The sequence below is a fragment of the Trichechus manatus genome, unplaced genomic scaffold (assembly GCF_000243295.1).
Source record: "Trichechus manatus latirostris isolate Lorelei unplaced genomic scaffold, TriManLat1.0 scaffold00232, whole genome shotgun sequence".
Taxonomy (NCBI): domain Eukaryota; kingdom Metazoa; phylum Chordata; class Mammalia; order Sirenia; family Trichechidae; genus Trichechus; species Trichechus manatus.
The window spans coordinates 1164380-1223350 of record NW_004444168.1 but is presented as its reverse complement, the minus strand read 5'-3'; the positions used below and the strand labels follow the sequence as shown (position 1 = coordinate 1223350).

General features: G+C 39.3%; 4 protein-coding genes and 1 pseudogene across 4 annotated transcripts; all 5 read right to left on the bottom strand.

Annotated features, from left to right (window-relative positions):
• Positions 1-6664: 6664 nt before the first annotated feature.
• On the bottom strand, positions 6665-7782 carry LOC101344000 (olfactory receptor 2D3-like). The gene has a single exon (XM_012559304.2). The coding sequence runs from the start codon at positions 7676-7678 to the stop codon at positions 6755-6757; it is 924 nt and encodes a 307-aa protein (XP_012414758.1). The 5' UTR covers positions 7679-7782; the 3' UTR covers positions 6665-6754.
• A 6519-nt stretch (positions 7783-14301) lies between these two features.
• On the bottom strand, positions 14302-15288 carry LOC101344434 (olfactory receptor 2D3-like; annotated as a pseudogene).
• Positions 15289-24320: 9032 nt separating this feature from the next.
• LOC101343739 (olfactory receptor 2AG1-like) lies at positions 24321-26123 on the bottom strand. Its single transcript, XM_004389098.2, has 2 exons — positions 25489-26123; positions 24321-24687 (listed from the first exon to the last, which is right to left on the bottom strand). Exons 1-2 carry the CDS (start codon positions 26121-26123, stop codon positions 24321-24323), a joined length of 1002 nt encoding a protein of 333 aa, XP_004389155.2.
• A 15600-nt stretch (positions 26124-41723) lies between these two features.
• On the bottom strand, positions 41724-42680 carry LOC101343474 (olfactory receptor 6). The gene has a single exon (XM_004389097.1). The coding sequence runs from the start codon at positions 42678-42680 to the stop codon at positions 41724-41726; it is 957 nt and encodes a 318-aa protein (XP_004389154.1).
• A 12432-nt stretch (positions 42681-55112) lies between these two features.
• On the bottom strand, positions 55113-56054 carry LOC101343219 (olfactory receptor 6-like). Its single transcript, XM_012559266.1, is given in 1 exon segment — positions 55113-56054. A coding segment is annotated over 1 exon segment (942 nt).
• Positions 56055-58971: the final 2917 nt, after the last annotated feature.

Genomic DNA, 58971 nt, shown 5'->3' with positions numbered 1-58971 from the left:
ATGTGTACTACTGTTTCATGAGAAACTATTTGTTCTGTAAGCCTTCACCTGAAGTACAATAAAATATAAAAAAAAAAAAAAGAATGTGGGTCTGTGTAATACACACAGACAGACACATACATCTAACCTTAAACATTTATAAATAAGGTAAATATTTATTGATCTCATGTGGCAGAAGAAGACATATTTGCACTTGACAACAAAGGTATAAAATATAAAAGAAAACATTGATGTATTTGACTGCAGAAATATATTACATCTCTATATATTCATATCTCCTTAAATATAATGAAAAGGTAAAATACAACATGGAAAAATAAGTGCAACATATGTAGTAGATTAAGCCTTAATAACCTTAATATAGAAAGTGTAATGATAAATCAATAAGAAAATAAATGACAAATATTACAAAGAAATAGTTCCCAAAACCAAAAAACCAAACCGGTTGCTGTCAAGTCGATTCTGATTCGTAGCAACCCTACAGGACAGAGCAGAACTTCCCCGTAGAGTTTCCAAGGAGGAGCTGGTGGATTCGAACTGTTGACTTTTTGGTTAGCAACCAAGCTTTTAACCACTGTGCCACCAATAGTTTAGGCAACACAAATTGACAGTTCATAATAAATTTCAATCTCAGCACAATCAAAGGCAAATTAAAATTAGATGACTTTTTGCTCATTAGATTGGCATGATTTTTTAAATTTTCTAATACTCACTGGTAATGAGGTTGTATGCAGTTAGATGCTCTTTTAATATACTATTGGAAATATAAATTACTAAAGTTTCAGTAAGGGGTATTTTGTCAATATGTAGAAAATGCCTTGAAATGAGCTATATACTTTGATAAAACAAATTAAATCTTATTATTTTTGTCACAATAAAATCATTATAATTGAAGTGAATCTGTGAGGATGTTTGTTACAGCATTATGATTATAAAGGTTGGAAAAAAGCCAAGTATCCTTAGATAAACGTATGTAGAATATCCAAATGATGAAATATTATACAGCCACTGAAAAAATATAATGTATTATACAACATCAAAAACCATCTGCAAAGTATTTAACCTAAAAAAGTGGATAATAAAAATAATTTACACTGTAATTCACAGTTTATAATTTTTTCTCCCAGGTCTGTGTATGTATTTTTTTCTGAGTCATGTGACTTATTTCTTTTCTTCTTTGTGTTTTTATAGCCTCCAAATGCTCTACAACAAACATAAATTACTTTTGTAATCAGAAAAGAAACAGTAATCTTTTTACCCATATAATATGATTTTACCTTCTTTGCTCTTCTATTTCTATAGTGCCTAGCACACAGAATACTTCTGATAAAAATTAACTATTAGTGCATTTTCTTCCTTCTTTCTTTCCTTCCTCCCATCCTTCCAACAATGAGAAAATCCGAAGGTATAGCCAAATCTGAGGCTAGAGGGTGCAAGTGTTATCTTGGAACAATCTGGTTCTCCTGACCTTAACCACCTGTTAATTACCTAGAATTAGTTTTAATGCAGTCTATTTCTTAAAGTTCTTATCTGAGTCTATAGGACTCATTATCTTCACAATGTCCAGAAAAATATCTGTATATACTTTTTATGTAATTATCACAGTGTCCTTTATTTATTGACGTGTTTGTCTCCCTAGGCCCGGCTGTGCTTTTCTTTAAGGTAGTGAGACACATATCACTTATCTCTATCATCTGTAATCCCATATCATCTGACACATAGTAGGAGTTTAGTAAAAGTTAGTTGAGTGAGTGAGTGAATAAATAAACTCATACTGACACTCCCACACCTGAATTAGCACACAAAACACATTCACTCTCTCAAATGAGAAATGTGAGGAAGAAGAACAGCATGTTGGCCGTTAAGAATTTAGCAAGTCCCAGATTGATCACCAGGTTAAAATGCCTGTATGAAACCACTGCTAGCCACATCTCAATGGAGAAGTGTGAGTCCAGTGTGAGAGGGAACTAAAACCAGGGAATGAGGCCCACATGCATGCACACGAAGATAAGCATCCTCACACAGCCTTGGGCAGGTGTCCAACCACAAGAAGATCCTTCTGTTCTGGTCCTACTGCTCCCAGTGCCCAAAACCAAGCGGCCGAGAGGAATAAGGAGGAAAGCTCTGAAAGGAGACCACTGAGACAGCCAGGGGCAGAAGACACTCTGGCAGATTAGACTTTGGTGCAAAATGAGAGGCAGTTGGTATCCACAGTCCTTGTGGTCACTCTGGGATCCTCCAGTGTTGGCTTAATCCTCCCCAGAGGAGATGTGGATAGGATTTCTAAGGCTATGGTTCAGGAGAAGCAGTACAAAAGGAAGAGCATGTATTCTGTCTAGAAGTCAGATGGAAGACAGATGGGGCAGGAGAGCGAAAGATGAAGTCCACCCCAATGAACAGAATCAAGATTTCAGATTCCTTAAAGTGATTAATTCCCCCTCAGCACCTTACCTGCTTACCTGGAGGACTGGTATGAGAAAAGCACTGGCAGTGAGGGCAGTGATGAAGAGATATGTGAAAAAATATGTGGTTTCTGTAACCTGTTAATCCATATCCTAATAAGCAACCTCCACTGCAGTTCAGCAAATATTTCTGAAGATTGAGACATCACCTAGACTATGAGTCCTACTCCAGCTCAACCCCTTGTGCACCGTTTCATTAAAGGATATGATCCCAAATTCACCAAGGAATGAGCCTTGAGGATTTTCCTGGAAGGAAGTCTTTGAACCTGAGGTTCTAATAACTACTGTAAATAGGGCATTCCCTGGAGCAATCAGTGCTGTTTTAAACTTTCTCCACCCAGAGACCCCTGGGGCATTTTTTATTGTAATCACAGATTGAAATACCTAAATCTCATCTAATGTCAAGTACTACAATGAATGTTATTCAAACCAAAGTCTATGGACCTCCGAGATCTCCAAGTTCTTTATCAGAATTTTTAAAATAAAGGTTCAATAATGATGATAATGCAAAAGACAGCTGACATGAATATATTCTACATTATCTGGAAAATTCCCCCCAATATTAAGAACTACCAGAGAATTTTAGATTCTTGACTGCATTCGTACTCAAAATGCTTTCATTTTCACTGGGGTCTTTAAAGCCTGTAAGTGGCCATCTAAGATACAACTACTGGTCCCATCCTGGCTGGAGCAAAGGGAAACGAAGGAGATCAAAGACACAAGGGAAAGATTAGTCCAAAGGACTAATGGACCACAACTACCATAACCTCTACCAGACTGAGCCCTGAACAACTAGATGGTGCGTGGTTTCCACCACCGACTGCTCTGGCAGGGATCACAATAGAGGGTCCCAGACAAAGCAGGAGAAAAATGTAGAACAAAATTCAAACTCACCAAAAAAAAAAAGAAAAAGAAAAGACCAGGATTCCTGGTCTGACAGAGACTGGAGAAACCCCGAGAGTATGGCCCCTGGACACAATTTTAATTCAGAACTGAAGTAACTCCTGAGGTTCACCCTTCAACCAAAGATTAGACAGGTCTATGGGGCCAACAATAACACACATGAGGGATGTGCTTCATAGTTCAATCATGTATACTAGACTAATGGGAACACCAGCCCAAAAGCAAAGGCGAGAAGTCAGGAAGGGACAGGAAAAGTGTACGAATGGAAACATCGTAGAGTTGGCAACCAATGTCACAAAACAATTTGTGTATTAACTGTTTAATAAGAAATTAATTTGCTATGTAAACTTTCACCTAAACACAATAAAAAGAGAAAAAAATGCTTTCATTTTCTTCTGCCAATGAGAAAAAAACGAGAGGTAAATGACATAGTCCAAAATGTCATGAAGGCCTTATTGTACCTATTACAAATACTAAAGAGTGGTATGAGAACTATGTCAGCATGTAACACATGTTCATATAAACAAGTCCAAAAGAAAATTTTTTACTTTCCCACCAAACTCCCCTTTTCTGAGTCCTCTCAAATTCAGTGAATGAAACCATCATTCACAGAGTTGTCCAAGTCAAAGACTTAGCATGGATATTTCATTCTCTCTTTTTTCACTTTCCACAGTCTATCCACTCACACATCTTACCATATCCTCTGGCTCTCCATTGTTATAACTCTAAATTCAAACCATCATTTCTCACCTGGATTACTGCAATAGAGCTCACCTACTGCTCTTCTGGCTTCCATGCTTGCCCTCTTACAATGCATTCTCCATATAACACTCAATGTGATCATTTAAAAACATATTATCAGGGTGGCTTTCTATTGAACAGAAATCTATGCACCTTGCCAGGACTTCCAAGACCCTATGAGATCTAGCCCTGCCTATTTCTACGATCTCATTCCTTACACTCTCCCTCTCACTCATCTGTCTCTAATCATGCTGACCATTTTTTTCTGTCCTGATCTCAAAAAACATATTCCCATCCAAGCCATTAGTACTTCTCTTTGCCCAGACTCTTATCCAGGAAATCTCTCTTTGGCTAGTTCTTTTTTCTCAACCACTGGTCTCAGCACAAATGTTAATTTCTCCAAGACTTAAGATGTCCTTTAATTTAAATGTCACCTTCTCAGTGAAGCTTTTCCTGGATACCTGCTTAAAATTGCAGCCCGCTCCTGTTCCCTCTGTCCCTTCCTTGCTTTTATTTTCTCATAGCACTTACTACCATCAGACACGTGTTTTGCAGATTTGTTTTTTTTTTTTAACTTTTATCATCCCCTTTTAAAGTGCAAGTTCTATGAGGATAGGAATTTTGAACTTCATTCACTGCTGTGTATTGATCACCTAGAGGAGTGCTCAATAAATATTTGGTTAATAAATGAACTAAATATTCATTGACTAAATGGACTCAAATAAGCTGTGCTATTGAAATTAATATCATATGGATTTATTTAATGCAAAGAAGCAGTCATAGATGAAATTGTTTCCTTGAAAAATTATAAAATTATAATTATAAATGTTATGAATTTTTAGGTTTTTTATTTTCCTTTATAGTTTGCTTTAGAAAACATAGGTAGGTAACAGAATGTGGAATGTTGCGGCTGGAGTAGCCTAAAGTCAATGTGTCAAGTTGCACTTTCATCAGTGCCTCCTTATTTTCTCCGGCTCATGCCATCCCTCACTCATAATCACTTTTCTTCTGGATTCATTAACAGACAGTTATGAAGGTCACAGCAGAACTTCATTTTTAAACTACTTCCAATAAAAGATGGAGTACTTCTATATTTTTCCCACTTCATCAAAAGAGGGTTTTTCTATAGTTGCGAGCACTATTCTAGACAAGAATTCCTAAAATGTGCTTGATGGTATATGGGTTGGGTCAAGTCAGGGGATATATGTAAGGCTGACAAACTGACTACAAAGCTATGTGGAATATGTGCCATGGGTCTTCTGCTAGCAGAAATGAAGAACCATAAGGGAAAACAGGCAGAGCTATAATTGTACTCTGCTGTGCTTCCATGGGGTCCTGGTGGCACAGTGGTTAAGACCTTGGCTGCTAACAAAACAGTGGGCAGTTTGAATCCACCAGTCACTCCTTGGAAATCCTAACTGCTTGGAAACCCTATGGGGCAGTTCTACTCTGTCTTATAGGGTTGCTATGAGTGGGAACCGGAATTGACTCAACAGCAACAGGTTTGGTTTTGTTTTTGGTACGTTTCCATGGCTCACAGGCCCCTGAACCAGGGATGGGAACTGGTTGTACCCCTACAGACCAATAAAGTGATGGGTCAATCTCACTTAATATCTAGAGTTAGACCTTTAGTTGAGGGTGGGCCAGAAGTGGACTTTTTTCTAAGCAAGGGGCAGTGTGCAATGTGAACATCAGCAAGAGGCTACAGGAATGTGTCTCGTGGTATGGTTACTTCTGCCCTAATGGTGGACAGAGCAGTAGTAAGAAAAGACTAAGTGGGCCAATTTATCCCAAAGGGAAATTTCCACCTCAGGGGATAGCTTCTCAAATGCCAGCCATTTACTGCACTTCCCAAAGAAGAGAACTTAATGGATACTGGCAAAAGCAAACCTGTGGGAGAAAAGAGAGCAAGACTGAGGGGGAAGCAATTGTGGTGTACTGGTATCACAGGGGTTTCTGGCCTGAGAGTTCCAATGTAGGAAGATTGCTTATAAATTCTAGTTTCTTCAAAACAGCACTTGTTTCTGAAGGGAGGCAGTGTGTGAGATATCAAAGACAGATGTTTGCTGAACTGTGAGTTTACATTCCATGTATGGGCAAACAACTCCCCTATCTGTGGTTGAACTGGCTATAGTTGTAGTTCAGGACTCAATAGAGAAAAAAAAAATCCCTAGTACTAGCACTTTGTGGGAAAAACACATTGACTTTTTCTCACAAGAAATAGGAGAATCTAGGATATTGATAAAAGCTAGGATTCCAAGAGCTGTGGATACCTGTGCATGATGCTGGTATGCGAAGAGGATGGCAAAGAGCTGTGGAGTTTAGAACCAAAAGAAAACATCCCTAGGTGAAAATGGATTGATTAGCAATAAGATACTATACATGAAGACTCTGTTTAATATTAAAAGTTTGACAGGTAGCCAAAAAGCTGTTTCAAGACAAGCAAACTGCAACCACAGAGAGTAAGTTTGAGCAAGACTATAGTACAAAACATGAAAACATTCATAGAGGTACAAGGGTCTCTGTGTGATCTGTACTGATGCCTCACCATCGGGTGTGAAAGGAACCTGTTAAAGCTATTGAACCAGTATGGAAGGTCTTCTTTCCCCTGATTATAAGTAAAATAAATATCACTGCATCTGAGAGGCTCATCTTCCAAATGCTTTCCTAAATGCCTCTTTCACATCCTTATTCCTCAGGCTGTAAATGAATGGGTTCATCATAGATGTTATGACTGAGTAGAACATGGAGATTACCTTATCACCTTCATTCATTTTCCTGGAGTTTGGCCTCATGTAAGCAAAGATTGCTGAGCCATAGAAGAGAACAACAACAATAAGATGGGAGCCACATGTCGAGAAAACCTTGAGCCTTCCTTCTCCTGACTGCATCTGGATCACAGTGGAAATAATATTCCAGTAGGAGACAAGGATGAGAGAGACAGGAGCTAGGAGAATCACCACACCCATTGCAAAGATGGCCATTTCTGTGCTGTAGGGGTCTGCTGAAGCCAGCTTCACGAGGGCAGGAGGTTCACAAAAAAAGTGGTTAATGATATTGTTTCCCCTGTAGGGCAGATGCAATGTGAATGTGGAGTCCACCAGAGACACAATTGCCCCACTGGCCCAGGACCCTATGGCCAGCTGGACACAGACCCAATGAGTCATGATGGTGGAGTAGTGCAGGGGCTTGCAGACAGCCACACAGCGGTCATAGGACATCACCGCGAGCAGAGCACACTCTGTACACCCAACCAGAAGTAAAACAACTATCTGCATTGCACATCCAGCAAAGGAAATGGTTTTCCTCTTTACCAGGAAGTGGACTAGAACCTGGGGGACTGTGGTAGTAGAAAAGCAGAGGTCAGCAAAGGACAAGTTTCTAAGGAAAAAGTACATGGGTGTGTGGAGTCTGGAGTCTATGTGAATAAGTACAATGATGAGCAGGTTTCCTAGCACAGTCAGCAGGTAGATGATCAGAAACAGGAAGAAGAGCAGGCCTTGTGTCTGCGGATCCTGTGAAAGGCCCAGGAAGACAAACTCAGTCACATAGGTTTGGTTGTTTTCTCCCATGAATGTTTATTCCTGCTTACAGGTCAGCACCAAGAAAAGAAGCAAATATCGGTCAATTACAAAAACTATGAGTAACTGGTAATTTATCACCCAGAATCCAAAATTGCACTATTGGTTTCCACCTCCTAACAGCTTCCATATATCAAAAGACTGAGTTTTCTTTTTGTTCAGTAGTTCTGATGATTGAAAACCACTTCTGATTTTCCCTCTCCCTGAATATTTTAGTAGCAGCTGCTTGGGATGAATTTTTCTGAATATTCCCATGACCAAACCTGGGCTGGACTATTAAGGACTAACAGTCCTGAGAATACTGTTACATTGGTTTGAGAAGTAGAAGAATTGATGTTGCTGTAAAACCAGTTGGATTTTTATTCTGCAAATTGTCCAATAACGTTTATGAAGGCTGATTTCCTTCATTATATTTACCAAATAATTCTAAAGATGCACCCTAAGCAAAGTATGGGAAATTAAGATAAAGCAAGACATGGGATTCTGTGATCTTGGCCTTTGCCCAAACTTTTATGTTATTTGTTTTCAATGTGAAGAAGGTGCTAAGCAGCATCAGTTAAAGTAGCTGCCTCATTGGTAGTTGAACCCAGTAGCAGACTTTAAATATCCCGATTCATCTTCTTTACTCCTTTTCTCTCTCTTTGCACAGGATCTTTTGGCTCTAATAATGGTAATTATCATCTCTTGGGCACCCTCATGATGCCAGTCATTATTAATAGTTTCTTTACATTCATTGTTTTAAAATCCCTTTAAGTTCATATGAAGTGTGATGATTAATATGATTAAGCAAAGGCCCAGAGAAATTCTCAAACTGATTTCTCTAAGCCCCCCTCACTCTTTCTGTATTCTGGAATTCTTTTTGTAGTGTTTTCTAAAACTGGTTTCAGAGATGGCTAAACTGTCTTCAAATTCTCTCTGCCTATACCCCACATCCGTTCCTTGAAGGCAAGTCCACAGACATTTTCAATTTTAAGGATTTTAGGGCTAACCTGCTCTGGCAGAGATATCAGTAGATACAAAAAATAACAGTCAGGCATATTTCAACCTTTATTTTTAAACGTTTTATTGGGTCTTTCCCAAAGGACAATAGAAGGAATTAAAGGAAAAAAATTAACAAAAATGACATTATTTGCAGATAATTTGACAGCATATCTAAAAAATAAGCGAATCTATTCAAGCCCATGATAATTTGTAAGAAATGTGCTCTGATACAAGATGAGTAATTGAACATTCTTGTGTTATTATATACCGAAAATAACCAAATAGAAATTTTAATTAAAAAAAAATTATTCACAAAGGAACAATGGCTAAACTTAACAATGTGTCTACTTAAGAAATATTCAAGACCTATTTCAAGAAAACTATGAAACATGATGTCTGAGTAAATGGACATACTAATTTTATGAATAAAAAATCTCAGTCTTATAAAGATGTTAATTTCTTTCAAAGTAATCCATAAATTCACTGCAATTCCAGCCAAGTTCACAAAAGATATTTGTAAGGGAATTTAACAGGCTTATTCTAAATTTTACCTATATGAGAAATTGTAGGATATCAAATGGGTTGTGGAAAAGTAAAATGAGGGAGTAGAGGAAACCCTACTAGATATAAAATACATTATATATTAACCTTATTAATATAGTTATATTTATGAATATATTAATAAGGGAAATATATATTTTATAGTGGTGCAGTGGTTAAGAGCTCCGCCACTAACCAAAAGGTCAGCAGTTCAAATCCACCAGCCGCTCCTTGGAAACGCTAGGGGGTAGTTCTACTCTGTCCTATAGGGTTGCTATGAGTCAGAATTGACTGGATGGCAACTGGTTTTGTTTTTGTTTTATTTTTTGGTTATCTATCTATTTATCTTTGGATGGTAGAGGTTTCTCCTAAACAAGACCCCTAAAAATGAGAAATCATAAAGGAAGGCACTAAAAAGTATCAGACATCTATGTAGTGAATACTTGTATAAACAAAATAAAAATATATGCAAAGTAAATCTGGGAAAATATTCACAAAATATTTAACAGAACTTTGTTATTATTCCTAATACATAAAGATGTCCTAAAATCAACAAGAAAAGATATACAATGTACTAGAAAAATTGGGAAAGCATTTAAATATCACAGTCACAAAAAAAGTAAAACTGAACAATAAACTTGAAACAAAACATGCACGTTAAAACAATAAATGAGGCATCACATTTTGCCTTTTAGATAAAATTTCAAAGGATATAACATTCGAGTTTGAAGATATAGCAAGATGAATACGATAGGTTAAGGGAAAAGCAAGCCATTATATTTTATATATAACATTTTAATCCTATATGTGGACTGTGAATGGTGTGTGTTTATATTTATCTGTATTTGTGTATTTGTGATATGTATGCTATAGGGTCATTATGAGTCGGAACTGACTCGACGGCAATGCATTTTTTGTTGTTGTTTTTGTTGTTTTTATGTATGTCTACAGGCATTTCTCCTTCAGTGAGAATCTACTGATCATGGACTGCTATTAGTTGTTAAAAGGAAGCAGCATAGCTCACTGATTAGCAGTGGGGACTTTGAAGTTAATCTGCCACGTTTGTTCTGAATCCTTGTTCTGCTAGTTGCTCTGAGACTAAGAGAAAATTACTTAGCTTTTCTGTGACTAGGTTTCCTCATGTATAAAATGGGAATATTTGTTGTACATGTCTTACAGAGTTTATGTAAAGATTAAATAAAATATAAAACATTTAAAGAATTTAGGACAATGAACAAGGCTAGCTAACAATATTATATTACAATGTGATCTTGACCTAGAAGTAACTGCATGATTAGGAAAATAGTTGTTATAGACAAACTATAGTCATACATGACTGCTATGTTTGAATGAAGGAGATGATTATTCTCATTAATTATTTTAACTCTTTGTATTTTTTTGTTCCTTGTTCAACCTTTGGTAGTGGAACTGTGTTGCGAGCAAAATTGCAAATCAAGGCCAAATGTGATGGGGTAAATGAGAAACTTTTAAGTATATGGAATGATTTTGAAATTCTCTTTTTATTATAGAAACTTTCAAGCATACACAAAAGTAGAGAGAATTTTACAATAAAACCTCAAGTACCTATCAATGAGGTTTAAAATGTGTTAATCAAGTTTGATCGATTAGTTTATTAGAATTTGCTTGTAATAACAAAATGTACTTCAAAATATTTCTTAAACTCCTTTATTACTGAAAGTCTGAAAAAGAAATTAACATTATCATATAAGTCTGAAATTTGAACATAACCTTCTCCACAGTTAAAAATTGAAAAATAAAAATAATCGTAAGCATTCTTAGAAAATCTACTATTGTCCCATAGCCGAAAAGACTGTCTACATGGTTTGTAGATCCATAGAAAAGAATCTGTTAATAGTGATTACTCCTGGGAGGTGGGATTCTAGTGGGAACAGGGGAAGTGTTCAGGGAAGATGTTCTACAGTCCTCTTAAAACCTCACAATCCCTCTTGAACAATTTGGTCCCTCTGACTTAACTACTCATTAAATGTAGAGAATTAGCTTTAATGCAATCACTTCTTGACATTTTTTTCTGAATCTATAAGGCAGAGTTAACCATTGTCTTCACAATGTCCAGAAAAAGATGTGTACATACTTCTTTTCATTAAATTATCCCATTGTCCTTTAATTATTTATTGACATGTTTGTCTCCCTAGGCTCGGCTGTGCTTTTCTTTAAGGTAGTGAGACACATATCACTTATCTCTATCATCTGTAATCCCATATCATCTGACACATAGTAGGAGTTTAGTAAAAGTTAGTTGAGTGAGTGAGTGAATAAATAAACTCATACTGACACTCCCACACCTGAATTAGCACACAAAACACATTCACTCTCTCAAATGAGAAATGTGAGGAAGAAGAACAGCATGTTGGCCGTTAAGAATTTAGCAAGTCCCAGATTGATCACCAGGTTAAAATGCCTGTATGAAACCACTGCTAGCCACATCTCAATGGAGAAGTGTGAGTCCAGTGTGAGAGGGAACTAAAACCAGGGAATGAGGCCCACATGCATGCACACGAAGATAAGCATCCTCACACAGCCTTGGGCAGATGTCCAACAAGAAGAAGATCCTTCTGTCCTGGTCCTACTGCTCCCAGTGCCCAAAACCAAGTGGCCGAGAGGAATAAGGAGGAAAGCTGTGAAAGGAGACCACTGAGACAGCCAGGGGCAGAAGAGACACTGGCAGATTAGATTTTGGTACAAAATGAGAGGCAGTTGGTATCCGCAGTCCTTGTGGTCACCCTGGGATCCTCCAGTGATGGCTTAATCCTCTCCAGAGGAGATGTGGATAGGATTTCTGAGCCTATGACTCAGGAGAAGCAGCACAGAAGAAAGAGCACAGATTCTACAAGTCAGATGGAAAGGAGATGGGGACAGGAGAATGAAAGGCAAAGTCCATCCTAATAAACAGAATCAAGATTTCACTCTTTAAACTGATTAATTCCCCCTCAGCATCCCGCCTGCTCACCTGGAGAACTGGCATGAACAACCATTGGTAGTACGTTCAGCGACGAAGCGGTACGTAACAAATAAAGATGTGGTTTCTGTAGCCTGCTAAGCCATATGCTAATAAGCAACCTCCACTGCAGCTTAGCAAATACTCCTCAAGTTTGGGACATCACCTGGGCTATGAGTCTTACTCCATCTCAACCCCTTGAGCACCATTCCATTAAAGGACATGACGCCAAATTCACCAAGGAACCACCAGCCTTGAGGATTTTCCTGGAATGAAGACTTTAAGCCTGAGGTCCCAATAGCTGTTGTGAACAGGGCATTCCCTGGAGTAATCAGTGCTGTCAACTTTTTTAAGCTTTCTGGACCCAGAGATACCCTGGGGGCATTTTCTATTCTAATCAAAGACTGAATGCCTGAATCTCATTCAATGTCAGGTACTACACTAATGTTTCTCAAATCAAAGTCTACGGACGTCTGGGGTCTACAAATTCCTTATCAGATTTTTAAAAATATAGGTTCAATAATGATGATAATGTAACAGGGCATTGACAAAAGTATATTTTATATCATCTGGAAAATGTCCCCCAAAACTAAGAACCGCCAGGGGATTTCAGATTCTTGTCTGCATTTGTATTCAAAATGCTTTAACTATCTCTGCTAGTGGGAAAAAATAAATAAATAAATAAACTACAGGTGCATGATGAAGTCCAAGATGTCATGGCTGTTTAAATGAAGGCTTTATTGCACCTATTTCAAATACTGAACAGTGGTGTGAGAACTATGTCAGCATGTAACACACAGCCATACAAGTCCAAAAGAAAATTCTTGATTTCCCCACTAAATATTCACTGAATAAATGGACTCAAATAAGCTGTGCTATTGAAATTAATATCATATGGGCTGATTTAATGCAAAGTAACAGTCATACAAGCTGTGGCATAAATGAAAGAAAATGTGTTTCCTTTAAAAAGTGTAAAACCACGTGCTTTAGAAAACAAATAGTAGTTTCTAGAATGTGTAGTATTGAAGTTGAAGCAGCCAGAGGTCAATGTGGCAAGTTTTACTTTAATCTTTTTCTCTGGCTCATGCTATCCCTCACTTATAATTACTTTTCTTCTGGATATATTGAGACAGTTATGAAGTTAGAGCAGAACTTCAAGTTTAAGCTACTTCCACTAAAAGATAAAGTGCTTCTATATTTTTCCCATCTCATCAAAGAAATGTTTTTCTATGGTTAGGAGCACTATTATTTATATGACAAGAATCCCTACAAATGGCTTAATGTCTACAAGGTGGGTCAAGTAAGGGGTTATATGTAAGGGTGGCAAACTAAGTACAAAGCAATGTGGAATATGTTTGTGTCGTGGGACTCCTGCCAGGAGAAATGAGAACATGTGGGGAAACAGGAAGGACTATAATGGTATACTGCTGTTTCAGTGGCTCACAGGTCCCTGAAGCCAGGTATCAGAATCGGTAGTGTTGCTACAGACCAATAAAGTGTGGGGTCGATCCCACTTAATACCTAGAGTTAGACCTTGAGTTGAAGGTGGGCCAACAGTGGATTTATTTTTTTCCCTGAGGAAGGGGTCGTGCGCAATGTGAACATCAGTAAGAAGCTACAGGTATTTCTCTGGTGGTGCTCTTGCTCTAACAGTGGGTTATGCATTTCTCAAAGGGGAGAACTCAATACACACTGGCAAAAACAAACTTGCAGAAGAAAGGAGAGCATGTCTGAGGGGGGAACAGCTATGGTATATTTGTGTTGCAGTTTTTGGCCTGAAGAGTTCCAATGTGGGGAGTTTGCTTCTAAATATTACTTTTTTTCAAGCCAGCAGTTTACCTGGAGGGAGGCAGCGTGTGATGTATCAAGACTTTTGCTGGAATGTGAGGTCACATGCCTTGTCTGGGCAAACAACTTCCCCACCTGTGGTTGAATTGGCTACTATATATACATACATACATATTTGTAAAGGTCACTGCATCTGAGAGGCTCTGTCTTCCAAATGCTTTCCTAAATGCCTCCTTTTAAAGGTGTTGAACCAGTTAGGAAGGTCTTCTTCCCCCTGATTATATATATATATATTTATACATATAAAAATCACTGCATCTGAGAGGCTTTATTTTCCAAATACTTTCCTAAATGCCTCCTTTACATCCTTGTTCCTCAGGCTGTAAATGAACGGGTTCATCATGGATGCTATGACTGAGTAGAACACAGAGATCACTTTATCACCTTCATTCATGTTTTTGGAGCGTGGCCTCATGTACGTGAATATCGTTGATCCATAGAAGAAGACAATGACAGTGAGATGGGATCCACAAGTAGAGAAGACCTTAAACCTCCTTCCCCTGACTGCATCTGCATCACAGTAGACAGAATATTGCAGTAGGAGACAAGGATGAGGGAGACAGGAGCTAGGAGGATAACTACACCCATCGAAAAGACAGCCATCTCAGCCTGGTAGTGTCTGCAGAAGCCAGCTTCAGGAGTGCAGGAGGTTCACAAAAGTAATGATTAATTACATTCTGTCCCTGGTATGGGACACACAAAATAAATGTGGTATCTACCAGAGACACAAATGTCCCACTGGCCCAGGACACTATAGCCAGCTGGATACAAACCCTCTGGGTCCCGGTGATGGAGTAGTGCAGGGGCTTGCAGACAGCTACATAGCTGCATAGCAGTCATAGGCCATCACCGCTAGAAGTGAACTCTCTGTAGCCCCAGCTACTAAGAAGAAAAACATCTGAATTGAGCATCTAGCAAAAGAAATGGTCTTTTTCATTACCGAGAAGTGGAGTAGCATCTGAGGAACAATGCTTGTAGAGAAACAGAGGTCAGCAAAAGACAGGTTTTTAAGGAAAAAGTACATGGGAGTGTGAAGTCGGGAGGACTATGATGAGCAGATTCCCAATCGCAGTTAGTAGGTAGATGATGAGAAATACCACAAACAGCAGAATATGGGTCTGATCATCTGAAGAAAGGCCCAGCAAGATGAATTCAGTCAAATACACTTGGTTTTCTTTGCCCATTAATGCTTATTTCTGCCTACATATCAGTATTAGCAGAGTAATCAAATGTTGACTATGATCTAGCACCAAATCCTACAAGTGAAGGTTTCAATGGAAGAGTTTTTGATTAAAAAAAAAAAAAATCTTGCAAACACTTAAGACATTTGCTTTTCTAAAACTTCTTTATGTTCCTATTGAAGCCATCTGATTGGTAGGCACAGCAACACCAGAAATGTGCCCTCCTAGTGATGCTTGCTGTCAGGGTGCTATCAACCACAGATCTACCATTCATCGATCATGCGGATAAAGTCGAGAAATGTCTTCATAGAAAATTGCATGTTGTCTATATGAACTGAAACAAGATGGTAACATTACATGGACTAGAAAAATATAAGCAGTTCTCCTTTTACTAGAAAGCCCAGGTTTTTTGTTTTGTTTTGTTTTTTTCTACTTTATTTTCAGACAGTAAACTTTAGCTCTCATATCATTAAAAAGCAGAGGATTTTCCATTATGTTTCAAAAGTGATTCTTTATCATCCTTCCAAGCAAGGAAGGGAAATTTTTTTTTTTTTATGGTACTTCTATTTCTAGCTTTCTTTTTTTTCTTTTTTCTTTTTTTTTATATTTTATTGTACTTCAGGTGAAGGCTTACAGAACAAATAGTTTCTCATGAAACAGTAGTACACATGTTGTTTTATGACATTGGTTAACAACCCCACAACATATTAACCCTCTAACTTCTCAACCTTTTTTTTTTTGGTGAAAATACACATAGCCAAAGATACACTGTTTCAAAAATTTCTCCATGCACAGTTCAGTGACATTGACTATGCTCTTCCAGTTGTGCTGTTATTCTCACTTAAGATGAAGGTTTACAGAACAAAATAGTTTCTCATTTAACAGTTACTACAAATGTTGCCCTATGACAATGGTTAACAATCTCACAACACATCAACAATATCCTTACTCAACCTTGGGTTCCCTATCACCAACTTCCTTGTCCCCTTCTGCCTTCTGGCCCTTGTCAGTGGACTCCTGTACCTCATTAGTCTTATTTGGTTTTACGGGGCTGTCCACTCCCAGGCTGAACAGTGAACCTTGGAGGTAGCTTCACCACTGAGCTAAAAGGGTGTCTGGGGGCCATACTCTCGAGGTTTCTCCAGTCTCCTTTAGGCCAGTAAATCTGGTCTTTTTTTTTTTGTGAGTTAGAATTATGCTCTACATCCTTCTCCAGCTCTGTCCAGAACCCTAAGGAAGGGAATTTTAATAGAACATTTCAGACCATGTTATAATTCACAATACTGGTCTTTTCCCAAATTCTTCACTGGATTAGAGAGTCAAGGCTTCATGGGAGTGTTCAAGAGTGAGGCGTAATAGGACCTCATCATCATGGAGAAAAGTGGGTGTGGATGAGGCCAGATTCAGGCAGCACTGCACACTATGGTTGGAGGGACCCTTTGTGGAGACCTAAAGTGGCCATAGCAGCTCTCTGGATAGTTGCAATGTCTTATCTGGAATAACAGTGTTCAACCTCATTTATGCTACAGTTTGTACCACAATATGCAATCAATTGGATGGGTACATCTGTGGGAAATTCAGGCACTCTTCCAATTCTCCGAAGTCAGGCAGGAAACATTATTCAAAGCATACACATTGCTGTACATCAGCAAAATACAAATAATGAGATGACTGGATCAAAGCTAATGGGTAAGTAGATTAGAAAGAGTTAGGGAGTATAGCAGGGCCACAGGCAAATGTTGTGGCTCAAGGCCAGAGTCTAATCTCCCTGGGAAGAATTGAAGTACTAACTCTAGAACTGCCAGTTAGAACAACGGAGGGGAACCAGGGCAGAAACTCAGCTCTCTTGGCAGGGCCATCTTGGGACAGGGCAAGTCAAAGACTGCAAATACGTAAGGGTTTCTTCTCTCATATAAGACCCTATATACAGCTGGCAGTGTAGGAAAAAAGTAAACCGAGCAATTGTGTCTGGACCACAGACTCATGAACCGCCAAGTATGACCTGATTTCAAAACTGCTTTGTGAGAGTGAGGTTCTATTCATATATTTCCATTCATACTGGATCTGGAACTGGGTCCAGTCTGAACCTACAGGAATGTCCATTGTCTTTGAGAGATCAGGAAGGCAGAGTCAGGGAATCCTCTGAGAGGCTAGCAGACTCAAAGGGGAAACATCTTTCCTTTAGCTTCAGTGTGCAGAGAATACACAAGAGGATCAATGAAAATGTCTGTGATATCAATAGCCAGAATGATCTCTTCTTATAAGTCAGTGTTTTTAAAACTGAGTTATATAACACATTAATGGGTGATGAAGTAGATTTAGTGGGTTGCCACCAGTATTTTTAAAAACTGAAATAGAAAAGAAAATATAATCTCTTGTAATAATAAATAATTTGACAAGAAAACATTTGTTTCAATTTATGTAAGTGTGTGTGTGAGTGTACGTGTTTGCTGGGTTACAATGTAAACTGTGTTTCTTATTAGGGTCATTGTCAAAAACTTGAAAAAGAATACTTCTATAAGTCAAAAGTTCTTAATGCCCAAGGCTATCAATAAAATAATCCACTACTGACCCTATTTTCCAATAATTATTAAGTGCATTTTTTCACTGCTTTATTATGGTAAATTTTCGTTCAGTGAACTATGCATATTCTATGCATACAATGTGATGAGTTTTGGCATTTGTATATAATAATATACTTTTAAAAAGTACTTATTAAATTATACATGATTATTTGTTTACAAGCCTGTCTCTCTGACAAGGCTATGAGTTCCTTCAGGGAATAACCCTATTTTATCCTATACATCTGTGTTGTTTCTGTTGTTAGTTGCCATAGAGTCAATTTCGACTCATGGCGACCCTGCCCTCCCTTGGGCATATAATAACTTTTCAAGATATGTTCACTGGTTGACTGAATGAATGCATCCAGGAATGAATGAACTCCTACACACGCGCACACACACAGGCACTATCATTACACATGCACACAAACTCTGCTAAGCACTAACCATCCGCTCTGAAGCACAATATGAAAATTGGAAGGTACAGCTGATACTGGGCCATGTCGGTGATTTCCTTGGAATGGGCAGATTCCATGATCAAGCAGAAGGAAAAACACAAAATGGGTGTGATCACCTGGGCTACTGGTGTAGGCAAGAGGGCATCAGTAGTACTCCCTTTAGTGGGAAAAGGTCTTCAATTTGCAACCCCTTTCTCTTCCTCATTCTGAGCCCCAGAGAGGGTGTTTCCAATGTGGTAACACAGAATACTAGGGCACTGGGGCAAGCAGTACCCACATACCCAGCATTATCACTCATCCAGCTCTGGCTCCTTCCCACTGAGACCAGCTAGGGACAGGAAAGGCCTTATGCAACAAGTTATGTCAGTTAAAAATTTTTCTATAATAAGAATGATTTCAACCACAAAACATTGTTTACCTTACTCGCAGTTAATGTTTACGCTGCTTCCTCCTAATCCTTCCGCTTCCAGATCAACCAATTAAAACTAGAATCCTGGGCATGCTCAGTAAGAGATCAGGGCGACCGCCAGATGGCCGCATCCTATAATAAGTATTGCCTAGGAACCAAAAGACCCATGCCAAGGAACCAAAATCACCGGACATACATCATTGAGCAGTGACCGAGCCCATTTCAGAAGCGAGAACTCCGTTAGTCATTTCCGGGCCAAATCCTAGCCCGACCCCTTTTTAAATATGTATGAATTAATGAATATGTATGACTTCCCCTTTCCCGGATAGTACAAAACTTCTTCCAGCCGTTTGTTCAGCCAGACAGGGTTTGGGGAGCGATCACCTGTCTCCTTACTCGCTGCAAGTAATAAACTATGCCTTGCTTTAAATCCACTTGACTCTTAGTTATTAACAGAGTACAAGTGGCGAACCCATTGCGTTTGGTAGCACTACCTCCCAAGAAATGGATGACAAACTGCAAATAGCTCTATCTTGCATCTCAGACAGTCCCCTGTAGCCCAGTGGGTATCATCAAGAGGAGAGTGTGGGAAAAGTGAAAGAGGAAGAGAACACCAAAGGTGAAAGGGCTGGAAGGTCAGAGAACAGGGAAGATTCTGGTAGCGGAAAACGGTAGCTAGTTTGAGTGATTGTGGTCCGTTTGGTTCCTCTGGGATTCTCGGCACATTACTGTTCCTTTCTCCCTACCCCCTGGAACAGCCCAAGATTTCTAAGGTTGAGGATTATGAAGGAGAAGGGAAAGAGGAAGATGTCTTCTCCCGAATTTACTGCGGGATGTAAAAATAAGGACATGGTCCTTCTTCCAGGATAGACTCAGGCTGTGGGGAAACTTGATCCTTGCAGCAATTCACTCCTTCTTACCTGGAGGTCTGGGATAAGTTTGTCCTAGAGATGGGGCACTTCAGGTTAGGAGATCTCATACTGAGTGCAATGGAGTGAGATCCAGAGATAACACGCTACAGATCCAGATTATGGGACTGGGGCCCACTGATCCTCAACCCTCTCTCCTGACAGCTAGGCATGAACTAGGCTTCTCAGTGGATTCCATCCCTAACTCTTGAGGTCTTCTTGACTGAAGTAAACACTTACTTTGTAAGCACCAATCTTGAACTGGAGCTTTTCCAGAGACGAAATATTAAAAGATGAGGCCCTGAGAGATGAGGTAAACAAGACATTCCCTGGAGTCCTCCTTAGGAACAGTTCACTTCTATTACCTCTACACACAATGAGGTGCCTTGGGGCATTTTGTAATTTTTTTTTTTGTAATCATAGACTGAATTCCATGACTTTCCTCTATTGCCAATTCTTCCCTAGACAAAGAAAAATTTTTATAAGCTCTGGGTCAAGAAACCATCCATACCTATCCCCTCTTTTATGCAGTGTAAAGCGCATGCAGACAATGTTCAGTTCAAATCCTCAGACAAATAGAAATTTGCACCCTTCTATTTCTCTGGAGCCCCGGTGGCACAGTGGTTAAGAGCTAGGGCTGTTAATCAAAAGGTCAGCAGTTTGAATCCATCAGCTGCTGCTTGGAAACCCTATGGGGCAGCTCTATTCTGTAGCTATAGGGTCGCTATAGGTCGGAATCGACTTGATGTCAGTTTGGTTTTAGTTTCTATTTCTCTATTAAAATTACTGTTTATTTGAGGATGTAGTAGCCTCTGTTAAAACAATGTTAGCTTGTCTTAAATAATGACAGGTGTGAGATAACTTCTGTAAAAATCAAGTATCTGAGTCATATGCCAGATATAAGAACAGATCTATATTTTTCTGGAGAATGCTAGATTGAAATTATTCAATGTTTCATTTTTCTTATCAGTTTTTTTCCTGTTGATTCTTGTTTATTCAGATCAGTTTGCCATGATTATTTTTTCACGCTATCATTATATTGTAAAGAAAAATTTATATCTTGATGTTTTCCATTTAATAGAATTCAAAAGTATTTTAATTTCTAATTACTTAAGTAGTAAACTATTATCAGACATTTATGTAGAATTTACAAGATTTGACATCCTGTCTATTGAATAAGATGGGTAAGAGAGAAGAAAACATCAAGAAAGACTCTGAGATTTCTAGTTTGGAAGACTGAACAGATGGGACAGAATTATAGTGACTATCTATTATATTGTTCCCATATTGTAAAAAATATAAACTGAAAGTCACAGAGATTAAGTGACTTGTCTAAATCAAACAGAACTGAACTAAGCTGGGTTTCTAACGTTTGTCTAGTCCTAAGACACTCTTTCTTACCTCTTGTACAACTTCCCAGTATGTAACCCTGTGAAATGGGGATAATATTTGTCCTGCTTATATCTTTACAATTCTAAAGGCTACAAGAATTAATATTTGTGAAGCTAATAATGCAACAATAACTTTCACAAAGCAGACTTTACAGGAGGTGCAATAAGTAGCCAGAAACACACAAAAGAGAAAATTTTAATACACCTTTACCAATTCAAAATTTATCAAATGGACAAAAAAATATTAAGAATAAGGTAGGCCTAAAAGTATAATCATATATATCTCAAACTGTAAACTATAATAATAATAATAAACTATTCCAAATGCACATAAAAAATTCACAAATATTGTCCATATGTTAGCTCACAAAAACAACCTCACAAAATTTCAATGAACAGTTATAATACAAACAGTATACATATACAGTTATCCCCAGGAAGTGGAAGTACATAGGCTGGAGAAAACAGAGATAGAAGCTAGACTTCTCTGAATGGACTTTGCTTCATAAATTGAATTTTTAATCAGGTAAATATTTTACATAATTATAAAACAAAATTTAAATTTAAAAAAGCAATCCCAAAAATTTGAAAGAAAAATGAAACAAATGAATCTATCTATATATCCAGTTGGTGGCATAACCATCATAAGAGAGAAACTACTTCCAGTAACTTTGACTTCAAACACAGAAATACATATGTACCTCTTCAGTGGGATACATCCTGTCTCAGTCATCTGGTGTGCCTGTAACAGAAATACCACAGATGGATGGATTTAGCAAAGAGAAGTTTATTCTCTCACAGTCTAGTAGGCTATGAGTCCAAATTCAGGGCATCAGCTCCAGGAGAAGGCTTTCTCTCTCTGTCAGCTCTAGAGAAAGGTCCTTGTGGTGCATCGGTCTTCCTTTGGTCTGGGAGCTTCTCTGCGCAGGAACCTCAGGTCCAAACGACGTGCTCTGCTCCGAGCACTGCTTTATTGGTAGTATGAGGTTCCCATGTGTCTCTGCTCACTTCTCTCTTTTATATTTCAACAGAGATTGCATCAAGACACTGTCTAATCCTGTCAACCTCATCAGTATAACCTCATCACAGTGATAGAATTTACAACACATAAGGAAATCACATGTAATCTCATCATAGTGATAGAGTTTACAACACACAAGGAAATCACATCAGATTACACAATCATACAATACTGGGAATCATGACCTAGCCAAGTTGCTGCACACATTTTTTGGGGGACACAATTCAATTCATGACACATCCAAAGAAAAAAAAATCTAAACCTCTTTCCAGTAGTCATTATATCATGAGAGTACTGGCATTTTTATTCTTAGATGTGTGCACTTTAAGATAAAAACAACTGAGTGGTATATTGCTGGCATCAGGAACTGGAATATTTGTATGGGAAAAAGAAGATCAGTGAGATTAAGTAACTCACTGAATCAGAACTGTCAGTATGAACTCATGATGTATTGAATTTAGGATGTCCTCCAAAAAGGCCTAGAAACACTGAGCAGTTCTATAGCAATAAGCATCCTGGAAGATCAGATTGTGGTCTCTACATAGCATTTCCCTCTAAAGAGAAACAGGGGCTCCTTGGAGAAATGGCTGATCAGTGTGTGAGGCAGGAAATATGTAAAGTGATCCTGGAACATCTTGTCATACCAGAGAGCAAAGAAATTATCAACATAAATATAACTGCCAGGGTTACATCAGAGAGATTTAGGAGTAAAGTTGAAGAGGCTCCCACTGGTCCAAGTTGAAATAATTACGCATATTGATATGAATGGCAACTGCAATGGGTTGAAACATATCAGATATGAGTTTATAATGATATTTTTAAAGGAAAAAAAAGCTCACTGGTCAACTTTGGCTGATGCTGAGAAATCAACTCATTATTTTGAAAATGTATAAAGGATAAGAACCAAGCACTTAGCCTGTTTTTCTATAAGAACTGTACCTCAAGATACTCAATAACTAAGGAAGGAAATTTTCTCTTTATATAAGTACTCCAACTAATATATAAAGAAGGAACAATGGAATTAGATTATTATCAGTTTGCAACTCCCAGTTATATAATGGATCTAGGGTGACACCACAAAGCAAGAGATAGCCAGGTATCATGTGCTGCTTGATGGAAGTACACACAATACCATCTACGAATTAGTCTCGCCGAGAAGTAAAACTTCAGTCTGATCAAGCCTCTGGTTCTTATTGTCAATTTGCAGGAAAGAGAGGAGACAGAGGTACAAGTCAAACAACAGTGGCCTCACTAGTGTTGGTGTCACCCAGTGTGGTAACTTATGGTGTCATCCCCCCACCCTTGCACAGGTGGGCGAGTGGGTGCGGCCAGGCGGTGAACCCCCCACATGGTAGGCAGAGTGGCCAGGCCACACGCAGTCCACCCCCCTTCTCGGCTCTGCACCCCGTTGCTCCTCTCCTCTCCCACTGACCGAGGCGGAGACCCTTCCTCTCTGTCCGATGGCCTTTGCCGCAGCCCAGCTGCTCACACCCTCACAGGCTGGTGACGGGGTGGGGGCGGGGAAGGTGACAAGTTACCTCACTGGGTGTAGTGACAAGTTACTGCACTGGGTGACAGGTGACACCAACCCTAGCCACATCACTGCCTTGGCAGTCCCTCCCCGGGTGGTGCTGACTTACAAGTAGTCAGTGGCAGGCCCTGGGGTCATTTTGGTATCAGCTCCTCTGACAGTGTCAGGGGTGCAGTTTGCATCCCCCTAGTGACTCCACTGTCAAACAACACTACAAGAATGTAATGAGCAAAGTCTAGATTTTCAGAGATTCTATTTTTCATTTCTTCAAAAATTACAGATTATAATAAAAATAAAAACAAAGAGGGAGGGAAAATCTATAGACCTAGATATACCTGTTCAGAGTAAAGAATCTATTATTATATGACTGTACATTCACACTAATAGGGAGATAAGAATTGAGAAATTGTGTCACTGTGGACTAGTAAAATCGAATATTTGTATCTTTGTTCAATAGCTTCTACTTTCTCTTTACATTTTTCCTGCTTTAAATGGAACTATCAGAAAAATCTGGCTGACATCCTGTGTGATTGGGGTTAGGATTGTTGTAGTGGAAGAAAAGAAAAGAAGAAGCAAAAATAGGATCATTTCTATCAGAATAAAAAGGAATTTCAACCAGATCCTGGGACGTGGATCAGAGAAATGAATGCTTCTTCAGCTATACAAACATAAAACTGATAGAAACAAAGTTATGTCTCTAAGACCAAACTAGGGCCTGCTCTAGTGTAATAGATTTCTAGAATTTTGAAAATGTGGAAAGAAATAGCTCAAGACCAATATATGTGGTCTTATCTAGAAGTTATAGGGCTTCTGCATGGCATTAGTATCTATAGTCTCTGGGCAAAGATACATCTCCCCAGTACCCTATGGAGGGCCCCCATTACCTCCTTGTTTCTCAGACTATAGATAAGAGGGTTCAGGGTTGGAGTAATGGTAGTATAAAATACAGACAGGATGTTGTCCTGTTGGGAACTGTGGTAGAAACTGGGCAGGATGTACATAAACATGGCAGCTCCATAGTACATTCCTATCACAGTCAGATGAGAAGGGCATGTGACAAGTGCTTTCTGCCTTCCCTCACCTGAAGACATGTGGAGGACAGCAACTAGGACAAATGTATAGGAGGCAAGAACAGCAGCAAGCAGAGGCATGAGAAATGTTACACCCATCACATATACCATAAGCTTATATCTTTTTTTTTTTTTTTGAGTATCTCAGTATTGTTTGAATTTTATTTATTTATTTATTTTTTAATATTTTATTGTACTTCAGGTGAAGGCTTACAGAACAGATATTTTCTCATGTAACAGTAACACACATGCTGTTTTATGACATTGGTTAACAACCCCACAACATTTTAACCCTCTAAAAAATTTTCTTCTTTTTTTTTTTTTTTGGTGAAAATACACATAGCCAAAGATACGCCATTTCAAAAATTTTTTTTACATACACATTTAAGTGACATTGACTACGCTCTTCTAATTGTGCTGTTATTCTCACTTAAGATGAAGGCTTACAGGACAAAATAGTCTCCCAGTTAACAGTTACTACAAATGTTGCCCTATGACAATGGTTAACAATCTCACAACACATCAACAATATCCTTACTCTACTTTGTGTTCCCTATCATCAGCTTCCTACTCCCCTTCCGCCTTCTGGGCCTTGTCACTGGACTCCTGTACCTCGTTACTCTCATGGTTTTACTGGGCTGTCCACTCACAGGCTGATCAGTGAACCTTGAAGGTAACTTTACCACTGAGCTAAAAGGGTGTCTGAGGGCCATACTCTCAGGGTTTCTCCAGTCTCCTTTAGGCCAGTAAATCTGGTCTTTTTTTTTTTTTTTTGTGAGTTAGAATTATGCTCTACATCCTTCTCCAGCTCTGTCCAGAACCCTCTGTTGTGATCCTGGTCAGAGCAGTCAGCGGTGGTAGCCGGGCACCATCTAGCTGTACTGGACTCAGTCCGGTGAAGGTCTTGGTCATAAGCTTATATCCTGAGGTATCAGCACAGGCCAACTTCAGCAGGGGTGGGATCTTGCACAGCAGGTGGCTGACTTCCTGGGAAAGACAGAAAGGGAAGTGCATAGTGTATGATGTGTGTATCAGAGCATTCAGGGATGCCAGGATCCAGGATGTAGCTACCATGAGCCAGCAGATCCTTAGCCTCATGAGGACCATGTAGTGCAGAGGATGGCAAATGGCCACATACCTGTCATAGGCCATGAAGGTCAATAGAAGGTCCTCTGCACCACCAAGTGTAAGGACCATGAACATCTGAAAAGCACAGCCCCCAAAAGAGATGGTGTTCTCCCCACGCAGATAATCCACAAGTGTTTTGGGAGTAACTGTAGATGCAAACAGAAGGTCCATGAGAGAAAGCAGACTGAGCAGAAAGTACATGGGAACGTGGAGGTGGCCATCCATTGTGATAGCCAGGAGCAGAAGGCCATTGCTGGTCAGGGCCAACATGTATAGGACTGCAATTGTAGCACAGAGCAGTTCAGGAGACCCACTGTCATTCAGAATGCCCATTAAGATGAAGCCACTTCTCAAGGTGGAATTCCAGAGCTTCATTCTGTGGCTTCTTTGGTTATCTGGAATTACACAAAATCTATGTGAGGTAGTTCTCATGTGGTCACTGGGGAACTTCTGGTGCTACAATGTTACAGCACTTGGCCAGCAGGAGTTAGTTACTTAGTTTATAATATCATATTATATTATTTCATTCATGAAATAACCCATAAAATAATGTGCTGATCACATGTTGTTAACAGAGAACATTTCTTCCCTACTCCTTGTGGTTTCTTCAGTGTGAAGGGAGTTCCATTAGTACAGTGATTCTGGACTTGTCTCTGCCTCCTCATTCCACTTACTTCTGGGGAAAAAGGAGTGACTTGATCAGATAGAAGAGATTAAAGAGGAAATCTGGACACATGCAGTCCCACCTCTTTCTCTTATCTCTCTTTATTTTACTTTTTAGGAGATACAGTGTCTTTGAGGGCACCCAACACATATCACTGTTCTTTCCCACCCAGATTCTGAACCAATTGAGAAAGAGAATATTTGTTCAGGCCAAAATATCACCTCTATTTTACATAAGGCAGAAATTGAAGAATGTAGCTTATATGTCAGTGGACGATGGGTTTCTGAATACCAACCCCAAAGTGGACAAAATTACCCTTGCAGTCACAGACAAGGCAGGACCAAGTCAGTGCTCCCCACAAGGAAGATCCAGGGGAACAGGGGAACAGAGAAGACCAAGTCTATCTATTGTCTCTTCCAAAAAATGAGAGATGTTTCTCACTGCTAATTCTCCAACTAGATTATATTCTTCCTCCTCTTTTGGGAACAAATGAGGAGAGAGTAAAGGCCAAGTATCTTATGCTGATGTTTCCTTGACATGGAAGGAAATTTGGGAGAAGGAAAGAGCTATCCCCTTCCATGTCTATTGTATGGCAGACATTGTGATAGCTCCTGGCTACAGAGTATAGAGCATGACATATAGGGTATCTGATCACTTTTAGTTATATTCTCATGAGGGGCATTAAAAAAATAAATGTAATTACAAATTGTGAAAAGTCCCATAAAGGAAAAGAATGTAAGAGGTTTCTCACATAAATTGGTATTTAAGAAAAAGCCTCCCTGGAAGGGTGAATGTTGAGTTCAGTTTTGAAGATAAATATAAATTATCCAAATGAAGAAGGGTGGAGATATACTATATGCAAAGTTTCTGAGGTAGAAAAGAGCTTGTAATTTATGAGGAACTGAAAGAAGCCTGGTAAAGCAGGTATTGATTGAGACAAATATGGAGAGACAGGCATGTTTCAAATCATTTTGTACTTAACAATTAGCTTTCCATTGCCCTCCACATCCCCTAGAGCATGTGGAGTGCAATGGAGAGCTAATTGTTATGTGTGAGTGTGACATCAGACAATTTATATTTTTAAAAGGTAACTCTTATAGTTGTGTGGGAGAGTAATAGGTAGGAGAGGGCAAACTTAAAGGCCAGGAGATAAGTGCAGAGGTGATTGTGGTCATCCAGGTGAAAGACGTTAGCTTGGACCAGGGAACTAGCACCAGTGTGATAGATTCAAGATACATTTTGGAAGTAGAATCAATAGTAATTTGTGATTGACTGGATATGTGTTATGGAAATCAGGCAGGAGAAGCTAGGTTGGTGGTAATAAAATGAAGAATTGGGAGAGTTTAAGAAACTGGAAACTACCTTGAGAATGAAGAGTCTATTTGCTCAGTGCAAGTAGATGAATAGGATGAGTGGTAGGAGAAGAGGTACTGACTTAGTGGGAAACTTTGGGATTCAAGGACTGTTTCCCTTATCAAAAATGCATGTTTTGTTGATTCATCTTCATCATGTCCTTCTTACTACTACCATTCTAGGCCTCATTCCCTTTCTGTTGAAATTCTATAATAATAATTTATAAGCTCATAATTTGTCACTGGGTCTTATCTAAGGTGTTATGAATAAAACACAATGCACACTGGTAAAATGAGAATACTAGCCCTATTTGACTGTCTCATCAGTCTCTTATGATAATTAATTGAGATAATATATATTTTTAAAATCTTCATAAATAATTAAGTTCTATACAAGTGTGTTATCATGTTATTATTTTCTTATCAGTTTATGGTTGTAGTCATAGAGAAGATACTTAATAAATGTGAAGTGTGAACAATACAGAGAAGCCAGTTCATAGAGATTTTTGTTCTCTCTGACCCCAAATACTACTCTTGACTGTACCTCTTAGATCAGAGTTTGGCAAAATTATGACCAGTAGGCCATATCCAACCACCCAGTTTTGTAAATAACGTTTTACTGGAACACAACTAGCCTATTTATTACATATTTCTATGGCTACTTTCACACTACAATGGCAGAGTTGAGTAGTTACAACAGAGATCCCATGGCTACAAAGCCTAAAATATTTACTATCTGGCACTTTACAGAAAAAGAGTTAGCCAGATTCCTGTCTTAGATTATTTATACCAACTCCTTTGAGACCCATAGTCTGTATTCCCAGACCACCTAAAACTACCTTTTCTTTCTTTCTTTTATTTTTTTTTTAAGTCACCTGGAGAGGGTTTACTCTTCTTGTTACTGGGACCAGCCCCACTTAGCCTGCAGAAACTCGGCATACTTTATTGACCAGCATGGTGGACAGGAAATGTTCTCACCCAAGACTGCTTCAAAGGCACATTTTCAAAAACATATTTTAAATTCCAATATTACAATATCTTTTCCAATCATGTCCCATTTTGTTACCTCCAAATTATCATAAAACAAACAAACAAACAAAAAAACCATGTTGCCATCAAGTCAATTCTGACTCCTAGTGACCCTATATGACAGATTAGAACTGACCAATAGGATTTCCAAGGAGTAGCTGGTGGATTTGGTTAGCAGCTGAGCTCTTAACCACTGAGCCACCAGGGCTCCCAAATTGCCATGACAAATCTCAAAAGTAAAAGAGATATTGAAGAGGTTCCTAAGGCTATTCCAGGAGCTCTGTCCCTTATATTTCACAGGTTATAACCATAGGTTATGACTCCAGAGAGTCCTATGTCATAATGGTAGACAAAATGTATTAAACACTTAGTATGTACCAGATTTATCCTGAGACCTTTCCCTCATGCATCCTGTGAGGAGGTAAAATTATTAAAGTTACTTGAGGGAACTGAGGCACAGAGAAATTAGGTGACTTGTCCAGGGTCATACAGTTACTAAGTGGCAGAACCAGGATTTGAACACAGGTGATCTGGTGCTAGAGACCACCTTTTAATCACCGAGTCATTCAAACCCTTTTATGAAGAATCCAGGGCTTTAAACTGGTTCATTCCAGTTCTAACCCTTGTTAAGAATTTGCATTTCTACCCCAGATATACTGAATCAGAATCTACAGTTTAACAAGATCCTCAGGTGATTCTTATGGGTGAATTATTCTTATACATAAGAATCACCTGAGGACTCTAAAGAATCACCTGGGATTTTGTTAAAATGTAGATTCTGGCTTAGTACATGCGGTTGGAAATGCAAATTCTCAGCAGGGGTTCAAACTGGAATGAACCAGTTTGAAGCCCTGGAAGAATCTTAAACCACATGGCACTATTGCCTCAAGACATAAAAACCTGCGAGCTACATACATTTTGTATATCAGTAGGGAAAGCCCATTCTTTTTCAATAACTACTCCAGCTCACCAAGAACTAAAACTGATTCCAAGCAAACAAAATTTCTAGATTTGAATGGAAATATTCCAAAGCTATTTACAGGAAATAAAATACTTATGTTATAGTAAGTTATTATGAAAATCTTAGGTGAGGAATGTGAGGGCCAGATTCTTTCTTTAGATACACCCCGCAACCCTGTTGCCATTGAGTTGATTCCAACTCATAGCAACCCTATAGGACAGAGTAGAACTGCCCCATGGGGTTTCCAAGGAGCGGCTGGTGGATTCAAAATGCTGACCTTTTGGTTAGCAGCCAAGATCTTAACTACTGCACCACCAGGGCTCCTTCTTTAGCTATAAAGGGGATTCAAAAATTTCCTGCATATCTTGGGTCTGCCTAGTTTGTTTAAACTCTTTTTGGATAGGAGGCTTCTTTGAAATTAAAGTAAGTTCTCTTTAACATTGAGTCTCCACAGTTTTACCTTAAAATTCGAAAATACGATCAAACTAACAGTCATCAATACTTAGGGAATGTTCAGGTCATATAAATGACACATTATCTAAGCTTTGACACTCCCCTTTGAGAGCTCTTTTGGGGGCTCCTGAAAAAGTTTTCAGGAGTCAGCAAACCCCAGAAAGACTTTGGGTTTTTGGGAAACAGAGACCTTATACAATATATGCCAAATGATATCCCAGCCTGACTAAATTGGTATAACATTAAAACTTTTCATTCATTTAATGTTCAAAAAGCACTTAAATATGTGTTCAATGAACCAATATACTTAGTGCCTAGCAAAAACCTAGAACTTTGCTAGGTATTAGGAATTTTCAGCTAGAAGAAAATTGTTGGTCAGTGTCTTTAAGAGTCTCGCCATCAAGAAGGGAAGACAGACCCCTAAGCAGATATTCAAAATACAACATGGTAAGTGAAGGACGGAGACTTTAGCAGGTCCTGAAAACGTGAAGAAGTATTTCTGCCTGGGGTGACACCAAGGAGAATCTTATAATTTAAACCTTGTAAAAGGAGAAGTGAAAAGGCATGCAGGATATTTCAGAAAGAGGAAATATCATGAACAAGGGAAGTAAGAAACATGAACTATTTAGAATGCTATTAAATATATTTACTTCTGGAAAGGGAAAATGATGAGACTGAAAAAGCAGGCAAGAACTATATTGTGAAAGAATTTGAAAGCCACATTCAAAGAGTTCAGACTTTTTCCCAAGAGTAGTGATGCCATCAAAGAGCCTAAGGATAGAGAAGAAGAAGAATATGCTGTTTTCAGTGGCATCACTAGGGTTGGTGTCACCCACTGTGTTAACTCTTATTGTCACCCCCCCCCCGCCATGGACCTCCTCCTGTACCAGACCACACAGAATCCTTAATAATGTTTATTATCAATTTCAATCATAGAATAATATGTGACAAGTATAGTTGTAAATTGCTTAAATGTAATATTTCTTAGATTACCTGAATACTAACAACAAAATTGTTTTGTAAAATCCTTCTACATTGAATTACATTGTTACAGCATTATCAGTAACTGAGCAGAAGCCTTTTAAAATTTTTTTCTCTTTCTTTTCCTTTAATTACTACTCCATTCTCAAAAAAAGTTATTGGTGTAGGTACACAAATATTACTTACCACAATATTGTGGCTAAAACACCAGAAAATTTGACATAATCAGTGACTATAAAAACACTGGCAGTGGGCAGAGCCAAGATGGCGGAGTAGTCAGACACTTCCTGTTGTCTCTCTTACAACAAAGACCAAAAAAAAACAAGTGAATCAATTATATATGTCAATCTAGGAGCCCTGAACATCAAAGACAAAGTTGAGGAGTCAGACTGAGCAGCAGGGGGCGGGAGAGACAGTTCAGAAGCAGTGAGGATTTGCCAGACCTGACCTGGTCAGCACCCTGCAGGCTGGATTGGCTGGCACACAAGGGCTGAGGCAAGCAGTAGCACTCTGGATGTGTTTTCCACATCAGGAGAATCTGAGCAGAGGAGCGTCTCCTCAAGCCCCAGAACCAGGGAGAAGCAGCGTTGAATCAGCAAAAGTACAAGCCTCTAACCTACTGCACAAGATCAAAAAGCCCTTCCCCCCACTGGGAAGTACCTCTCTCCCATTTACCTTCCCTCTCCCCACTCTGCTCCAGGTCCCGGTCCAGCTTCAGCAACTGCTGTGCCCCTGAGCCAAGAGTAGGACTCCTTCTGTGCCCCGAGCCATTCTGACAGCTGTCGGGAGGGAACAAATTAACAAACAGGAAAAATTAATCTGCCTGCTCCCCTAAGCTGGGAACTCAGAGCAAGCACAGCTCCTTTGCCTAAGCATAGGCATAAGGGGTCCACAGACTTTCAATGTCTTTCATCCCTGCCTAGACCTGTATGGGCCCATTTCAGTGGCATAGGCCGTCATTAGCACAGTACAACAGGGTATATACTTGAAGCCTGTTTTTAACTGCAACAGCTAAGGGGAACTGGCAGATTCATGACATTTGACACCACCCTGCCCATTAAGCAAGGTCCTCACCCACCTGCATCAGGGGCCTGAGGACTGGTGGCTCCACCCACTCCACCTAGCCACCCATGACAGAGGTCTGAGAATAAGTAGTGCCTCCCTGTCCTTACAGCCAACAGCACTGGGTGCTCAAAGTCTGGCTGCAAAACTCACCCACCTATGCACTGTAGGGAACAAGGACACAGCTTCCCAGGCACTCGGGGCAGCTGTCAGCCCGCTGCCTTGCTCACTACATGACCCCCTACTGCAGCCAGATACCTGTGCCTACTCCAATCACCCATGCCTGTCTAAGACTGTAGGTGACAGCCTGCACCACACAGTCAGTGACCGGTGATCTGGACACCTAAGCTGAAGCCACACAAGAGAAGTAAACAGACTCCTGGGTTCACATACCTAGTAACAGCTCTAACCACCTGGTGACAGGACATGAGAGCTTCAAAGACACCAATAATCAAAGTAGCTCACATGACCAGCCTATTTGGGCATACCAAAACAAAACAAAACAAGAAGCTAGGACATAGTAAGCAAACATAAAATAAATAAATATAATAACTTATTGATGGCTCGGAGACAACAGTCAATATCAAATCACATAAAGAGGCAGACAATGATGGCTTCAGCAAGTGCTCAGAACAAAGAATCAAGAAATCTTGCAGAGAAAGAAAACTTTTTGGAATTACCAGAGGTAGAATTCAAAAGATTAGTATACAGAGCTCTTCAAGACATCAGGAAGGCGATCAGTCAAAATGCAGAATAATCCAAAGAACACTCAGACAAAGCAATAGAGAAACTCAAGAAGGTTATTTAAGAGCATAATGACAAATCAAACAGGCTGCAAGAATCTATAGAGAGATAGCAAACAGAAATCCAAAAGATTAACAATAAAATTTCAGACTTAGACAACTCAATAGAAAGTCATAGGAGCAGAATTGAGGCAATGGAAGTCAGAATTAGTGAGACTGAAGATAAAGCACTTGACACCAACTTACTTGAGGAAAAATCATATAAAAGAATTTAAAAAAATGAAGAAACCCTAGGAATTATGTGGGATTCTATCAAGAGGAATAACTTACAAGTGATTGGAGTAACAGAACAGGGGGGGATAACAGAAAATACAGAGAGAATTGTGGAAAATTTGTTGGCAGAAAACTTCCCTGATACCGTGAAAGATTACAAGAATCTATCCAAGAAGCTCATTGAACACCACACAGGGTAGGTCCCAAAAGAAAGTCAACAAAACACATTATAATCAGACTTGCCAAAACCAAAGATAAAGAGAGAATTTTAACAATGGCTAGGGATAACTGAAAAGTCATCTACAAAGGAGAGTCAATAAGACTAAGCTTGGACTACTCAGTAGAAACCATGAAGGCAAGAAAGCAATGAGATGACATATAAAGCCTTGAAGGAAAAAAACTGCCAACCAAGAATTATATATCCAGCAAAACTGTCTCTCAAATATGATGGTGAAATTAGGGCATTTCCAGATAAACAGAAGTTAAGGGAATTTGTAAAAACCAAACCAAAATTACAAGAAATACTAAAGGGAGTCCTCCAGTTAGAAAATCAATAACATCAGATAACAACCCAAGACAAGAACACAGGACAGAGCAACCAGATATCAACCCAGATAGGTAAGTCATAAAAATAAATCAAAGGTAAAAAACACTGAAAATAGGGAAACAGAGATGTCAATATGTAAAATACAGCAACATTAAAACAAAAAAGAAGGACTAAAAAATGTAGACATAGATTTTTCATATGGAGAGGAAGTCAAGGTGATATCAAGAAATAAAAAATTGGTTTAAACTTAGAAAAATAGAGGTAAATATTAACGTAACCACAAAGGAAACTAATAATCCTACACGTCAAAAAAACACTGGCAGCAAAGAAAACAACAATGTGTGCTTGTAGTGTGCAAAAGAAACTACATGATTCAAAGAGTCATTGTAACTGGGTAATAATGACACCTCTGACCGGAGCACGTTAGAAGGTTCAAAAAGTAAACTAGCATAGAATTTTAGCCTTGTAGGTATATCGATATATGTATGCTGGACTCACAAAAAATGTTTTTGTTGTTATAACTAACTACAGGGATATTTTTATAAAAAAATAATAAATTTCTGCTGAAACATTGCACAAAAATTTTATAGACAGTCATTTTGGTGTCACCCCCTCTGACAGGTCCATACCTCCCACACCCACCTAGTGATGCTGCTGCTTGTTTTTAAATTTGTTGAGGAATTTGGGGACATCCCTGCCAAGCTGTATGTCAAATGTTTTTGATACAAATCAAGGTCCAGGAAGAGTTATTAGCTGGAGATCAAAGATTTGGCAATCATTTGCAAATCTGTGGTGTTTGAAATCACTAAATGTGGATAGAAAAGACTGGTTGGCTAAGAATGGAAACTAAAAGAAAAATTAAAATATAAGAGATAAGCAGAGGAAGAAATACGAATGAAGGATTACAGAAAGGACCAGAGAACAAAGTTACAGACACACTTAAATAAGCAGTACGAGGGGAATGTGGTCTTATGCAAGCCAAGGAAGAGAAAGTTTGAAAAGAGGAGTGATCTACTGTCAAATGTAATGCAAAGATCCATAAATAAGAAAAGAAAAAAAAAAAAAAAACATGGATTTTGGAGGTAAAGCTATAAAGATATGCGAAGGAGACAGTAAATGCAGGTTGAAGATAACGGAGATACAGATGAAACAAGGTTCAAGAGAAGGCATGAGGGATGTGTTTAAGGATAGTAATTGAGAGGCTGGCCTTGAACAGAAAGAAGGGCACTTTATATTCTTAGATTGGTGGCAAGGAGCTGAGGATGGATATGAATATTTATGAATTGATGGAAGGAGGAAGAAGATCAGGGGAAGCTGGTAACGCAAGCTGGTGGATTTGAGAGTGATTACATTTGATGAACTCAATATTTTCAGTTAAGAAAGAAATATGATTATCCAGTAAGGGTGAGAATGCTAAGTATTGATCATGGAGCTGGAGAAGAACTTAAGTTTTGGATTATTGGTGAGAAGAATGGGAGATGTTGCTAAATAGGAAAAAGCAAAAGGACATCTTGGTAGCATTAAGCGCTTAGCTAAGGTTTGAGGACAGGAAATATGTACTATCACTATTTTAATTTTTTCCCCTCCCATCTAGGTATAAAATCATTGGAGGTTTGTAAAAGATATGGTGTAAGAGATTAGAGATGTAAGGGAACTGAGCAAACCAGTGACGGAAACTTCAAGTCCCAAACCATGGAGTCCAAGTTATGTAAAGATGACTAATAATTAGAGGGGACTAAGTAAGAGAAAAAATAATAGAAATATCAAGGAACATGCAGTTTCTCTGAAGTTGAAGAAAAATTGTAGTGAAAGCTAAGGCATGTAATAATTGGAAGAGCAGGAGGTTATGGTTAAAGAATTGAACAGGCAGTTTAAGCTTCAGAGGTAGAGAAGTAATAAATAAGGACAAAATGCATAATGAAGCCGTGGGTTGCTGAAGTTGTCTAAACATACAAATTATTTGAGTTGAAGAAAACAACAAGGATGGGTCATTCCCATAGGCACTGAAGTCATTCAAGACAATGACAGAGCTGGGGAATCAGAAGAAAAACTATGATCTAAGTGTCAAAATCTTCAAAAGATGTGAGGAAATGACTGGAGTAGTGAGAGATAAAATGACAAGGAATGAAATAGCCTCAAGGGATAGAAAATGTTACATAGATATGTAATGGCTTGGAAAGTGCTACTGGGGCACAAGGAGAATGCCAACACCACACCAACCATCTCTCAACCCACAGATAAGGAGGATGTTAAAGAGTGATCAGACTCCATCAGAAGACAACAGAGTGCACATTTCTTCAGGAAGAGCTAGGATTTAAGTTAGTTAAGGAAGTGAAAGAAGTGTGCTGTAGATTAAGGATGTAGGAAAGTTTGTGTAAGATGTTATCAAGGAATTCTGAGAACACAAAGTAATGTTCTGGGGTAAGAGAGTGAGGGTGGGTGGGGAGCAGGAAATTGGATCAGGGAAGAGGAAGAACAAATAAATATGAAGAGAAGAGTAGCTAAAAAGACAGATAACCATCTACAATTTGGGTGGTGACCAAAAATGCTAGAAATGTGAAGCCCTGTGAGTTTGGTGACCTCAAGTAATTTAACTTCCTTACACTCTCTCAAATTAAACTCTGTCTCTTCCACAATCCTGTCTCCACTTGGAGATTTTCCCCCAACTGAATTACTACCAACCAAAACCAAACCCGTTGTTGTCGAGTCGATTCTCACTCATAGTGACCCTACAAGACAGAGTAGAACTGTCCCATAGGGTTTCCAAGGAGCGGCTGGTGGATTCGAACTGCCGACCTTTTGGTTAGCAGCCGAGCTCTTAAGCACTGCACCACCAGGGCTCCTGAATTACTACAGCAGTCTCCTAACTGATGCCCCGGACTTCAGTCTCACCCTCTCCAGTCCATTTTCCACACTATGGTGTTACAGAAATCTAAAAATTACAGCTCTAATGCCATTTTGTTTCTTACCCTGCTTTAATGACTACCCTTAGGACCAAGTCCCGTCTTCTTGGGATATTATACAACATAGTTCGTGGTCTGGCCAGGCTGACTCTGCCAGTCTCATTTCTTACTATAGTCTCTAATCCCTCCTTCTCCCTCCATCCCTACCCAGACCCCCACTTCCATCCACAGTTATCAATTTCCAATTCCCCAGAAAACTTGCTAGGCCTTTGCACTTGCATCCCCCTCTGCCTTGAATGCCCCCTTCTTTCCTCTCTTCCCCTCTCTCATACCCCTGATCCCTTTTATTGGTTAAACTTTCCTGGTACTTCAGAAGATTAGCTGTTATTACTTCCTGGAAGTTTGCCTTGCTTCTTAAAGCTTGAGTGGCTGCTCTGGGTAATGTACTTAAAGATTCTTATACTAACCCTTAAGTGCTCAACTACCAGCCAGAAGGTTGGTGATTCAAACCCACCCAACAGTGCCTTGGGAGACAGGCATGGTGATCTCCTTCCAAAAGGTCACAGCCTTGAAAACTTCAGGGAGCAGATCTGCTTTGCACACATAAGGTTGCTCTGAGTCAGAATCGACTCAACAGCAACTAACAACAACACCAACAAAATTCAAACAGGATTCACCTAGACTTCCCAAGAGATTTTCCAGTGAAACAACAGACTGGAGATAAGGGGAGCGAAGAGACTGCCTACATTGAAGAGAGGAAGTGGCCCTGTTCCAGTGAAATCTCCAACATCAGAAGACAGTGGAGGAGGAGTTATCTAGGCATTAGATGGTCACCGGATGGTCCAGACGATGATAGTGAGAGCCAGCTGACTGCCACCATGCCAAAGGCAAGCATATGTGAAGTAACCTAACATGGGATTTGCTAAAGGAATGTACTGGGTAGCACAGCACCTTTGCTACCTTGCAGTGTGATCATGCATATGAACAGATGTATACAGGTGTTACCTCATCTTCATCCACACTCCTGCAAGAAATCTCAATATATTTTTCCTACTCATTCTGTGTCTTTGGTTGAACCTTGACTGATAAAGATTTTGGTACTGGAATTGGTTCTAGAGAAATAGAATCTTAAGGGTGAGTTTTCTGAATTGGCACTGGGTTATCTAGAATTGATTGTCTAATCTGATTATATTTAAAGGCACTAATGACTCTATTTCCAGCAGTAAAGAGGGCATTAGTAATCCATGGCATGACGTGGTGATAGATACATGCAAAATATCACCACTAGATACTCCTAGTCAAATACATATAAAAGACAAGGTACTTGGTGACCATGTATGATACCTTAAAAGATTTTAGTCAAACTAAATAGTGTAACCAGATTGGCTGGTTGCTTTTAATTGGCTAGAGGAAGTAGAGAAAAAAAAGGTGAACTCAGGGCTTCAAATTCCTACCTCAAGTTCTGTATAAATGACCCGAAATTTTCTATACTGATATTTAAAAAAAAAAAAAAAAAAAAAAAAAAAAACCTTATCTTCTGTAACCTCAGGGCTGAGATTTCTAAAAACCAAAACCCAGAGGTTCATCTTGTCAGTGGCTGAATCATCACGCAAATTGAATTTCCAACTTCCCAGGATGTCTTCTGTTAAAGTGAGGGCATTGACTGGGAAGTGATAAAACCAAAAAAACCCAAATCTTTTGCCCTCAAGTCAATTCCAACTCATGACAACCCCATCTATAGGATCCTGAAAATTGGAATAGGAACATAAGAACAGATGCCAATAAAGCCGGGGACACTGAACCTCTAAATTCTGCCAAGTCTTCTTTGCCAATAGAAGCAGCCCTTTCACCCCGCCTGAGGTGTTCAGTTCTCCTTTGCCTTAAGAACCTGTAATGCCCTCCCCTGAGGGAGTTGCCTTGCAAGGAACTACTGATCCTCCTCAGGATATACTCCTACCACCCTTCTTTGCTTCTAAACCTGTAAATAGACTTAAGTTACAGCAGGCCTCAAAAGGTGAGGTACAAAGTGTGATTCATGAACAGGTGCACTACATACCAAAAGAATTTCATAATTTTCCTATTTATATAAACAGACACCTGGGGAATATGTGTGGGAATGGATATTAAGGGTGTGGAATCATACTGGAAGGAACATAAAAGTTGAGTCAGGCTGAATTTACAGATATTGGCCCACTAAGCAGTTTCTTGAGTCAATGTTTTAACTCAAGGAGTTAGAAAGGGCTCCAACAGTTTGTTTTGTTCGTTGGCTGAAACATGGACCCAAAAGTGGCCAACACAAACGAGGCTGAAATGTCAGAACTTCTTTGCTATAATATAGAATAAGTTATCCAAAGGTTTAAGGAGATTGGAATATTAGTGTATTTATCATATAAGACCTGCTCACCCACCCTGAGAGGGTCCAGAGGACACACCTTTAACCACGACTGTGAGAAATAAATTTGTGAGGGGAGCCGCAGCATCCTTGAAGAGTCCTGTGGTCACTCTTCTTTGTAGGTCAGAAATTACAGTGTGAACTGCTATCATTAAACTGGGACCCGTAAATGCAATAGGGATAATGGGATCCCAGGGTGGTAGGGGCTAAGGGATGGCACTTAATTGCAAAAGACAAGGTAGTCATGGTTACCTTAACGGAGAGCAGAGTTAAAGTAGTAATCATAATAGTCTGACTCACAGAGACCTATTGTGTGGTTAGTTCATCACACTGTTCCTAGAAAAGAAATAGATACCAAAAAAAAAAAAAAAAAAGCCAAACCCATTGCTGTCGAGTCAATTCCAACTCACAGTGACCCTATAGGACACAGTAGAACTGCCCCATAGGGTTTCAAAGGAGGGCCTGGTGGATTCAAACTGCCAACCTTTTGGTTAGCAGCTGTAGCTCTTAACCATTATGCCACCAGGGTTTCCACTTTACCAAAATTCTTAATTGTTCTGTATAAGCAGAGGAGTCCTAGGTCAAGTTAACATAAGTCTACTGAATCACCAGAACAGAAAAGCAGATGGGCTAGACCAGAAAAGGAATGTCAGGTTATAAATAGAGAGGCTAGTTGAGGTTATAATAATGAATGACTCCCAGGACAGCTTAAATGAAATTAAAATAATTTTAAGAATACAAAGTAACCTTGTGAGAAGATTTCAAGATAGCCCTCATTGTCCATTAGCAAATAATAAAGGTTTTCATGCAGAAATATTTACAGCAGAACATTGCTATCTTTTGACAAAAAGACTAGAAGATTCTAGCATTGCGATAAGAAATTAGATGATTCAAGATAAAGCATATTATATATATTATTTTTAGTGTCCCTGTGAGGGCCATGCCCCATAACACTACTTTAAACTAAAAGAAAATGGTACATATCATTAAGAATATGCAATGTTTAGGCTACAAGTAATGAAGGCCATGAGAATCTAACAGGTTGCGATAAATTGGGAACTACAGTACAACAGTTTGTAAGTCATCTCAATCTATATAAAACTAAAATAAAACAATCTTATCTGGCGTTATATGAGAATTTAACATAATAAAAGATCGTGGAGTTACAAGGTTAATAAAGTCAAAACAAAGCAAATATGTTGTATAAATCAATAGCCTAACTAAAATGTGTGAAATGTGGCTTCCAAAGTGTTGGCAGAAATTAGTATGCCTGTCATCTTAAGAGCCCTGTTGACACAGTGGTTAAAGCACTTGGCTGCTAACCAAAAGATCAGCGGTTCAAACTCACCAGCCTTTCCATGGAAGAAAGATGTGGCAGCCTGCATGCATAAAGATTTACAGCCTTGGAAACCCTACGGGGCAGTGGGTTTGGGGTTTTGGGGGTCATCCTTAAATTCTTATGAGATCATATTTCATTATTTCATTCATCCAATAAAGTCACTGAGCCACACAGAATCCACGTCTCTTCTATCATTTTATAATGGCCAAGTGAAAGCATATACTACCTCTTGAGGTATTGCGTCCACCTTTCCAAAAGCAAAAGAAAAAGAAATGAGGAGGGGAATGTTCTGGGAAATCCTTCATGTCCAGGCCAAGTACCACCCAAGCGAAAGCTCTTAGCCTCTTGTCAATGCCCATGCTTCCTCTACCTAAGAAGGAGTAGACTTAACAAACTGCCACTAGTTTTCCTAGGGTCTGGTCTTCGGTCATTTCATCCAAAAAATTATGTGCAGATGTTCCAACAAAAGAAGGAAACTAAAGCATAAAATTATATATAATCTCTTTTTCTATAGTCTTTTTTTCTCTCTGCCATGAGAAAACATGAAAAATTATGTATGCATTCTACAGTGTTTCTATTGGAGGCTGAAGGAAGTTTGTCTCTCATTTTTCTAAATTTTAAAAAGTAATTAAAATGAGTTATCATTGAGGTCAATTGATTATAAAAGGAACCAGTTCCCTCACTCCCTCAAAAGTAATGAACAGGTTACAATCATGAAATGTAACTACAGCAGACCTTCTCTTTTTGCACCACTCCTAAAGTAGAGAAAAACCAATAAAACCCAAACCCATTGCCATCGAGTCAATTCTGATTCATGGAAACTATATGTATTACAGAGTAGAACTGCTCCATAGGGTTTTCTTGCGTATAATCTTTTATGGAAGCAGATCACCAGATCTTTCTTCCATGGCACCACTGGGTGGGTTCAAATCACCCACCTTTAGGATAGTAGTTGAGTGCAAAGTGTTTGTGCCACCCAGGGATCTTGAGAGGACCTTCAAAACACAATAAAATCAAAATGGAAAAATCTCACTAAAAACTAGTTTGATAATAACTGATTATTCCTTAACATCTTCTTCATAAAAATTATTTCCTAACATTTTTACTAATGTATGTTTCTTAGAATGTGACTATTTCACTCACTGTCTTCTAAAAGGAAGTGTATGGTTAAGGCCTGACAGAAAAGGGAATTATCCTTGCTCTCTGGCCCTAAATCATTGTGCTAAGTCCATATGTTTATAATTGCAGACTCTCCCCAAATGGAGTTTTTTTTTTTTTTTTTTTTTAAGGTTAAGTCAGTAATAATGAAAGGAAAAGGAATGTCTGAGTCTCTTCAGCAAAGAGAATCTCTCAAGAAAATAGCTTGGCCACTTGTCATGGTCTTTCTGATGGCATCCTTGACCTCCTTGTTCCTTAGGCAGTAGATGATAGGGTTGAGCATAGGGGTAAAGACTGCATATATGGCTGAGATCAATTTGTTGGAGTTGAATGAGGCAATGGCTTGAGGTCGAACATACATGAAGATTACAGCTGTGTAGAAGATAACCACCACGGTGAGGTGAGAGGCGCAGGTGGAGAAGGCCTTCTGCTGTCCAGTGACTGAGGGTATGTGCAGGATGGTAGAGACAATGAAAGCATAGGAGAGGATGGTGGCTGAGAGAGGAAACACAAGTATGACAATGGCTAGGGCAAAGTCTACCATCTCAGCCATAAAAAAGTCCACACAGGCCAGTTTGAGGATGGGAGACACATCACAGAAAAAATGGTTCAAGATATTGTTACCACAGAAAACAACTTGGGATATGAAGTATACCTTTGCCATGGAAATGGTGAAGCCACTCACCCAGGAACTGATGGTCAGCTGAACACAAAACCCTGTGGTCATCATGACTGGATAGCGAAGAGGCCAGCATATGGCCACGCAGTGGTCATAGGCCATGGCAGCCAAAAGCACACACTCAGTACAGGCAAGTGACATAAAGAAATAGAGCTGGATCATGCAGCCCAGAAAGGAGATAGTATTCGGGTGAAGTATGAATCCAGCCAGCATCTTGGGGACTGTAACAGTTATATACCAGGCCTCCAGAAAGGACATGGTGCTCAGAAAGTAGTACATGGGCTTGTGCAGAGACCCAGTGACCCATACAGTGAGGATGATGACCAAATTCTCTAACAGCACAAATAGATAGGTGACGAGGAAGAGGAGGAAGAGCAGAACCTGCAGCCAAGGGGCAGTAGGGAAGCCCACCAGGATGAACTCATTAATATTGGTGATATTTTCTTTCCACATGGTTAGGGCACCAACAGACAATGGGTTTAATGATAATAATGCCAAATTATAGAGTGAGATCCAAGTTAGCAGCAAAGGTCCTTCAGGCTACAGGGATCATTAGACTTAATCCTAGTGCCATGATCTGGTGCTAGGACATGATTCAGGAGTCATGAGAGGCCACAAGATCCTCTCCAGAAAATTTGGGATCAGAACAGGACCTGAAAACAAATCCACCACAGACACAAAGCTAAGGATCTCAAATCAGAATCATGAAGTCAGATTCAAGATTCAAGCCTTTGGATCTGAGTCAGAAATAGGTCTTTAGGTAGTACTACTAGTAAATACTTACCTTGTCAGCATAGTCTCTGATTTCAGAGGCAGATATAAGGCAGAAGGCTACGGAGGCTGGAAGGATAGTCTAGGAAGCAGGACAGAGAAGCAGAGAAGTTCAAAACCTGGAGAAAATAAAACAAGAATATTGACTAGAAAGGAAAGAAGAAAAGAAAGAAAAACCCTCCTGGTCAGGAAAAACACTGACTCTAGCCTATTCGGCTATTTTGGATGTCTTTTGAAGAGTCTAGAAATGGAGGTTAATAATTCTCTGTCTATTTTTAGGACCATGGCTTTTAAAATAGAATGAAGAAATATCTACCCTCCTAGAATGTTGTCATGGTTTGAATTATGTCCCCCAAAAAATGTGTGTATCAATTTGGGTAGGCCATGATTCCTGGTACTGTGTGATTTTCCTGTGTGTTGTAAACCTGCCTCTATAATGTTAATGAGGGAGGATGGGTGGCAGTTGTGTTAGTAAGGCAGGACCTGATCTACAGGACTGGATTGTGTCCTGAGGCAATCTCTTGAGATATAGAAGACAGAAATGAGTAGCACCAGATGACTGAGACAAATGTTTAAACACATTTTGACTTTTTAGATGGCTTCTAATAACCTACACAAATAGTTCATGTTTGATCCCAAATTACTTTGTAAGATTCATACATCGATGCCCTCTTCAAAGACTGGCTCAAAGTTTTTTACTACAGGAAGAATTTGACTAATTCTGTCTACTTCTTGACCCTGAAACTCATTATTTGGATGGTGCTTGAAGACAAGTTGCATTTATGCAGCTCCCTTAAAAGTGGGAGTCAGGAGGTTCAACAACTCAGAAGAATCCTGGACTTCCTAGGGCACAATATGATCTGAGGAGAGAATTAAAATTTAAAAACACCTTCTTCAGAAATTGTGGTGGAAGAAAAATAGAGCTATAAGTTGTCTTAAGATTATAAATAAAATAAAACTAAAAAGAGAAACATACTTCTCAAAGAGGCCAATAAAGATAGCTTGGAAAGGGAAAGACAGAATTCAGGGAACTGAAAAGAAGAATAAGACATGGATTTCATACATGTTTAGTAATTATTACTCATTAGTATGTACTTTGAGGCTTAAGCCCCTAAATTTTCAATAACGTGGTTGGTTACTTGTGTTGGAAAACTGAAAATAGTTAAGTAGAACTCAAATTTGGCTTCTTTCTCCACTAAAAAAGAATAATCCTTAATTAATTTAAATAACTCTCTCAGGGAGGGTAATTTTTGCCAAGGGGTGTTAGGTGATGTTGAAGCACATAGCCTAAATCTAAACAGTTACAGAACAAGGTTCTGAAGAAACTTTTATATGTTAAAGCACATTCACTATACCTGATCTTTCAGGAATCATGGGAAACATAAGAATAACAAGACATTCAAGATGGACAAAGGGCGCTCCAATATTCAAAGAGTGTACTAAAGCATTGGGGAAACCATAGACCAGTGGGACACAGAATTGGAAGGCCTGAATTCTAGTTCATGATTTGCCTCTTACTAACTTTTTAATCTGTAGCAAACCTCAGGTTGTCTAAAGTTCAATCCCTTCTGAGTACACAAAGGACTACTATATATTATAATAGTAAAAGATACAACAAATCATGAATGATTGCATTATTGGTGGTTATGATAAAGATCTACTGAAAACTTATTTGAGGCCTGGCCCCACACTGGATACTGAAAATATAAAGATGAAAAGTCAGATTCCCTGTTCACAGTACTGAGAAGTAAACAAGCCATTATATTTACTCCTTGAGAAAAAGTAAAGAGTTGAATGTGTTAGAGCCACAAAGTGATGCATACTCAGGTAGCCCATTGGAGGAAGGACCCAACACTGGAAATTCTCCTTATTTGCACCTGGCCAGCTGAGCCTACTGAAGAAAAACCACACAAAAGGACAGAATGATACCACCAGAAATAGAGCTCAACTGAGTAGTCAGCTATCCTACAGTATGTTTTCAGTCAATTCACTCTCCACTTCTCCCAGACACTCCCACCTCCTATCTCTAGTCTTCCTCCACGCCATTCCACACCCAACTCCCAGCAGACAACTTCACCTCTTATTTTACAAATAAAAACGAGGCTATCAGATAGGAATTTATTAAACTTCCCACTACCAGATCATTAATGTCCCCCTCCAAGACACCTCTGCTCATTCCTTCTTTCCTTCCTTATCTAAGACTAGTCCCTCCCTCTGCTGTAGATCCATTTCTCAAGAGATCATCTATCCTATAGCCCATCTCTTTTTGTACATTAAATTCATTCTTTTCACAAATACTTACTGAGTACCTAATATGTAACAGGTACTTGTCTAGAAGCTTGGAATATCTCAGTGAACAAAACAGACAAAAACAGGCAAAAAGCCTTGATCTTAACTCATTTCATTACATCCTAGTGAGGGAGACAGACAATAAACGATAAATACACTAAGGACATAAACATAGGAATTGGTAAGTTCTGTGAAGAAAATAAATAGAGCAGGGTAGAGAAATCAGGTGTGCAGGATTTGGTAGCAGGTTCAAATTTTAAATAGGATGGTCAGGTCAGGCCCCACTGAGAAGAGTCATGAAGGTTACTTGTGGCTATCTGCTAGATCTTTCCAAAGAGAGTAGCTAGTACAAAGACCCGAAAATGAGGTACAGCTTGAGTAACAGCAAGGAGGCCAGTATGGCTGGAGCAAGTGAGTGGAGGAAAGAGTGGTAGAAAATGAAGTCAGAGAAGTAAGGGGGTGGGGCCATGACAAGGAGCAGATCATTATGATCCTTGTAGGTGGTATTAACCATATTGGCTTTTATGTGGAGTGGACTGGGGCATCTTTGAAAGGTTTTAAGCAGATGAATGATCTGATCTTATTTACATTTTAAGAATTCTCTAGCAGGTTCTTCTTATCTGAATTATTTCATACAACATTTAAAGATGACCAATCAATTATCTCTTTTTTCTAAAAATAATCCTCTGATTATTTACTGGTCATACCTTTTCTGTGTGCTTCAGAACACTGTACCATCAATTAACTGCTCTATTTCCTTCCCTTCCACCTCTTACCTCCTACTGCTGCTACCTCTCTGGTGACATGTGTATCTTTCCCATCTTAAAAATGTTAGTTTCCTGCCCCCTGATCCCTCTTCACACACCTCTTCCCACACACACCTTTAACCGTATGATGACCCAGATAGTTCCAGGCACTGAAAAAAACCAAGACAAATAGACATTGAAGCTGTCTAGTAAAGAAAACATACAAGGGAACAGAGAAACAGAATGTAGTGTAGAAAGTATTACAATAGACTATTGAATATAGCAGTTACCCAAGGCAGAGACTAATTCTTTCTGTTTGGGAGACCAGAAAGCCTTCACTAAGGAGGTGCCATTTGCACTGAAATGAAGCATTGTCAGGTTTTGGAGGTGAGAGGTTCATTAAGGGGGAAAAAAAAAAAAAAAAGCAAATGCAAAGGCACCGTAAAGAGATAAAAAGTTAGTTTTGGAATAATTTGCATTTTGATTGAAAGAATTTGTGGCATGGAAGAGAGAAATGGACAGAAACAAGGCTAGAGGTAGAAGTTAGATATAATTAACTCTCTTCACAATTTTTCCTATAACCAACTAATTCTCCCCATTTCCAACACATTGAACCCAGTCCTATAACATTTGATTGAATATCTGTTGTCATTTTGACCACATGTGGAAAATGAGAAAATTCCCATTTACATATTCTCTAATATTAGTCTGAGCTCTCTTGACTTTTAAGATTCATACTTTATTTTTAAAACTTTGAGTAGGCTGATAGGACTGTCTTGTTTCAGGGTACTACCTAGATCTCTGCTTGCATTTCACTATTCTAGGTACCTGAGTCAGGGGTACACATGGAACTGCTATCCCATACTTTCTCCTTCCTGAATGTTCACCCAGTTTCTCTACTTGATCTTCATTATCTTCACTTCTCTTCACTGCTTTTGCTACCTGCAAGTCAATTATAGTCCGCCCAACAATAATAATAGTATTTATCATTTACTGGACATCTATCATATAGCAGAAATTGTACTAGGTTCTTTCCAAACTTTATCTCACTTAATTCTCACACAGCCTAATAAGGTAGATATTATTGGTCCTGTGTTACAGGGAAAAGGGTAAATCAATTGGTTAATTTCACACACGTAGCAAGTGGCAGAGATGAAATCATAACCTAAGACTTACCAGTCTCCAAGTCTATATACTTTTTCTACTATGCACAAATCTTTTGCTTTTAAGTATTGCTTCCCACTTCTTTTTGCTACTGCTACATTCCCAATTTACATTCCACATATCGCATATTCAGAGTCTACTTTTTTCCCTGTTTCTTTACCATCCCATCTACTCTCTTAACTCCTGGTCTTGACCCTGATACTTATCCAAACCAATTTTCCTTTTTGTTCAAGTCTTTCATGTCCAAACTCCTCACTCATGAATTTACCCTTTACACCCCATCTGGGCCTACATGATGAGTCCAAAATTCCAAAACCTGATTTGTTTAGCTTTTTCCCATGAGCAACTTGTCTCCCAAGTCTGCATAACATTCAAGGCCTCCTAATATTTGGGATGCTCTTCATCCTCCTCCTAGTTGGACCCCCGTTATGTGTGTAAAGCATGAAACTACACGACCTCCACCCTACTACACTTTGGCCTCTAACCCAGCCACTGACCTGGTGTTTTCCACCTGGTGACTGCCCATTTACTGAATAAATCTGGAGACTTTTTTAAGGAAAAGGGTGTTGGCTCAGTCAGAGGAGGGCGCTGATTGCTGAGCCAAAAGAAGAGAATTGATGTAGATTAGTTGGAAGATAAGCTTGGTACAGGTGAGAAAATAGGTTTTCTCAAGAAGGAAGAGGAAGTTAGATGAAAACTAGGGGAATATTGCTAATAAAATGAGGGGGTTTGTTTAATTAGGATGAAAGGTAGAATCAAAAGGAAAATCAAAGTCCACATCTCAGCAGAGATAAACTGAGCATGCACTCCAAGGGGCTGGGACCATACAGAAGCTGGCAAAAGGGCAATTGACTGTTTAAGAAAATATTTTTAGATACTAGATTGTATTCCTGACTCCAGACAGAGTAATCTTGCTAAACTCTAAATACGAACATGTAATTCTGCAGTTTACATTTTCCCATGGCTACCTATAAGTCTAAACTCCTTACAAAGCATAGCGAGTCCATCACTACGTGACACCTACATTTCTGTATATCCTAATGTTCAGCCTTTGTCGCATACTCAACCCAAGCTTATGCCACAATGAAGAACTTTTAGTTCTTTAGTGCAACATGCCCCTCTAAGACTCTGTGCAGCTGTGCATACTCTGTCCTGTGCCTAAAACCTTATCTAGCTCTTGCAGCCTGGCAAATGTCTATTTAGATTTCATCCTCTCTACCAAACCATCTCTGACCATACCTGACAATAATCCACCTCCTTCCTATTATGCAAGCCAATAGTCAGTCCCCCCGCTGTTTTTGTAACATTTGGACCTTAGAGCATCATATGATAGCATGTATCATTTTGTATTGCAAATGTTTGCTCACTTGTCACCTCTACTAGATTTTGAGCTTCTTGAAAATACCAAGTTTATCCTGTTTTCAGCTTGTTCAGCTTTTTATCTCCAGTGTTTAGCACAGTTCCTGATGTATGGTTAGCACTTGATAAGTAAATGATTCATTATGTTTAATTAGGATGAGATATTTCATCATAGTGCATTTATTTATTTCTCTTTAGTGACCAGGTGGAGTAGGTCATCTTGGTTGAGTCTGGCTTAAAGGTCTTGGTTCAGTTGCCCCGTGGTTAGATCTGTATAGAAGGGTCCCAGAGAATACTGTCTATGACACCCATGAGTCCTGGCCCCTCTATCTGAAAGGAGTTGAAGATAGGTGACAGAAAGGAAAAAGGGAGAGAAAAGGAAATGAAATTAAGGAAAAACTTTAGATTAGCTTAACCCAAATCCTGGAAAATTATTTCTATAAAGCTGAAGAATTCCATAGCTTTGCTTTGTGGTTTTTCCCATCTGGGAAAGACCCTGGGGTCCAGATGGATTACAGGGAAATGAAAAATTATTCTGCTGTAGATTCAAATAAAATTCAACCTCACCTCATTCATACGTGCAGTAAGATTTTTAAATCCAAAATTCATGGGTTACTTCTAGGGCTTTTGGATGCCCCTGTACTCCTGGTGATAGAGTTCAAGACGGTAGAGATTTTTCTCTGTTTGTATCTGTACGTAATATGAAAGTGTCTATGCCTACTTGTCTCTCTATCTCTCTCTTTCTCTCTGTCACTGAAGCCAGGCAGAAGCTTTGTATGTTAACTCCTCCCACAGTCTTCACCCAGACAGATTCTAGAGTTGGTGGGATGCAATGAGCCCACTGCCTAGAGGAGATAACTGTTCTTTAAAAGTCACATCCTTGGGGATCTGATCCACAAATGCTATAGGATTTTCAAGAGCAACAGTGACAAAGAAGTTAGAAATTTCCCTAGAGAGGTCCATGGTCAACAAGCAGAGAGGATGCTTGACAATTATATGATGGAAAAACAGAGAAGAGCAGCAACAAGTTTATGACAAGATCCAAGTTAACTAAATTAGTCTCCAGGCTTGATTCTCCTTCCTCTCTCTGGTTGTCTGGGAAATAACTATTATACATGCTCCATTTCTTTATGCATAAATATTATTTAGAGGGGTGTCAGTGAGAGGGTCAAAATACTCAAAAGATGATAACGTTAACAGTGCATACTAAGCTCTTCCACCAAAGTAAGAGTTCTTCTAAGCATCAAAGATACACAATTTTACGTAGTGCTAGGATGTCAAGCTTTGGTAGGTGTCTTAGTCATCTAGTGCTGCTATAACAGAAATACCACAAGTGGATGGCTTTAACAAAGAGAAGTTTATTTCCTCACAGTAAAGTAGGCTAGACGTACAAATTCAGGGTGTCAGCTCCAGGAGAAAGCTTTCTTTCTCTGTTGGCCTTCTCATCCATGTTCCCCCAGACTAGGAGCTTCTCTGCACAGGGACCTCGGGTCCAAAGGACGTGCTCTGATCCCGGCACTGCTTTCTTGGTGGTATGAGGTCCCCCACTCTCTGCTTGCTTCCCTTTCCTTACATCTCTTGTAAGATAAAAGGTGGTGCAGGCCACACCCCAGGGAAACTCCTTACATTGGATCAGGGATATGACCTTAGTAAGGGTGTTACAATCCCACCCTAATCCTCTTTAACATAAAATTACAATCACAAATGGAGGACAACCACACAATACTGGGAATGTGACCCAGCCAAATTGATACACACATTTTTGAGGGGACATAATTCAAGCCATAACAGTAGGTAAAGCAAATTTACAAGTTCTTTCTTCAGTGTAGCCTGATTTTTGGCGTTTTTACCTTTTAAGCAGATTTCTCTAGTCTTGGCTCTTCCATTTTGGATTGTTTTACATTGCTTTTCTCTTTCCTGTTTCTTGAGAATAGTCATTGAGAATAACCTGAGAAAGGGGTTTAGAAGAAGAAATATTCATCCTTAGAGATTCAAGGGGAAAACAGGCCAGGATTCAAAGCAAAGAAGGACAGAAAACAAGGCAAAAGACACATGGAATTGGAAGCTTATGACATATCTGCTCTAAATCTTAGATTTCAACTTTCTCTTTCCCTTAATTTTATCTTTCTATGTCTGCTGTTAGAATCAGTCATAAGAACTTAGGGCCATGATTAGACTGTGGATCTAGGGGAAAGTACAAGGAGACTGCTTTTTAAGATAGATATGATCCACATTTTACAAATGAGGAACGAAGCTCAGAGAAACTGAAGTTCAAATAACCTGTGAAGAACACAAAGCTAACCACTGGTAATGCCTGCGTTTTAAGCTAAGTCTGTTTGCCTCCAAAGCCCATTCACTTTCCCAATACCACGCTGTGAAAGGGTATTTTAAAACAGCTGTTTAAAAAGTCTGATTATGTTATTTGTTAGAAGATAGTGAACTGGAATGCGTGAATTCGAAGCACCTGGGAAAATATATTGAGGAAATTCTACAGATCTTAAAATATATTCTGATGCAGTGTGAAAAGAGAGGAAGCGCAACCTGAAAAGGAAAAATTAGAGAGGTAGCTCTCTGTGCAAGAAAGTTCCTCACTCGTTTTGGGAGAAACTAAGTGCTTCCCGGTGGCAGAAAAACTGGGCACAGTTTATTTAACACCCGAGTTTAAATTTGCTGAATGTGTTACTTCAGACACATTGGAATCAATTCAACTTGGCAGTGGCAGCATGTGAATAGAAGAAAAGTAGACCTATTTTTTATGAAGAAATACTTGAAAAATTAAATGTGGAACAAATGGTTTTATATTTTACTAAAAGCTCTGTCGTATATCACGCTTAAGTAGAAAATGAAGTTTGCTAACATATATACTAGAGCCCCTGGGCAGTGCAAGCAGTTAATGTGCTTCGCTGCTAACCGAAAGTTTGGGTGTTATTGATGTTAAAATCTAAACATGTGTGGTTTTTTTTTTTTTTAATTGTACTTCAGGTGAAGGCTTACAGAACAAATAGTTTCTCATGAAACAGTAGTACACATATTGTTTTATGACATTGGTTAACAACCCCACAACATGTCAACCCTCTCCCTTCTCAACCTTTTTTTTTGTGAAAATATACATAGCCAAAAATACACAATTTCAAAAATTTCTACATGCACAGTTCAGTGACATTGACTACGCTCTTCCAATTGTGCTGCTATTCTCACTTTAGATGAAGGCTTACAGAACAAAATAGTTTCTCATTTAACTGTTAGTACACATGTCGCCCTGTGACAATGGTTAACAACCTCACAACACGTGAACACTATCCTTACTCAACCTCAGGTTCCCTATCACCAGCTTTCCTGTCCCCTTCTGCCTTTTGGCCCTTGTCCCTGGACTGCTGTGCCTCATTAGTTCCATTTGGTTTTATGGGGCCGTCCACTCCCCGGCTGAATGGTGAACCTCAGAAATGACTTCACCAGTGAGCTAAAAGGGCCATACTCTCGGGGTTTCTCCAGTCTTCTTTAGGCCAGTAAATCTGGTCTTTTTTGTGTGTGTTAGAATTTTGTTCTACATCCCTCTCCAGCTCTGTCCTAAACGTATGTGGTTTTTAAAGAGGTATATTCATTCCAGGTATTCCCACTGATATTTATTTAAATTTGACTAATATTTATTGAATTCCGTATTAGTCAAGATCCCAGGAAGAACCAGGAAAGCACTTTCAGTTCAGATTTTGAGGAGAAGTAAATGATGTAACTGTTTACAGAGGCTGGGCGAGGTGAGGACAGCCAGCAAGGGATGCTGAGCTACTTAAGGACTAGCAATGCAGAAATTTGACAGCTGCAGCTTTGGAAGGGGACACCCCTGTAGTTGCAGGAGTTGTACCCATTGCCAGAGTCGTAGAACTCAGCCAGGAAAAAAGCAGGGAAAGAAATCCCTTGTCTTCTCTTTCCTCAAATCCTTCAATTTCCTGCTGGTACCTCCCATTGGCCTAAGCAAATTGGAAGCCACGGGCCAAAAGAGCCACGGTGATGTAGCCCAAAAGATAAATTCCTCTCACTCCTTCAGAGATGGAAAACACAAAGGGGTAAAAGAATGCAGGGAATGGATAACTGGGAGGGTGGGAAATAGACAATAACCAGAACAAGTGCTACAGTGCCAGGTACTGTGGCAGGTACTGGAGATACAAAGATGAATAAGTTTGGTTTCTGTCCTAAAAGAACTCACAATCTAGCGGGGAATCAAACACATAAACTGATACCTGTTGTTCAGATTAAAAAGGTGCTGTAGTCAAGGCTGAACATTCAAACACAACTCACCTTGTGCCTGCTTCACCCAATAAGTGACTACCGTTCACCTGGTAGAAGCTCTATAAAAGAACTGAAAATGCCCCTAGAGAACTTATTGTATATCCATAAACGTTTTTAGTAAGAGAGAATTCACAAACTGATAAGATTTCAATTGGCAAAGGTGCTTCTTCATGTGACCCCTTCCTTCCTCATGAAACTTTATGTCCCAGACATGCTAATCATCTTTCAGTTATTTGAGTGCACTATTATCTCTCTTGACTCTTGGACATTCTTCTCCCTGCAATCCCTGACCCCCACTACCAACACCATTTGTAATCCAATTTCTTCAGGTGTTAGCCTAAGTTCTACTTCTGCTAGAAAATTTTCTCTGACTGTCCTCGAACTACCTGGCTTTCATAGCACCCTGTACTTGTATCAGCACACTTGTAACATATTGTACTTGTGCCTTTATCTTCCTTACTAGTCTCTAAGCTACTTAAAGGAAGAATCTATGTTTAATTATTTTATTTTACTATCATATCCTTAGAGGCTGTCACAGTACCTAGTATGGAATAGGAGAACAAGAAATATTGTTTGAATGAATGAGTTAAGCAAGGCAAGAAGTGGTATACTGTAATTATTGAGTATGCCAAGGTCACTAAAGATCATCAGAATGAATGCTTCATACTGGAGATCAGTAACATATAACACCGTATTTGTGTAGGTGGGGAGAGGACAAGAGATTATGAAGGTCCATGAATGCTAGAATGGTTCCAAAATAATAAATAATATCTGGAATGAGTAGGTCTTATTTAATTCAAATGGTGAATTCCTAAGCAGTGGAGTAGCATTATAAGAGTGTTGTATAAGGAAGATCTGTCCAGGCATGTTGAATAATGTTGAAAGTGGCTTAGGTCAAAACTGAGAGACCAGTTTTGAACTCCCATTTAAATGGTCAAAATCTGGAGTCCTGGTAGCTCTAGTTATTATTTCTTCCCTATTTTAGTCTTAGTATAAGCAATTTTGCAGAATTCTGTCTGGTGTACTTCATTGGCTTATGTATTCATAAGATGCCCTAATGATATCCAACACTTCTATTTGTCTTAGTAAATTTTATATTTGTTTTCCATCTAATTTATCTATAGGACCTATAGTATATTGACGTATTGAGGGTTTCACCTCAGACATATAATGATGTATCAATATTCCTTTAGTTTGTTGATGGAGTCATTATATAGCTTGGGAAGCTATAAGAATTCAAGAGCTCAAGATAAAGTGTCTCAAAAAACAGCAATGATATCAATTATTTTATCTCTCATGAAGTTATTGATCCCACCACTGTCATGAGAAATGAGCTGTTATAGACCTGGAAGGAGGCTAAAATTTGGAGAGTATTGTGAAATAGTCACCATTATTATTAACATCAAGGAGCCCTGGTGGAGCTGTAGTTAAGTGATTGGCTGCTAACTGAAAGGTCAGCGATTTGGACCCACCAGCTGCTCCACAGGAGAAACATGTGGCGGTCTGCTTCCATAAAGATTACAGCCTTGAAAATCCTACAGGGGCAGTTCCACTCTGTTCTATAGGGTCACTATGAGTCAGAATCAACTTGACAGTAACGGATTTTTAATGGGTATTATTAATATCAGAGTAGTCCATCCTCACTAACCCAGCACCATCACAACCACCACTATCATCACCATCAACTACAAATAACAAGACCACTGCACCATTGCCAGTTACCACACATACACATATCCACTGTATTGCTTGTTCCTTCCAGGCAGCAGTGTTAGCTAATGTGCTCCTAGAGCTCTGATTTCAGAATCTTAGATATAGCACAATGGATTCTAGAACCATCCTCCCTGGATTCAAATAATGGCTTTGACATTAATTAGGTGTGCAATCTTGCACAATTTACTTAGCTTCTTTGTGCTTCAGTTTCCTAATGTGTAATATGAGGTAACTAACCATAACTAACTCAGAGGTGTTATGAGAGTAAAACAGTTCATTAAGTGTAAAGTGCTAACAACAGCACCTTGCATATATTAGCTATTATTATTATTACATAATTTCAAAGCACTTATTATCTACAGTGTGTATTAAAAATAGTTCATGATTAAAGCAATACATATCAAGTATCCTGCTTCTATTTTAAACTTCTTATTTTCCCATGCTGTGATTTCTTCAAGAATCCATGTCTGTGAAGCAGGGCTAATATGCAGGACCATGATAAATGTCATGGAAATGATATCCTGGTAGTGACACTGTCTTCTCCTCAAGACAGGAGAGCTCAGCTGAGGAGGCACTGGCCACCCCCCACAGTCTTTCTGATGGCCTTCTTGACTTCCTGGTTCCTTAGACAGTAGGTGAATGGATTTAGCATGGGTGTGAGGACTGCATACACAGCTGAGATTAGTTTGTTGGAATTGAATGATGCAATGGCCCTGGGCCCAACATACATGAAAATCATGGCTGTGTAATAGATTCTTACTACAGTGAGGTGGGATGCACAGGTGGAAAAGGCCTTCTTCCTTCCCTGGGTGGAGGGTATACGCAGGATGGTGGAGACAATGTAGACATAGGAGAGGACAGTGGTGATGAGATGGAACACAAGAATGACAATAGCCAAGGCAAAGTCCACTAGCTCAGCTGTGAACATATCTTTGCAGGCCAGTTTGAGGACTGGAAAGATGTCACAGAAAGAGTGGTTCATGACATTGGAGTCACAGAAGGCAACGTGTGAAATGAAATAGACTTTGATCACAGAGACCATGAAGCCACTCATATAGGAGAAAGCCACCAGCTGCATACAATAACCTGTGGTCATGATGACCAGGTATCAGAGAGGGTGGCAGATGGCCACATAATGGTCATAGGCTGTGGCTGTCAAGAGAACACACTCTGTGCAGGCCAGAGAGATAAGGAAGTAGAGCTGGGTCATGCAACCTGTGAAGGAGATGCGCCGTCTTTGCAGGAGAAATCCATCCAGCATCTTGGGGACTGTGACGGAGACATACCAGACCTCCAGGAAGGACATGCTGCTCAGGAAGTAGTACATAGGTTTATGGAGGGAGCCAGTGACCCAAACAGTGAGCATGATGGTAAGATTCTCAACTATCACCAGCAGGGAGACCACAAGGAAGAGGAAGAAGAGAAGGACCTGCAGCCAAGGGGCAATGCGGAAGCCCACCAGGATGAACTCATTGACCAGAGAGATGTTTCTCTCCAGCATGGCTAAAGGCACCAAAAGGTATTGATGTCTTCAATGGCAATGCCACAAGTAATGAAAATGGTTATGGCATCAGTCAAGAGACAGGAATAAGTCAGAATTTCAGTCTTTCCTGTGAATGAAACTCATAAAATAAACTTTCTGTTAACAGAAACTACTTTGCAAATATGAAGCACACATGCTTTCCATCCTTTTTTACTTTTTATGAAAGTCTCCTAGAATCAAAATGCACCCCTAACCAAACTCTCACTCACCTGATGGCAATGATTGCAATGTCACTACCCATGTCATTCCCAGCTCCATAGTCAGTAAACATAGACTCATTGTCTCTCTCTTGTTGGTTTTACGTCTCTGTTTAATTAGGAACTCACTGCACAGAGACTTATTCCTGCCTGAAAGGATTCACGGAGCTCCACGAGTATAACATCAGGTCAGAGAAAGTTCCAAAAGTTTACTATTTTGTGATACCTTGTCCTTTGATCCAGCACAGTTTCTTCAACATAGAGTCTATGAAGTTAGAAAATAGTAAAAACTTTTAGAAAGTTTATTCAAAGACTCCCTCATTGCCTTTGAATAAAATGTGAATATTTTATTTATTATACACAGGAGGCATGTCATACTTTGATCCCTGCCTATTTGTCCAGCCTCATCTCTTGTTACTCTCTAAGTTGTATTCCATATTCTAGACATATTCAACTAGTTTTTTGTTCCCCAAGCACAAAATAACCTCTCTTGCTCCTGTAACTTTGCATATACTTGTCCCTCTTCCTATTCCATCCTTTCCCTAATAGTTACCTTCTGAACACTTTCTAGTTTCCACTTAGAAGGCATCTTGTCAACTTTGGGTCAAGTGCCTAGTCAGCACACCCGCTCTTTCCAGTGTACAACTCCATCATGTAAAAAGGTTTCTCCCCACTACACCGTAACCTTGCAAAACTTTGGACTCTTTTCTTCATCACTGTAAACCCAATAACTAGCAAATGCATGTATACAAAATGAATATTGAATAAACAAATGAGTTAATGAATGCCTTGGAGTGTTGGGATCCACAAGAAATAGGTGAGAGGCAGAGAAGAGTGATCTCAGGGCCTTGTGGGCAGGAAGCACATCTCTAACACACTGAACACTGTTAGACACATCTTCAGCCTGCATACTCAGGCTGCTTTCATGACAAGCATATCCACAAGGACATTGGGTGTGAGCTCTGTTCTCAAGTCACTTGGTAAATCAGTGTCCTTAAATATCAGCCATTGCCTCAGGCCAGACAGATGAGGAGAGGGGAAGCAGCAGGGTGGATGAATGCAGGACTCGTAAGGTTGGAAGTTAAAATTATTTGTGAACTAGCTCAGCTATTTTAGTCTGTAGTTAAGGAAATGGTTACTACCATGTCATCTATTGAAAACACATATAAATAAATGTGCATCTCCATTAACTATCACCCCCATCCATACAGCCTGACTTCAGGTCCTGCCTTCTGATCATTGCTCACCCTTTCCAACTAAAGTCTCTGTTCACCATTGCTATTCCCTTGTCAGAGAGAGTGTGGGAGGCCAAATAGGGTTCATCAGGATACCCAACTGGACTAGAGACCTTCTGGCCATAGCTCATGGTAAGGGACTGAGGGATAAAGTGCTGGAATACAGATTATTGGCATCTCTTTTCCATAACAGCACACATCAGCAGTGCTCAATGCTGCCTGCTGGCTGGGAAGAGATTTTATCTCGTCTCCCACCTCCAACTCACACTCTAAACCTGAGGTAGCTCAGTAGTAAGGAGTTCCTGGCCTAGCTCCTCATTGCCTTTGACCAAACACTTTCCCAGGAAAGAGGGAGGAGGAATCTGGTTCTGGATTCAGCAAGTGGCCAGTTTCTCCCTTATTATAGACTCAGCAGGAAGCAGCACCAATGGAGAAGTTCCTATCCTTCAGAACATTCACAACATTACACATTTCCCCCATCGGCCCCACAATTTTCCACACATTCACCTTCGCATAGTGGTGAAGAGCACTGACTTTAGAGTCAGACTAAAGCTTAACTATTGGTTCCATCACCTATTACTGTGCCATCTTAAAGAGACTACTTAACAATTATGTACTTCAATATCTTCTGTAAAATGGGAATAATGGTAATAATGCCTATCTTACAGGTTTGTTGTGAGAATTAAACGTGATAATGCATGGAAAGCACTTTATATAGGATTTGGTCCATGGTTAGTCTCTATAAGCATTTAAAAAATAAAAACCATTGCCTTCGTGCTCACTTAGTCATATGTGCTCACATTTTTTCATTCATATATGCTCTCATACACACACAATCTTTCATTCTCTCTGTTTTAATCACTTTTCCTGTAATTTCTAGGGAATGAGGTGACCTGAATTTACTGGAGAACAGGATTATAGCATTTTTGAAGAGCTCTGAGATACAGATCTTTCATGCCTTCCTCTTTATCTTGTTGCTAACATAATGCTTTCATACACTCAAATTGCTTTCATATACTCAAGCACACTCTTATTCCCTTCATATTCTCCTCCACTTTTGTTGCCACAAATGTATCTTCAACAGGCTCTACTTTGAAGCACAGATGGATACAGAATCATCTTTTTTCTATTTTCCTTGTTTTCGGAACCAAGAGTACTGAACACTGGGCTCTCTGTGTTGTATCCTAGGAAACAAGTCCTTTTCATTATGCGTAGGACTTTTTTTTTCTTTTCAGTTTTGTTTGTACTCTTTCACTTTTCTGGAACAAAATACTTACCCTTTGTGCCCCAGTCCAACACTCAAAAGATCCAGCCCTGGAGTTCCAGCAAAATGCGCTCTAGGCAGAAGCACTATGCCGTCCCTCCACAGCAAAGATCCGAAAAACTAAGCCAAACAGAGAATACAACAATCCTGAAACCCTAAAACATCAAATGAAGAGATAA

Coding starts and splice junctions, on each gene's coding strand:
- LOC101344000 (XM_012559304.2), bottom strand. CDS start 7,678: ATGGGAGAAAACAACCAAACCTATGTGACTGAGTTTGTCTTCCTGGGC.
- LOC101343739 (XM_004389098.2), bottom strand. CDS start 26,123: ATGAGAACTACCTCACATAGATTTTGTGTAATTCCAGATAACCAAAGA. Junction 24,688..25,488: donor TTGGCCTGTGCTGATACCTC/AGGATATAAGCT, acceptor AAAAAAAAAAAA/AAGATATAAGCTTATGGTAT.
- LOC101343474 (XM_004389097.1), bottom strand. CDS start 42,680: ATGTGGAAAGAAAATATCACCAATATTAATGAGTTCATCCTGGTGGGC.